General features: G+C 35.5%; 8 protein-coding genes across 17 annotated transcripts; 3 read left to right on the top strand and 5 right to left on the bottom strand.

Annotated features, from left to right (window-relative positions):
• Positions 1-8,640: 8,640 nt before the first annotated feature.
• On the top strand, positions 8,641-12,733 carry LOC114163754 (molybdate-anion transporter). The gene is made up of 8 exons (XM_028048058.1): positions 8,641-8,871; positions 9,684-9,828; positions 9,923-10,091; positions 10,699-10,969; positions 11,271-11,536; positions 11,637-11,852; positions 11,951-12,053; positions 12,277-12,733. Exons 1-8 carry the CDS (start codon positions 8,721-8,723, stop codon positions 12,333-12,335), a joined length of 1,380 nt encoding a protein of 459 aa, XP_027903859.1. The 5' UTR covers positions 8,641-8,720; the 3' UTR covers positions 12,336-12,733.
• Positions 12,734-13,407: 674 nt separating this feature from the next.
• Positions 13,408-15,969, bottom strand: LOC114196195. Its single transcript, XM_028086760.1, has 3 exons — positions 15,726-15,969; positions 14,655-14,814; positions 13,408-13,917 (listed from the first exon to the last, which is right to left on the bottom strand). The coding sequence occupies exons 1-3, from the start codon at positions 15,826-15,828 to the stop codon at positions 13,668-13,670; spliced, it is 513 nt and encodes a 170-aa protein (XP_027942561.1). The 5' UTR covers positions 15,829-15,969; the 3' UTR covers positions 13,408-13,667.
• A 551-nt stretch (positions 15,970-16,520) lies between these two features.
• LOC114162617 (MAG2-interacting protein 2-like) lies at positions 16,521-25,424 on the bottom strand. Of its 2 annotated transcripts, XM_028046567.1 has the most exons (8): positions 25,188-25,424; positions 23,121-24,123; positions 21,456-22,426; positions 19,712-19,800; positions 19,181-19,540; positions 17,613-18,837; positions 17,123-17,388; positions 16,521-16,773 (listed from the first exon to the last, which is right to left on the bottom strand). In XM_028046567.1, the coding sequence occupies exons 1-7, from the start codon at positions 25,282-25,284 to the stop codon at positions 17,129-17,131; spliced, it is 4,005 nt and encodes a 1,334-aa protein (XP_027902368.1). In that variant the 5' UTR covers positions 25,285-25,424; the 3' UTR covers positions 16,521-16,773; positions 17,123-17,128. The 2 variants fall into 2 exon arrangements, with proteins under 2 accessions (XP_027902368.1, XP_027902369.1); XM_028046568.1 differs by lacking the exon at positions 17,123-17,388 and having other exon boundaries at positions 16,528-16,773.
• On the top strand, positions 25,281-30,629 carry LOC114162619 (probable RNA-binding protein EIF1AD). Of its 4 annotated transcripts, XR_003599259.1 has the most exons (6): positions 25,281-25,295; positions 25,394-25,807; positions 26,016-26,544; positions 29,261-29,478; positions 29,864-29,939; positions 30,237-30,629. XR_003599259.1 is itself a non-coding variant. In XM_028046571.1 (5 exons), the coding sequence occupies exons 3-5, from the start codon at positions 29,269-29,271 to the stop codon at positions 30,296-30,298; spliced, it is 348 nt and encodes a 115-aa protein (XP_027902372.1). In that variant the 5' UTR covers positions 25,505-25,807; positions 26,016-26,544; the 3' UTR covers positions 30,299-30,615. The 4 variants fall into 4 exon arrangements, 2 of the variants coding, with proteins under 2 accessions (XP_027902372.1, XP_027902371.1); XR_003599260.1 differs by lacking the exon at positions 25,281-25,295 and having other exon boundaries at positions 25,504-25,807; positions 26,032-26,544; positions 30,237-30,615; XM_028046571.1 differs by lacking the exon at positions 25,281-25,295 and having other exon boundaries at positions 25,505-25,807; positions 29,269-29,478; positions 30,237-30,615.
• An 889-nt stretch (positions 30,630-31,518) lies between these two features.
• LOC114162859 (probable RNA-binding protein EIF1AD) lies at positions 31,519-33,455 on the bottom strand. The gene is made up of 4 exons (XM_028046843.1): positions 33,130-33,455; positions 32,669-32,744; positions 32,015-32,141; positions 31,519-31,839 (listed from the first exon to the last, which is right to left on the bottom strand). Exons 1-4 carry the CDS (start codon positions 33,247-33,249, stop codon positions 31,656-31,658), a joined length of 507 nt encoding a protein of 168 aa, XP_027902644.1. The 5' UTR covers positions 33,250-33,455; the 3' UTR covers positions 31,519-31,655.
• On the bottom strand, positions 33,400-36,331 carry LOC114162858. Its single transcript, XM_028046842.1, has 2 exons — positions 36,156-36,331; positions 33,400-33,839 (listed from the first exon to the last, which is right to left on the bottom strand). Exons 1-2 carry the CDS (start codon positions 36,315-36,317, stop codon positions 33,423-33,425), a joined length of 579 nt encoding a protein of 192 aa, XP_027902643.1. The 5' UTR covers positions 36,318-36,331; the 3' UTR covers positions 33,400-33,422.
• A 3,081-nt stretch (positions 36,332-39,412) lies between these two features.
• LOC114162857 (deoxyhypusine synthase) lies at positions 39,413-43,873 on the top strand. 4 transcript variants are annotated; one of them, XM_028046837.1, is made up of 8 exons: positions 39,413-40,482; positions 41,277-41,519; positions 41,601-41,768; positions 41,925-42,143; positions 42,392-42,478; positions 42,710-42,815; positions 42,905-43,140; positions 43,415-43,873. In XM_028046837.1, the coding sequence occupies exons 2-8, from the start codon at positions 41,457-41,459 to the stop codon at positions 43,490-43,492; spliced, it is 957 nt and encodes a 318-aa protein (XP_027902638.1). In that variant the 5' UTR covers positions 39,413-40,482; positions 41,277-41,456; the 3' UTR covers positions 43,493-43,873. The 4 variants fall into 4 exon arrangements, with proteins under 4 accessions (XP_027902638.1, XP_027902640.1, XP_027902639.1 ...); XM_028046839.1 differs by having other exon boundaries at positions 41,277-41,504; XM_028046838.1 differs by having other exon boundaries at positions 41,292-41,519.
• Positions 43,874-45,707: 1,834 nt separating this feature from the next.
• LOC114163335 (MAG2-interacting protein 2) lies at positions 45,708-58,239 on the bottom strand. Of its 3 annotated transcripts, XM_028047583.1 has the most exons (13): positions 58,032-58,239; positions 57,898-57,946; positions 57,643-57,816; positions 57,341-57,542; positions 56,984-57,159; positions 54,823-55,825; positions 53,159-54,129; positions 51,414-51,502; positions 50,883-51,242; positions 49,976-50,539; positions 49,315-49,900; positions 48,875-49,140; positions 45,708-48,526 (listed from the first exon to the last, which is right to left on the bottom strand). In XM_028047583.1, the coding sequence occupies exons 1-13, from the start codon at positions 58,113-58,115 to the stop codon at positions 45,932-45,934; spliced, it is 7,119 nt and encodes a 2,372-aa protein (XP_027903384.1). In that variant the 5' UTR covers positions 58,116-58,239; the 3' UTR covers positions 45,708-45,931. The 3 variants fall into 3 exon arrangements, with proteins under 3 accessions (XP_027903384.1, XP_027903383.1, XP_027903385.1); XM_028047582.1 differs by having other exon boundaries at positions 49,315-50,539; XM_028047584.1 differs by lacking the exons at positions 57,898-57,946; positions 58,032-58,239 and having other exon boundaries at positions 49,315-50,539; positions 57,341-57,442; positions 57,643-57,766.
• Positions 58,240-59,983: the final 1,744 nt, after the last annotated feature.

Below are 59,983 nucleotides of genomic sequence, written 5' to 3' on the forward strand. Positions count from 1 at the left end.
GGGAGTTAAAGGAGGACATGAGAAAATCACATCCACATCTGTTTGTCTGGTGAGTCTTTATTTTCGAGGTCGAAAATTTTCTTGTTGGGGAGAATGTAAGGCCCCTTTTTTTCTACTTCCTTTTTAAGGGCTACCCTACAACAATGGACCTAAAGGCTGGCCCATAAGATAAAAGCCCTTCGTGTTGCCCTAATTTCAAACTTCCTTTCACACTTTCAGAAACGTAGCTGTCATCTTCCCCCGTGCGCCAAAAATAAGCTCTGCTAGGGTTAGGTTCCTGCCATCTTCAAGCTAGCTCGAAGTTGTTTCCTACTCCATGTAAGTACTGTGGCTATCCCATACTCGTCTCCATTGTTCCTTTTCGTTCTTTTTCCAGTTAGGGTTTCCAAGTGACCCATATCGTGCTTCTGTTTCTTTATCCTTTCAGCTCCTCCATTCGTTCCTTGAGTTGCTGTGCTTGTGCGTTTTGTGTCGTGGGCGTGTCAGGTTATTTTGCTAGCTTATTTCCAGGTAAGGGAAGCTAGAACCCTATTGTTCGGTACAATAATGGTTGTTTTGATGATATTCCGTGATTTTCGTGCTTATATGTGACTGTGAGTGTTTGGTATGAGTTATTTTGTTGTTTGGGTATGAAACTGTGCTGATGGCAGAGAGGAACAGTGGCAGAGTCTGATAAACTTGCCCAGGCGAGCCTGTCAAGCCCAGGCGGGAGTTTCAGGGACTCGCCTAAGAATTTCTTCGCGAAGGGTCGCCTAGGCGACCCACTGTACATTTTGGGCGAGTGAACGTCTCACTTAGGCGAGAAGGGTCTCGCCTAAGCGAGAACGCGCGCAAGGTTCTCATGCTGGAAGTCGAGCTCTCGCCTAGGCGAAGGGAGCTCGCCTGAGCGAGGGTCCTCCTCGCCTGAGCGAGACCTTTCTGCCTGAGCGAGATGCTGAGCGAGAAAGGGGTTGGTCTTGATGTTTCCTTGATTTCAAAAGTGAACAACATGCTTGTATGAGTCTTATCTTTAAACTTATGAACTGAATGGCCTGTATGAATGAGGTGATGTATGAGTTGTGATTTGTGAGTCTTAACATGACGTGAACATGATAATTGTATGAGATGATTCATGAAATTGAAATGATGAGTTTGGTATGAGTTCGACATGAGACATGAAAGGGTTGGTATCAATGTGGCATGGTAATGGTATGAGACAGAGCTCCACATTCTAGGTTCAAGAACAATGAGTTGGCATGATTTGGTTGGAAATACTAAAAAGGTGGATTACGAGAAATGAAAGCATGACACTTAAGTGATAACTTTATACTTTTTTAGAAATGAAAGCATGACACATAAATCGAACTCATTTGTTTAAATATTCTTTTAATCTCTATTTTCATTGTATTTGTTCAATTTTATTTTTATTTAAACATTTAATTAAGTCTTAATTTTTGTTAATTTAATATTTTCACTAATAGTGCTTAAATTTGATTTTTGTGAAAATTTCATGCCACATATTAGTTAATGATATATTTTTTTTTTGTTTTGAAAAAATTATCCACACATGTCAAGTCAATATCGTCCCATATGTCATTGTTAATGCCATGTGTCACCTTGTGATTGTGTCATTTTTTTTGTTTGATTCAAACCTATATTCATTATTTTTATTTAATTTAATCCCTATTTTTATTAAAAATGAACGATTTTATCCTTTTCGAATTGATACAAAATTTAATTTTTATATAAATAAAAAATAAAAAAAATCCAAAAAACCACAAATTAACACGTGACATTAACTTTAACACCGAATTGAATCATTTAAAAAAGAAAGTAAAATCAAATTGAGATAGAAAAAAATAGAAGACCAATTTGACATTTCTTAATAAAAATAAAGACAAAAAAAAGAGTAATTTAATCTAAAATTTTCTTTAATTTTCACTTATGTGGTTAATTTTCTTGCTTTGTTTCATCTGATAAAAATGTGTGCATCTTTTCCGGTAACAATAATATTGTTTGTTTTGGGTGAGAAGAAATTGTATATTTGTACATGGAACACCAAAGAGATCCTACCCTAGGATGGTATATAAAGTGCAGAAACTTACCAATGTATAGTCTCTGATGAGGCTGTGAAACAATTCAATGTATAATTGATAAAAGACATGGTTGGACCCAATTCAAAGTAATCTCTCAGACTTTGACCAAATGTTTCTTCTGCTTCCTACCAATGAGGTGGATAATTAACCCTACATCTCCTCAAAAACCTTTTCTGCCATCTCATTTTTTCTTTATGCATCTTCAATATAACCATTCCTTCATAGTTTTGGGTGGAGCCCCATTCCCCACTTTCTTCTTTCTTCCCATTTAATCACTATTTTTTTTTTCTGGGTACGGCCAAACTAATAATATTTAATGTTCAAAAGTAATTTTATAACTAGTACAACTTATATCAAGCCATTTGTCGCACAACATTAACTCACTTTTAGTGGTTTGGTTGCAATGTATCGCTAAATTCAAAAGCTCTTCCAACTAATAAGATGGATGTTTGAAACAATCCTAAATTCAAACTAATAGTGTAAAATATATTTGAAATTATCAAAGCATTTCAAAGTTTAAGTCAAATATCTTGGCATATAACAAAATTTCCCCCTTTTTTTTATAAATTCACACACACAACACTTATACATGATATAAAATCATCAAAAAAATTCATTAGTAATCATCTAATAGTTTGTCAACTTATAACAAAATCGATCCTACTTCTCAACTAAATTGGATCACAAAATCACTTCTTTCCTCATATTCACAAAGTAAAATTATACCACTAAATTTCTCATATCCTCATCACCCAACTTAAAATTAAAACAAAAACAAAATTATATTTCTATGTCTCAATTTTTCTTGTACCTTAAGTATACAATTTTTAAATAGAACAATATATTGAAAACACTCATAGAATTCTAAATTTTTCCAAGGAATTAAACACCATGCAAGGGTATTTGGCCGCATATATTTTTGTTATTCTGTCCTGATTTCAGAATTCGAAACATATAAGACCGAGATCAACAATGGTTAGCTTTTGGTCTCGGGTGTTACCCGAGGCAGAAAACCCATTTTCTACCTCAGTTTTACTGAAAACCAAAGCAATATCTCTTCATTATTGCCTCGATTCTGATGCAATCGAGGCCTAAGACGTTCAAAATTTAAAAATATAAGAAATGATACAATTAAAGGGGGTTCTAGAATTCTCTTCATTCCTCCGTCGTCCCCACTCCACGACCCAAGCCCATCTTCCACTCCATTTTTCACTTGCAGAGAGATTAATCTTTCCAACATCACGAAACACTTCATAAATGCGTCCTTCCATCACCGATTATGGTTCCTCACAAACCTCACCACCCAATCTCAATCACTTGCACAAAATCATCAAAACAAATTTATATCAAACCATCACATATTCATCTTTACCAATTTGTGCCAATACATTGAACCATATCTAGCGGTCCCAATATTCTCCTCCTTTCTTCTCCTATGTAAAAGAAGAACAAAGAAAAATAACCATTAAAAAAAACAAGAACAAAAACAAAGAGAGGGGTTGAAAGCTCGGTGGCTACGCATTTGAGCGAAAGGAAGAAAACGCCTGACACGTTTGGAGAAGAAGATGGAGCCAAAAACCCCAAACGCATAGGAAATGGCGTCGCCGATGCTGTCTTCGGCAACAATGGCGCGGTGTGGCTGCCATAGCGCGACATGGTGCGGTGGCGGCATGGAGGCTAGTCGTGCAAGGAAGAAGCTGTCCAACTCTAGCGTGGAGAAGAAGATGGAAAGCGCCGACAACACCAGTGACGTTGTTGGTTCCGACGATTGCTCCAGCGACGACTTTGGTTGGCGACAGGGAAGTTCGTCTACGGTAGTTCTTGGTGGGGGAGACGTTCCCGCATGAAGGATGAAGAAGAAGCCCCCCTTTAGGGTTTCTTGTACAGGATAGAAGAAAGGTTTGGGCCTAAGGATTTTAACTAGCTTTATTGCCTTGGGTTCAAACAATTGAGGCATATAAGGCCTTACTGCCTCGGGTTAGTATCAACCAGTGCATAAAACTTTTGTTTTAAATTTAAAAATCTATGTGGCGGGAGGGGGGAAATTTTAGAGAGGCTTTAGGCCTCTGGTCCCTTAGAACTGAGGCATAAGACTAGTTTTTACCTCAGGTCAACTAGTAATCGGGACATAAAATGTTGTATAAATTACAAAACTGTCACCACGTGTTTATATGTCTCGTTTCCACTATGATCGAGGCATAAAGCTCGAGTTAAAAAGCGTAAAATACACTAGTGAAACCTTAGGTCAAGCTAAAAATCCAATTTTTACCTGTAACCCATCAACTCTAATTCATGTATGTCTTAAGATTGAAATTAAAAACAGTAAAAAGATCTTACATGTTGTAAAACTCAAGGTGATAATTTTTTTCCTTAGCAAGATAATAGAAAATTTTATAAGGTAGGATCAATGTTAGGGTTATAGAAATTTGGAAATGAGAGATGAGAGAATGGGATATAAAAGTAGTTTTGCTGTTTTTAGAACGGACAAAATTTATAAACTTTTCAAACACACATTTAACTTACTTTCTTAAATTGTTTTACACACCCAATTAATCACAAAGAAACAATACTTTTATAAATTGGATTACTAATTTAGTTTCTAAAATTATAATAGTAAGTGAAATTAGTTATTAAAATTCAGAAAAATGGCAAAACAATCCATAAAATTACATACAATCAATTAATGTAGTGTCTTTGTTATTAAAGAAAGAAAGATAGAGATAATCTATATATTATTATGAAATATGGTTAAAATATAATGAAGGGCATCGCACAGATTGAGGGTGATTAACACTAAATATTCTAATGTTTAAGTCAAGATATAAAATGAGTGTATTGAAACATATTTGGTGCTTAAATTGGTCTTATATAATTTTGATTTTGACTTAAATAGTGATTATGGGTGATGTGACAAAGTGAATTAAGTTTTTCATGTTTGATGTGTGAACTTGGAAGACAATACACATGAATAATAAACATGTGTCATGTGAGGTAGTTGGTGCATAAATGGTCTAAAATTACAAACTTGATTCTTTATTCATCAAGTGATGGGGAGGTAGAAGATGCCCAAGAACACGTAAAACAATGGTTGTCATGGCATAGTAATAAAAATTAATTGACACATTATAATTCTTTTTAGCCCTATTAATTTCACATTAGTCTTTTAATCTGTATTAAAAAAAATTCAAATGTAATCAGAAGTGGACTTTTTTTTTTTTGAATTAGGAGGCATCTCTCCCAAACTTTTAAAATTCTTTTTATGTACAACGAGAATATATGAAAATTAAATTAAATGAATTTTATTATTTTAAAAACATATTAAAATACTTTTTATTTATTCTCTTTTTTCTTTGGAGTTACTTAATATTTGTATTCATTTACTATTTCTTTTACGTGTGTTTTTGTTTATGAAAAAAAAAATAAAGTTAAAATAAATTTATTAATTTTGTTTTCATTTTTTATATGTTCTATTCCATCATAGAAGAAAAAAAATCTCACTTTTAGGTCTATGAGATATAGATTAGGCTTACTCGACCTGACCCTTTGGTTTAGGCTGATTTGACCCAACCTTTCGGTCTAAGATTCTGGTCGATTAAGCTTGATCTTCAATTAGAGTCTACTACAATTAACCTTTAGTTGCGGTTGATTCTAGTTAGTTTTCAATTGGAATAGATTCAAGCTGACTTTCTACTAAGGCCAACTTTGACAAACCTCTAGTCGAGCCCGACTCAAGCTGACCTCTGAGCAAGTCTGACTTGGCCGACCTTCGACCAGGCAGACTTCGATCAAGACCGACTCGAGCCGATCTTCAGCTGGGAGTGACTCAAACCGATATTTAGTCGAGGTCGACTCAAGCTTATAATCAATCGGGACTATCTCAACTAACCTTCAGTCATGGTTAACTTATGTGGACCTTCGACTTGATCTGGACTTAGATGCACCTTAAATTTTAGATTTTCAATATCCAAGAAAATGATCTAATCCTAATACAATTAAGTGGATTGAGATTTGAATTTTCAAAATCCAAAAAATATTCATTCTAAATTCATTCAAGTAGATTAATTCATAAATATGGATTTAGATTTGAGATAAATCCATTTAAATAGACTGAAAATTTGAACTTGGATTATAATAAATTGAATCTCAAAATTTAGTTCTTTTATTCCCTTGTTGTTGTATGTTTTCCTCTTTTTTTTTTCATTCTTCTAAAGTATGTTTTTCTTCCATTCTTTCCCTCTTTTTCACATTTTTCTTTTTTTTTTTAAATTTAAGCTATATTTCATGTTTTGGGAATATAATCTGCCATTAAGAATCTCTCTTCTTTAATGAGATGACATTTTCTCTGTAATATAATATTTTGATTATATGTTAAATTTTATGTTCTTCTTTTGTGTAAGTATGTGTTATCTTCTCCTGAAAATTATTTAAAGATACTTTTAGTTATTATCTGTCAAAGGTTAAATCATATAATCCACGAGTAAATTATGACATACTCAATCTTAAACTCTCATAATTAGAATCGGTTATTTGTGTTTGGGTTGGTAGGTCATCCATTTAATTTATACCTCAGATAGACTACTAGTCTTTAAATATGTAAGTAATAATTTATAATATAGACTTTTAGTTTGACTCCTTCAAACAGTGATCTTAGGCTATTTATATCTCATTTATTTTGTTTTTTTCTCCAAAGCATCAGATCAAATTACTTCTTACTCTACTATTCTAGTTTCTTTTCATGCAATTGTAATTAATTTTTGTTAGGTCTTTTGAGAAAAGATTACCGGAAAGATTTAATATCAATGAACATGAACCTAACTTTAAGACTTTATCTTTATATGGTGATTAATTTTATCATTTTTACTCAATGTGTTATGGGCCTTCAAGTGTGAGTCTCGGCTCTAAAACTATTATTGGATCTTTTGAGGGAGGATCACCGGAGAGATTTAACACCAATGAACATGAGTTCAACCCAACATAAGGGATTGACACCATTTTCAACCTAAAATCTTAAGACAATGAGTTTATGAGCCTTTATCTTTGTATGATGCTCAACTTTCTCATTTTTATTTTGTGAGATTTAGACATACACTTAAATTTCCAACAATTTTGTGATCCTGTATATAAAAATGGAATAAACACATGAATTTTACATAGGATAAAACAAGAATTATCCAATTTGTTTTGCATTGAGATAACATTTTTAATATATTTGTTTACATTTATACTCTTTCAAACATTAATTTCTATTCCCGTCCTTTTACTACTTTCCTCTATTTCTCTTTTACAATATACCAATAAAAGGATAAGAGTAATTAATATTTTTGTTGAAATAGTTTGTGCAATTAAGTTAGGGAAGGAAAGTGGGTCCAACGCACACTATCCATTTATGCTTTTGCAGGGAATACTAGATCCGAGACCTCGCCGCTGGGAGCGTTTCTACGCTGCGGAAAAACCATAAACCACCGACACCACCTTCTATTCATCACCCGTCTCATCTCTCGCCACGTGTAACCCATTTATCAGTCAACGACGGTGATTAGAATATCACCACCAAACCGCGTTGTTCTCCTCTTCATTATCCCATACAACCTCACCCATTCTGCTTCTGCATCCCACGCTTCACACTTTCCATAATCACATTACTCACTTCATCTTCATCGATTTTTGGTGCCCACTCTTCTTTTTCTAATAACCTTTCGCATACAACTACCTAAAACCTTATTTTATGTATCCTCATTACAAATACATATTCAAAATAATTAAATATTGATCCAATATATTGAATATTTTGGACAAATAATCTTAAAATAACAATTAATTAACTCAATTAAAAAATATGTTTACGCAATGTGTCTGGAAAAAAAATAGTCTTAAAAGGACACTTAACACTTTCAATCGAATTTTGAAAAGGTTTCATTTTTATTTATGGTATCAAACACATGATATTATTGTTTTACGTCAGTCTAATTGTTTATTAAGGCTTCTCATTCAATATACATTATTATAATACTTTTAATTATTATTAATACTATTTATCCATAGTTAACTTATGAAATAGTATTTTAATAAATTAAGAAAATAAAATACACCCGTACATTGACTATAAAAAATATGTATATATTAACATGAATGATGTTTTTACACCAATGACGGATAACGGTTAAACTTAGCTAATAATATTGTTAAAAAAACTACACCATCCTTCGTTGATAATATTAGTAAGCTTAACTTGGGTAGTGATTCATGATTAAATGGTAACATAAATTTGTTTTATAATATCTTGATATATAAGATTTACTTAGATAGTTTTCTGAAGAATTATTACTAGTTTTTTTTTTTTTTTGTAAAATTAAAAATAAGCGGGTCCAATAACAAAAAAAAAAAAGGATTGCACGTGACACTGTTTTCCTTAGTTTTTTTTTTTTTTTTGGTGCATGTGGAAAGCAAATGGATTACCGGGGAGTGGCGGTATCATAAAGGCAAAACCGGTTTAACCAGTTTCGTGAGGGTGGAGTGACTGCAGCGGATAAAAGCAGCATTTAGAGGCATATATATAACCCTCCCTGGCTTGGTTCATCTCTCACTCAACTCGCAGAGAAAGAGAAATTGAGAGAGAAAGACAGAGAAATAGTTGGCAGAGTGAAAATGGAGTTGTTCTTCTACGCGGTGTTTGGTGGTTTGGCCGCGGTTGTGGCAGCTCTGGAACTGAGCAAGAGCAACAAGGACCGAATCAACACCTCTTCCGCATTCAATTCCTTCAAGAACAACTACCTCCTTGTCTATTCCCTCATGATGGGTACAGATCTCTCTCCATCTCTTTAGATCTCGCTCGATCTCTTCCTTCGCTTCTCTCATTCCGCTCGATCTGCCTCTTCCTTCTTTCATTTCTCTATTCCAATACCTCCAATGCTCGCCCTATTCTTTTTTTTTCCCTCGCCATAATTTCCTTTCATGTTTTCCTCATGGAATGTTAATTATCACCGAAATTAAAATTGAATCAGGGAAGCCATTGTTTGTTTGTTTTTACCTTACTTTCTGTTATTTGGGAAATTGAATGTAGCGAGAAATCGAAAGCGTTTCAGGCGGATCCTGACGATTAGTTTCTCTGATTGTAGTGACGTGTCGGTTCTGGAAATTCTGATTTCTTTTTTTTTTCTTTTCTTTCTTTCCTTTTGGTTAATAGTGCATTTCTACGCTGTGCATTGTCTTTTACTCCGCTCGTTGTATAATCTGAACTTCGCTTTCTGATTGTTATGGTGTTCGATGAGATGGTATTTAAAAGGACATTTTAATTTAGTTAAGTTGTCTATCTCTTAGAGTGGTTGATTTATTGAATTTATTTTATTTAATATGTTTCTCTGATTTTAATTACGTTTTTCGTCATTGAGTTATGACTCTGAGGAGAATGTTGTTGGTGATTGAGAAATTGAAAATGCACTGATTGAAATCTGAAAATTATTATCAAAGGTAGCTCTGTTTGTCGGTTGTTTGTGTATGGCTGCAACTTCTATATGTGATCGTGCTATTGTTGAAAATGTCAAGTTGGTATTGGAGTTGCTGTTTTAGTTTTTGGGAAATCTAATGGGTTGCCGTTTTCTATGGTTAAAGCTGGAGATTGGCTACAAGGTCCATATGTGTATTACCTTTATAGTACATATGGATATGGGAAAGGTGAGATCGGACAACTCTTCATTGCTGGTTTTGGGTCTTCTATGCTCTTTGGAACAATTGTTGGATCTCTAGCTGACAAACAGTGAGATGACTTTTCTGTTTATTATTACATCTTGCTGCACACCTATCATAGATTTTTTTTTTTCTGTCTCACATGCTTCTTATCCTGAAATCAGAGGCCGGAAGAGGGCTTGTGTAACTTATTGCATAACCTACATTTTGAGCTGCATCACCAAGCATTCTCCTCAATACAAGGTTCTGATGTTGGGTCGTATTTTGGGAGGCATTGCAACTTCACTTTTGTTTTCAGCATTTGAGTCATGGCTTGTTGCTGAGCACTTCAAGGTGAGGAATAATTGTTTGATTTAAAGCTTATATGCTCTTTACTAAGAATATTTTCTCGGGAGATATTGATATAAGACATTCGGATAGTGCACTTCATTACTGACTTGTAATATGGTTTTAGATTTATGTCTATTTGTAGGGTGTATCTGACTTGAATTATACAATGTAATTTAACTGCCACAGGCTCAAGAGTCGGGTTTATGTCCTCGTAATGATAATTTAGCTTGATTGTTTTAATTCCAAATTGGGCTAGTCTTGTATGTAGCTGGATGACTTCTGAACATGTTTCGCTTTAAGAGTCTAACCTCTACTCAAAATATTGCAACTAAAAATTTCAAATGTAGTTAGATAGTGTATCGTTATGTCTATGTTTAGAGTAAGTGTCTTGGTTCAGTAAATCATGTAAATATATCAATAGAGAAAGTTGCATTTTGGTATTTGGATTCATTAAATGGATATTGAATTAAACTCACGGTGTATACTTGAGACAGTTTTCAGCATACGCTTCTTGTTAATATGGTTTTTTATTTTGTGTTGACATCCATTTGTTACGTTGTGTATTTATGATTCTGAATGTTCTCTGTTTTTTTTAACTTTAATTTGTCAGAGGGGCTTTGACCAACAGTGGCTATCATTAACATTCTCAAAGGCTATATTTCTTGGAAATGGCCTTGTTGCTATTTTGTCTGGTCTGTTTGGAAACGTCCTTGTTGATACATTGGCTCTTGGACCTGTGGCTCCCTTTGATGCTGCTTCATGTTTTCTTGCTATTGGTATGGCCATCATACTATCTTCATGGACGGAAAATTATGGGGATCCTTCCGAGAGCAAGGACTTGCTTACCCAATTCAGGGGTGCTGCTGTTGCCATTGCTTCAGGTAGATTCCTTGCCTTCAATTTATTTTCTCTGTTTTTATACAATGCTTTGATACAGTAAAGTTGAACTTCGAAACTCTTTACCCGTCAAATTAATCTATATGCCAGTTTACATGTAAAAAATGTGTACTTTGTTGTAACCAATAGTAGCTGTAACTTTTTCTCCAAACTATATAATAGTAGTTGTTATTTAAGCTCCCTTAAATGGAACTGATCCAGCAAAAGTGATGCTTTCGCATTTCTTATTCTGTTATCATTTATTTTATTACTTTATTCAACTCATCTTGTATTCTCTGTGCTCAGATGAAAAAATTGCCTTGCTGGGTGCCATACAGTCTCTCTTTGAAGGTTCAATGTACACCTTTGTGTTTCTATGGACTCCTGCATTGAGCCCAAACGATGAAGAGATTCCCCATGGTTTTATTTTTGCAACTTTCATGTTGGCTTCAATGTTGGGAAGCTCACTTGCATCCAGATTGATGGCCCGCTCTTCACTCCGAGTAGAGAGCTATATGCAAATTGTTTTTGCAGTTTCTTCTGCTGCTCTGATGCTCCCGATTTTGACCACTGTATGCAACTCTTCCAATATACTCCCCTCATTTCCCCCTAGTATTCTGATTAACTTCTCACACCATTTTTCTAAATATTGTCTTTGTTATTGTGTAACAGTTCTTGGTAGTTCCTACTGGGGTGAAAGGTGGAAGCATCTCATTCACTGGCTGCATTCAACTTCTTGGCTTCTGTGCTTTTGAGAGTTGCGTTGGCATATTCTGGCCATCCATTATGAAGATGAGATCTCAATACATTCCCGAGGAGGCCAGGAGCACCATCATGAACTTTTTCCGCATTCCTCTGAACATTTTTGTGTGCGTCGTGCTGTACAATGTATGTTTCACAATCTTCTAGTTTAATACAATGCTTTATCTTAATAACATCATAATTTTTTATTTGTTTTTGACCGATTGTGTATTTTCTCTGTGCAGGTTGATGCATTCCCCATCACTGTTATGTTTGGCATGTGCTCAATTTTCCTTTTGGTGGCTTGCATCTTACAAAGGCGACTGATGGTGATTTCAGATAAGCCAAGTAAGACCCTTACACAAATTATCTGCTGCTTAAGTTGATTTAGAAACAGGATTTGGATGGACAGAAACCTTATTTAGACTAATTGGTTGTGTTTTAAATTTATCCTATCTGGGAACTACTGGTATACCTTTGGTTTCATTGCTCCTTCCTGAGGTTGTTCTTGTAGTTCTCCTATAAGAAACACGTTCTTACTTATAGCTGGGATAATTTTTGTTTGAAACAGAAGCAGCAGAGTGGCAACTGAAGGATAGGGACGGCGAGTCTGAACCATTGAACATTTAACTGGTTTTTGCCCGAGTTTTGCCAAGTCACTGAACTTAAGCTACTTCAGTCTTACTGATACATTTTCTGTCTACGACTTTGTACGATGCAATCTGAGTGAAGGTAAACCTGATGCTCACAAAGAGAAGAAATTGAAGCAAGAAGCAGAAAAGGACAAGAGGAGCAATTTTTTAAGTGTTTTTAGTATAAATATCGTAGTGCATTAGATTTCTATTGGCTATTACTTGAGGAGAAATCTCCGTTTTGGTAGTTCTGATGGTATTCTTTTGGGGGCAGTATCTAAGTTTGTCCCGTTGGGAATAGTATATATGCCATACTATTTCTTTCTTTATCTTTTTATTTTGTAATCAAAAATCGCACTCCATTCAATTAATGCATCTCCTTTTATCTTCCTTTTTTTTTCCCTTACCACCATTTTAAAGATGCTACCATCTATTTCACCAATCAAACTGTCCTTTGCCCCAAGGATTTCATGTGACCATCGTGGACCAATTATCAGATATTATTATTTTAGATAGAATTTTGTCTGTATTTTGATAAAATACATTTTCTTGGAGTCCACCATACCATACAATCAAAGGAATTGCACAATTAATATAAGAGGAAACAGTTGATTGATGGGGCCGTGAATTGAGGGAGGGATTGGCGTAGCGTCAAACTTTTTAATTCTTTCCCGTCACAAGCCGCGTCCCCATCATGCCTCTACACTCGCTATATTTCAATGCCTTTCTAAATAAACTGTTCACCAACTTTACTTTTAAATAAATTGATTACATTTACATGTTTTTATTTTTAAGCAAATTTATTATTTAGAGACGAAACTATTTTAATCAATACAAAATGTCACTTTTGATCACTTTTTGAATAAAGATTAATTTTATATAATAGCATAGCATTTATATCTTTTTAAAAATGAAGTCGTACCATACTCATTAGTTTTCATCATTTCTGTCATGAAAACCAAACTCCATTTCCTTTTAATAAAATTTAGTAATTTTAATTATAAAATAGTAGCATTAGCTTGTTCCACATATTGATCACAGCACTAGCGAGATGGAAAATATGATAGAACTAATGAAGGTCTTCATAATAATAGCAGATAATGTGATTACATTATACACACCATATCTCCGCAATGCTTTAAACAAACTTGTACAACAGGAGAAACTACCACTTGTGACTTGTGTGATTCTCATGACTTATCCGAAAAGGCTAAATTATTGAAATAACTGAATACATTGTTTGATAAGTGTATATACATGAAATAATGCTTAGATACAAAGAAGTTTTAAAGTGAACTTCATTGAATGTTGGATTGAATACAAGATATTATCATGTCACACGGGTTCGTTTGGCTTCTGCAGAAGCAACCTCCAAATCTCCTATGAAAAAAAGGATTTTGTCCAAAATTCCACGACATGATCTCTCTTCAGCTAGAGAGCTTTCTCCATTGAAGTCAATTTCTGAATGGAAGCTGTGAGCACTTTCTTTTTCTTGATTTTTTCTTGAACCCAGATGTCGCTGTATCTCTCCTTGGTGAACAAGATAGTAGTCACTGCCTTCTCTAATAATCTTCAAACCCCTATTTTATCAAACATCAAATAAAGTATTTCCCTTCCTATCAGACTCCTACCGTTGTTGCAAAAGCTGAGATCAATTATTGTAGTGTCAACTCAAATCCAAAACAATTTTCAGACAAAAATTGGTTTTTGTTTAATAATAAAGATTCATGTCAGAGAGCCTAAACTAGATCTAGCAATGGTTTTAAAATTTTTAAAATCAAACCGGTAGAAGTATTGGTTTAGTGTTTAATGGTCAAACACTCATTATTAAAAGAATAATTGTAACAATTAAAGAGCACATAAGTTATCCTAGCGGAACAAAAGATTGTAACTTTATTACATTAAAAACTAAACATTCAAGGCACACATAAAAAAAGTGTTGATCAAATATGGGTACCTATAAGAAATTCTAGAAGGAAATCAGAAGAAAAAATAATTTGCCTTCTTTCTTTAATTAAAATTAATTTATAGTGAATATATAGAAGTTATTTCAAGATAAGTCCATTTTAATTTATAGTAAAACAATTCTTATTTTTTTCCCGGTAGTATCTATGTAAAGATTTATCCAAACATACCCTATATCATACTATTCAGGTCTAAGTTCAAAAAATACACATCTTTATTCTTTATTCTTGTATATTGCTCTATTTTTTCATTTCTGATCAATGTGAGACTTAGACTCACACTTGGATTCTTAAGTACATCGTATTATACAAGAATAAAACAAAAAGCTCATCTGAAAAATTAGAAAACTCACACTCCAATTCGATCACAACGATCTTGCACCTCGTATACATCTTTCCATGATTTTGAGCCAATGGGAGCATAAAAAGCAGAATGATCTTCTCCCCATCTCTCTCTAAAAAGTTTAGACCATAGACCATTGTCTGAGCCCACCAGCTTCCACTTCCTACATACTGCACAAGTGCTTCAACTTGTTTAGTTCAACCCTTATTCAAACAAGCTAATATAATTCTGAATCTAAGAACTTTAAGAAGTTTCATACATTACCACCAACTAATTAAAAGTTGTATTATCTGCAAATTTAAACCGCATTAGGAACCTCACACATATTCCCTACTCCAAAATGTTTTTCTCTGCCAAAAACTTTTGATTGGATTCAATTGTATTTGTGCAGTAAGGGGTAAACATCAAATGTTTGATAAAACTTAAAATCAAATTATCTTTTCATCACTTATCAAAACGACAATTTCAAGGGGCAAAATTTGGCCAAGCTCCATCTATCTTTCTTGAAAAGCATGGTCACTGTTAGAACACGACCAAGTGAACACAAATAACATATCTCACTGGTTCAAAGTTCACTGGTAGAGATAGCAGTGGTTGGAACTGTATGGATGCAGTCCACATAACCTAGGCCAAAGAACAGGAACCTTTACAAGGTAACTAATATAAGATTACCGCTTCACCTAAACGAAACTACACAAAACGAAATTCTTTTCCTGATTTTATTTTGACATGATCTGCAATACCCACTACGTTGCCTTCCACCTTTTGTTTTGTGGTTGCAAAAATGCCTCAATTCAGACATCAAAGGAAAGTAAGAACCAGTGATTCACATGATTCAGGGAAAACCGAACAAACAAATCAACCGAATTTAGGGGATCATACTCAGCTCATGATCGCTTCAATTTCAGATCCAATTTAGCGGAAAACATACCAGATTATCCAAGCCAGCAATATGAAGAATTGAATCAGACGAATTGAAGAAAGTCAATTCAGACCAAATATTTCAACACAAGAAAAAAAAAAAGTTTTGCAAAGAGAGAAGAACGTAATTATGAAAAAAAAGTGAGTGGCTGAGGCTGACCTTGTTGAGCAACAGCAAGATGGCAATAATCTAAGAGACCGAATATCTTCATACATATTTCCACAGGTAACCTCTCCATTTTCGACAACTTCACAATAATCATTAACTCACACAGTTATTCATCTAACAATAACATTCACAACTTTCGTTTCCTCGGATTCTGTCTGTGCACTCATAATACTAACAAAACACTCATTTTTGTTGTTTCTGTTAGTTGCTTCTACAAGAATCCACAACAGCTCTGTTTATTGTATAATATAAATATAATATTATTATTATATTATTTTGGCGCGTAGGTATATGTTGGCGCATGCCAGCTACTCGCTCTGTCAACCACTTGTTCAAGAGAACGCATCCTACCGCTATTATAATTATTTTGGGTTAAAAATGATTTTGTTCTTTTTAATCTTAAAGTTAAAACTAAAATTAATCTTATTTAAATTTTTTGAATTAATTTAATTTATCTAAACGCGTAAATTTAATTATTTTAATAAATTTTATTAAATTTATTTAATGTTTTAAATATATTTAAAAAAACATATTTAACCTATTATTTTTTATATAAACTTTTTTTGCTATCCATATTTCTTTAACAGTTTAATAATGTAAAAAAATCATACCGTAAATTAGTTAATAAAAACTAGTAATATTTTCTTTTACATCAGTACATATTATATCCTAAACTAATTTAATTATTTACAAATTGATGTTGTTAGTTATTATATCATAAAGGGTAATTATCTTGAGTGTGTGTAACTGTGTATAAGTTCTTCATGTGTAACTAAAGTAAGGAATATTTTTGTAAACAATGTATCAAGCTATTAAAAATAACACACGATTTGGCTAGAGCAAACGAATCTCTATATAGTATGCCATGCCATAAATGTTTAAGAAAAATTTATATCAAGCATAGAATTTATCAGTGAAAAATGCGAGATAGCCTAAGGGGCAACACTGATTCCCCTTTATAGCCTGCATCTTCAGCTGTAATATCATCATTGCTCCAAGTATCAGAAACAAGGACAGCACTTAGGTAACGCAGTAGCACCTAAAAGAAACAAAGTAAATAGGTTTCATCAGTGGATTATATTACATTTTGTTCAAAGAACTAGTTGACTTAAAAAGATAAGCAGTTAAGGATTCGATGAAAACAATTTTCATAATCGAACACCCCTTCAATTGAAACCACTGATGCACAAAACTACAAGTTCATACCCACTTTACACTGATACAAATACTACTTGACACTGAATTTACCAAGAGATTACCAAAGCCAATTACAGAACATTTACAACATTATATATAGGCTAAGGAACAATAAGACAAATAATTTCATTATAAGAAACATTATTTTCTTCACAGTTTATCTTTCAACGCATTCCTGCAAATCCTCATACCTCGGTTCAGTTCAAGTCATAAGTGTCAACCAGTTTTAAAATGTCCTTCAAAATGTGCTTTCTTTCTAGCTTTACTGACTCAATGAGAGAGATAACAACATTCACAATATAAATGGAATCCCTGGACAAAAAGCGCTCTGTCTCAACCCCAGGAATTATTTTTTCTAGTGCTCTGGAATGTTCAGTGAGACGTTTTTGTTCTTCTAACTTCAATTTCCACTCTCTCCAAAATGAGGATTGTACTTTGCCAAGTTTATCCATATCGTCTGAATAAACATATTCAACACATTGTCTTAGTCAATTACAGATGCAAAAATGTAAGAAAAAAAAAAGTGGGAGAAAGAAATCCACAATCAATACAAGCATGATCATCAAACAATATTTTAAATAGAAACAGCATACATAAAAAAGTTAAAAAAGAAAATGCAATCTAAAGAGTCAACTACTGATAAATATACAATTAACAGCAAATAACAAAAAAGACAATCACCAGAACTGGGTGATGCATGCTTTTCCTTAAACCTCCTCTTCAACAGCTCCCTCCGTTGAGAAGGGTCAGTCTTTAGTCCAGAGTTATGTAGTAAGCTGTATGCCATCCCAACACTCATGATACTACAAATTTCTTGATAGTCTTTTCTTATTTTGAGTTGTTCTTCTATAATTTCTACCCCATTGAAGGCATCCACAAGATTCAAAAGATAGGAGCAACCCATTATATCTTCCTCTTCGGTGACTGGTGGCTCCATAATTGATTCTGCTAGAGAGGCAATCAGATTGTCTCTTGGGGCAAATCCATTTCTTGCCAACCAGCACAAAATGGTTACCACAGCTTGTGTTCTGATATTTAGATATTGCTTTCCAGTACTGAGTTTCCTCTGATGCTCTCCTTTCTTACTTAATTCAATCAACCAAGGGAGCTGTGAAGCAGCGAAAGACAGAACTTTCCCATTTTCAGTCAAGATTGATGCCCAATCAACTCGATCGCCAATAGCCAAGGTTTTCGCAACGATGGAAAGCACGTCTCTAGCTTTCTGAAGATGAACATCTTGATTGTCAGCACCAATACCATCAAACTCCTGAAAACAACCATTAACATCTAGTAAATTTTGAAAACTTTGATTTGGAAGGGAGTTTAAAGATGAGCCTTTTACTGAAAATTTGGAAGGATTTGTCTCTGTTGATGTCATCAATATTTCACACTGGCCCTGCATATCTAGATCCTTCCATGCGTGGAGAAGCTCACCAATAGATTCCTCATCACAGTGGCTTAAAGCAAACCCTAATAGCTGCTTTCGAGAATCCACATCCATATTATCAAGGGCAGGGCCTCTTGCAATTGCAGCACATAAATCCCATATGGTACCATGTCCTTTTCTGGCCAAACCAAGACAAAGATCAAATGCCAGCTGTAAATCACCAGAAACTGCAGCTTCTCGAGCAATAGCTTCCTCAACAGTTGATATGTCATCAGCGGACCTCAAGCCAAGAAGTCTGGCAACCTCAATAAGTTCATCAACATGAAAATATGCTCCACTTTGATTTGTGATTGCCATTTTTATAATTTCCATAGGATCTTTTATTTGCCTGAATTGCATGGGCAGAATATTCACTCCAAGGTTTGGAAGTTTAGCAGTAAGTGCATCAATAATATCTGCCTCTGCCTTTACATTTCCACTACTTGGATATAGATTAAGACATTCTCTGGCCTTCCAGATCTGGAATAAACTGTAGCAACATAATTAATCAATTCATGTAGTTGAGGATGGGCTAGCATAAACATAGCTGCTTATAGAAGACTATCAAGAAGAAAAAATGGTGTTTTGAAGTGATTTAGTAGACAGTTAACAAAAGCATAATGTATATTAAACTGTGATTTCAATCACTATTGCAAAGTAGGTAAAAACTGAAAAATCTACAAAAAGTAAAACAGAATACTTTGCCCAATAGTTCTTACATCTGAGCATGGTTGTGATAACATGATGGATTATCGTGAGAAAGGCTAACAAAGATTTTAAGCATTAGATGTTACAGATAATAAGCTGTTAAAGGTAATCTTACTTCAGAGCAAGAAAGGCTTGAAGCTGAGAAGAAGTACTCCCTAGCTGCTTGAATGACAAGGTTTTCAGCCTTCTCAGAAGCCAAAGCAACTGAACTTGTACCCTTCAAGTAATTTCTTGCAAGAGAAAACTTCCCAGCTTTGAGCAGTCCTCTGCAAAATTCAGTCAAAATATACTCTGGGTCCAGGAAAGGAAATGCCTTTTCCCTCAAGTATTGCATATCACGCCACATGCTGGCCCATTCACTATCGGACCGGCTTGGCTGACGACGAATAAATTTAGAAAGAATAAGACGTATAATCTGTTTTACACCCTTTTCATCCAACTGAGCACCTAGGAAAAAGTTTAATGGCTTTGGGACCTGTATAGATCCATAAAACAACAAAGTAAATACAACATAGCTACAAAACAATAACATGAATTGTAGAATCATTCTACAAAATAGTGGAAACAGAAATTGTGCAATTCAAGCAATAGTGATACACACATTGGTTACACAAATTTGGTTGGGTATAGAGGTCAAAATACCAACCTGGTAAAATGCCAAAAGCCTCCCTGCTTCAATGTGACCTTCAGCAGTTTTAAGTCTTCTCTCAAGGTCCTCTACTTGAAATGCACCATCTGTTCAATAATGTACTCATAAACCGATTAGAACTAATGCAACTGAATTAGCCACATGAAATCTACACCAATTCACAACAACACATGCAGGCACACATTGATTTGCAGCATGTGCCATTGGTTAGTTTTGGGATTAAAATTATGTGCACACCTCACCTCAACAACTCAGGTATATGTCAATCAAATATACAACACAGGAAGCAAAACAACATTGGATAACAGAATTGCAAGCAGAACTCTCATCCACACTGAATGACTAAAACAAGAAAAGCCCTTTTCAGCACTGGAGAGAATACAGTGAAAGAAAATGATTAGGCAAGAAGCACATAGCAAAATTTTGTATTCCAGGATCTAACACAAAGAAACTGACACAAATTTGTTACACACAGGACTAACAAGACAAAGGATGTAAATTTCCAAAAGTTTAGAGGAAGATTAGCATGGAAAGCTACAGCCATTTGAAGATTTTTGGGTTATTTTTTCTTTTGATACTAGTAGTCTGAAAAATATACCATGCGCATTTGAAGTATTGAAGGAAGATAGGCACAGAAAACTAGATTCATTACAAGACATTTTCTTCCAGTTCTAATATTCAAGAGATTGATGTAAAGAGTGGAAGTGGCAGTTTGGAGAGCAGAAAAAAAATTCTTTTCAAGAGATGAGGAGGCAAATATGACCTTAAATATGAAAGTGGTGTGGAAAACAAGCCCATAGTGGCAGTAGTCTAGGATGTAGATGTGGTAGTAGTTGCTTGTGAGTTGAGTTGGTCACAGAGCTCACTGAAGCAGGTTTGGAAAGTTTCATGGTGGGATTCAATGGACTATTGCAGACAAGTGTGGCAGCTATCATTGAGTTGTTGGATGTTGTCTAGTTGTGTTTGGAGCAGGGAAAGCCTATGAATGAAGGTTTGGAACACTTCTTCCATGTCTTTTGCTGTGTTCTTAGGTAAGCATATAGATGCAATGAAAGCACCACATTGACAAGCAGAACTGCCAGCTGTGCCAAGAACTAGGTTGAAACTAGAAAAAAAATGCAATAATGTTGTATTTTCCTCATGCCTATACTCCTCGAGCAGTAAGGCTGGTTCCACGGATTTGGACTACTGAAGCACCCTCTAGAGAAAGGCAAACTAGGAGAATTAAGGCCCAAAGGCCATTACAATAGCCTAATATTTGAGATAGTATAGCGGCCTTCCTGGTGGGTTGTAAATACAGCAGGGTCTATCAGATGTTTGGGTCTGATTACTATCAGGGTCTCATTTTGTTTGTGAAAATTAATGTGACAAAATAATACAGGGATTTACTTTCAGTTTAATAAACATAAAAAGTATGGGAAAATGTTTAAAAATAAGCATGCACAAGATTTAACATAAAACAATGAGCAGGATCATTCCAATGTCAGCCATTTAACTCTGAGTTAAAAAAAAAGAATTAACTACTGGAACGAAACATATGATTTAAGGATCAATTAAAAGTTAAAGGTCTACTTCCTAAAAGGTACAATTTAATGGGTACTTGTACTCTTTTCACTTTTTTCCTTCAGTTGTAATGAAACCCGAGGAAAAATTGATGAGCAATAAATCAACCATGAAGAAATTGTTAACATTACATCTGAATGTTATTAAGGAATTAGAATAGACCTGAAGCAAAACTCACCATGTAGTTGAGAAACTTTAGATAGTATAGCAGCCATAATACTCCACTTATCTGTAACTGTAGACAAGTATATGCATTGCAAAGCACAATCAACAGCTTCAGCCTCAGTTTTGAAATAGTCATTACTTTGGAAGTTTCTGCACCCTTCTTCAATTACCACCAAGCATATATCCAATTTATTCTCTTCAGAAGTGTCCTTCAACCATCTGACTAAAAATGATTCCTCCATATTTCGATTTGTACAATCAGAAACAATGACATCTCCGAGTAAGGATACCTTGTGAAACTTTTCACGCAGAAATGGAATGGCTCTACTGTGTAACCTTTCGGTTACATTTTCCTCTTTCACTCCCTTAAGCAAAAATTTAAATTTTTCATAGTCTGACAATTCTACCCACTTGGCAAGATTCATGCTGAAGCCCATTTCACTATCATCATCATTGGAGTAAACAATTTGATTCAAGTATAACACATCCTGATGGAACGATTGTAATTCAGATAGGCCTTTGCGAAGAGCAAATTCAAGCAGGCTGAGGCAATTATCCAGCTGTCCACTAAAATCATCCATTGCTCTAGCTCTATTCGTATACCAGTTTGAGAGCTCATCAATTGATGGCCAAGGAAATCCATGGAAATGCTTAACAAAAGGTTCAGTTTTGACTTGTATTAGAATGTCATGGTTTTTAACTGATGCATTAATGAAGTGAACCATCTTCTCACATTCAACCCAATCATCTTGCCTCACGGCAAAACCAGACGGGGGAGATCTCCCAGGAAGAAGCTGCCCATACATTTGTACCGGAACAGTTTCTGGGATGGCAGCTAAAATTTCCAACATAAATAGAGACAAAGAATATGGATGACGCTTGAAGAGCAAGTTTAGTGCTCCAATTTTTCCACTCTCAGCAAGTGATATGGCAGCCTCATTAATAGGCATAATGCGGAATTTGCTATATTCCTGCACAGAAAACCTGCAGAAAACTGTGTCAATGAACTTTGAGTCAGTGGAAACCATTAGAATTATTGAACAATCGCAAATGATCAAATATCCTATCAGTCATTCATTCTAAAAATCAATAATATGATCATATTTTGGAATTATGTATATATACATACCTCTTAAAGTTTAGTTAACGTGATATGATTCAAGGAAATGGGTATTTGCAACATTGTCAACAAAAGGAAATAAACAGATCAAAGCACGTTAAAGTTTTTAATTGTTGCAATCACAGCCTGGAAGTTGATCTTAAGGAACTTAACATTAAGATTTAAGAAAACATTAAAAAAATAAACAATTTCAGCTTAAAGACTGGTTTTCTTTTATAGGTGTGTGTGTTTACCAGTGTACTGTAAACAAACTGAGAAAATAGATGGTAATGAATTTAACCAAATTAACATTTATTCAATATTCCTCCCACGAGCATATATGCTGAGGTATTCGACAACTATGCCTAATTCATGTTTACTTTCTGTTAAAGAGGATTCTCATTTCCCTATCCTCCACTTTTTTTTTATCGGTAAATTTTCCTATCCACTGTGCTAACTTAATGATATTTCAATTTTATTAAAAAATATAAAAAGAAAAACATGTAGACAAAACTTTGAGATTTAACAAAAGCATAAAAAATATAGTTCATGTTAACAAAATAGACATCTGTAACTTGCCTGCCCATGTTTATTCCAAGGTATGTTTCCAGCCTGTCTCTAAATTGTAAGATTTTAAGTCTGGCAAGGCGAAGATTCCATACTTTACTAGAATTATCATCATCTACTACTGAGAATTTATGATGGTCAGTGATGCGTAGACCATAATCTAGCAAAGCCTTCACAGCATCTTCTGTCACTCCAATTCTATCAACACATTCAGAAAGTACAAAATTTTTATCCTTGATATTCGATAAAATGTTCTTTATTTCATTTACTCCATGGCTAGAATTCAACCACTGTGACTTCAGAACTTTTTCTTTATCCAATCCATGACTATCAGCAAAATCCAGAGCAGCCTGATATTTTTTCTTGTTAATCAGTATACTATACATTTCAGGGACAGACTTCTCAGTAAATGAAACAAGGTGCCAGAACAATCTAGAAAGATGAAATTGATTAAGCCTATCGGTAATTATCCAATCTGTCTGATGCAACTCTTCCGTTGACCCATCATGCGAAGCATCACCTCCTTCTTTCAATGATTGACTTGCTAAAAGAAAAACACAGCCCTTATATTTCAGTGCTCTTTCCAAAACAGGTAAAAAATATGCATGATCCTCTGCTGGAACTGTAGAACCATTAAGGATGTCAATCAACATAACCACACCACTCCTGTTTACAATGGCAAGGATATGGTCACACCACCAAGTAAAATCCATAAAATCCACACAAGATTTGTTCACTCCATTCGATAAATCACCAGACATTGCTGAACCATCTCTCTCTCCCAAGACAAACCGGGAGAGTGTGAGGCCTTCTTTGTCCAGCTTAAAAATATGCAAGCACCCTGTCAAATCCAGAGTAGCAACGAATGAAGCCTGTGGTGAGATTAGCACCTTTGCATATGTCAGTAGACCTCTGTAATCTTTTGGCTTTAAATATAACCCCTCAAATTGCAAAGAGAACAACTGCTCCAGTTCTGTACTTGAATTCCTCCGCAACAAAGAAAGATGGCTAGATCCTGAAGATAAATACATAAGTAATCAGTGAAGAACTTGGACAGATAATATTTAATAGATATTAATGACTTGTAGAAACTCTACACTCTATTCTCCATATTCCAAGAATACTTGATTAATAAAAGACGAAATTTTGTTAGAGAATATAATGGAAGAAATGCAGGTGCAGATGATAAAATATGTTTTTGAAATTTGAATCAAGCACACAATATAAGTTCATTAATGGAATTACTCATTTCCATTATCCAAATAAAAAATATAGTTTTCCATGTGTATAAGGCTTGAAATCAGTGAAATCTCTTCCCAAAATTAAACAACAGTGACAAAATCCTATTAGGTGGGTCAACTACATGGATCAAACAATGCCAGAATGTTCTACTGTGAATCATGTCCATAGAGACCATAGACCTCTAACTCTAAATCCTTCTTAATAGTTTTGATGTAGTTTTTCTTGGTCTTCCTCTGGCTCTAGTGATAGGGCTAACCTCCAAATAACTTGGGCTTCTATTAGTCTCTTCACAGTTCCTAAACCAACGAAGGCAAGATTTTAGTGTCTAATACGATCACTTCTAATCCTATCTTTCCTAGTAGGTTCACTTTTAAAACCCAACATTCTCATCTTTAGACCCTTAATTAGATACTTTTAATAGGGCATTAAACATGTAAAAACTTTAATTGTTCGTTAATATGGTCAAAACCTTCTAGTAGATGACAACCCACCAAGACTTTTTTGTGGATTTACTATAATCATTTAAACTAACAGCCAATTTCTCAGATTATAAAGAAAAGTCCTTTTTATACAGCAGAAGAGGTAAAGGTTCATAATGAAAACAAGATTTCTTTCGCTATTGAAAATATTTATTAAGATACTCCATTTATTGCTTTGTTTGCCCTTGTAAAATTGGCTGAAACTGATCAGGTGAAAGGTTAACCCATGACACCAACAAAAGCAAATATCCAAAACCCATCCACATTTCCTGCATAATCTTTCAGCATGTAGAAAGCGAAGTTTCTTCCAGTATATCAGATCAGCAGTCAGAAGTAAAAGTGAGTGGGTGAGGCTGACCTTGTTGAGCAACAGCAAGATGGCAGTAATCTAAGAGACCGAATATCTTCATACATATTTCCACAGGCAACCTCTCAATTTTCGACAACTTCATCATAAACTCACACAGTTATTCGTCTAACCATAACATTCACAACTTTCGTTTCCTCGGATTCTGTCTTTGCACTCATAATACTAACAAAACACTCATTTTTTTTTTTTGTTAGTTGCTTCTACAAGAATCCACAATTAGGGATGTAAAAATGGGCCGAGTTCAACGGGCCGACCCGCATCCCGTGTGACTTAATCTAAAAAAACACCTGCAGCAGCAGCTGTTGTGTGTTTAATTTTGGTACTCTTTCTGCCAGACAGACTTCCATTCCACTGCCTGCCATCCATTTTCTCTCTCTAGCGAAATTTGGGAAACCAGAGACCAGACCCGTCGTGTTTCTCCTCCACCCACGTCGCTGGCCAGGAACACGAAGGCAGTGCAGCCCATTCACCACGTCGCGTTTCTCCTCCACCGTGACATCCACCACGTCGCTGACCAGAAACACGAAGGCAGTGCACGGAGAACGCAGAGCCACCATCCAACTGCGATTTGCGGACGATTCCGACGGCCACGACTACCACGAAGACAGGTTTGTTCGTAATTTTTGCGTTCTGATTTTTTTTTCGATTTATAACCTAAAGTTCTGATTTTCGTAAGCCTAAAATTCATTTCCCATAATTGGAGGTTATGTTTTATGTCTGGTTGTTGTTGCTGCGATTTGCCCTTCTTTGAATTGGACCCATTATGTGAATCGTAATTGCTGGTGATGCTTAAAATTTGCCCCAATATCTTCGTAGTTGCTGCTGTTAACAGGGATGGCAAAATAGTCAGGCCTGACAGGCCGGCCCGCCAATCCGACTGAAAAAGCATGAATCAGGCCAAGAATTTTAGTCCACTGATCCATGACAACCCGGTCTGTCAAGTCCGCTGGCCCGTCGGGCCAGGCCACGGGCTAAAACGGACCAGCCCGCGGGCCGTATAAGTTAATGAATTAAAAAAAAACACGTGCAGTGTAGCAGAGGAGGTGGGTGGAGTTTTGAAGTCTCTTCTCTACTCTGCCACTGCCAGACTTATTCCTTCATTCCTCTCACACTCTCTTCTCCTCCTCCTCCACCACCCGCGTTTTGGGAAACCAGAAGAGAGCACCCTCGTTTCTCCTCCACCCACGTCGCTGGCCAAGAAACACGAAGGCAGAGTGCAGGCCATTCACGGCGTCTCCTTTCTCCTCCACCGTGACATCCACCACGTCGCTGGCAGGGGCAGCAGCGCCACCATCGGACTGCGATTGACGAACGATTTCGACCGCCACGACCACCACGAACACAGGTTTGTTTGTAATTTGCGTTCTGGTTCCCTTTTCTTTCAATTTGTAACCTAAATTTATGATTTTCGTAACCCTAAAATTGGTTTCCTGTAATTGGAAGTTATGGTGTATGTGTGGTTGTTGTTGCTGCGATTTGTCCTTGTTTGGATTGGACCCATTCTGTGAATCATAATTGTTGTGCTGTTGTTGGTTAAATTTTCCCTCAATTTCAATTTCGTAGTTGCTTCCGTTTTGGTGTGGTGGTGATGTTCATTTCTTTTTTTCTTGTTTTTCTAGTGTTACTATTTTTTATCTGACTGTGTGATAGGCTGATAGTTGTGGTTGTTTTCTTTGTTTGTCTGTTTATCTGTAATCATGTTGGAGATATGTGGAGAACATGTATTTCATCGTTGCACTGTGATCAAATAAATACTGCCACTGTTTCATATTGTTCTATCATCCTTGAGACAAAAATATGTTCTTCATTAATGATTGAATTATATGATAGAAAGTACCAAGTTGCAAAGTTGTATGTGCCGTATTTGCAAAGCTGGGATTGAGTTGTTTGGCATTAACTTAAACTGAAATTTGCTTATACACTGCAGTATATTTGATGTAGAACTATAATGCCACCTCCTTTTTAACTGTTCTGAACTCTAATTTGTTTGAGGCATCTCTACCGGGGTTTGATGATGGGGAGATTTCAGAAGATGCTCCTATTGATTTGGAGGGTTTAGATGCTTCTGCAGCACATGTTGCCAAACAAATTATACAACCTCTCATCCATAATTAATGCTTCTGTTTTTTTTTTATGTAACTGTTTGCACTTTGGTAATGCTCCATGCCTAAAGTACTCTAATTCAGACTTGTTATTGATGTTGCAACAGTGTCTTGATGACTTGCAGAGAGCAAAATGTCATTTATATATATTGTAGGGTTGTTTGTTTTGTGATCAGTTATATTATATACTGCAGGGTTGTTTTTGTTGCAATAATTTTGTTGAAATCTGATTTTGGACTGAAAATGTAACATATGGAAAAAAGCCCACGGGCCAGCCCGCCAGCCCGCCAGCTTGCGGGCCGGGTTCAAAGGTGTAACCCGTTTCACCCTTGCGGGCCAAAATCGGGCCGGGTCAAAACGGGCCGGGCTGGCCCGTTTTGACATCCCTAGCTGTTAATCGCATATTTAGATCGGAGGTAACCATATCGAATCATTGCTGAGATGACCGATTGGTCTGGATTGTTTGTTCATGTTTGTGTAGTAAAATGCTGTTATATTCATTTTCGAATTGAGATGTTTTTTGCTATGTTATTGAGATGTATGATGTTGGACTGCCGTATAATGGTATTGTGTTGCTGTTTGATGTTTTGTGCTAAAAGTGTTGCTATTTTAGTACACAGTTTTATGCTGAAAGTGTAGCTACTGTAGTAGAAATTTGTGTTGTTATATGGGTTGCTTTGCTGTTTGGGTTCTTGTTTGTGTTTTTTGTTATTGAGTTTTGTTATTCTATTTGTTTTGTTTGTGTTAGGATTTAGTGAACCAGATATAATATAATGGATGAGCATGAGTCTAATACTAATCCTCCTCCAAGTAAAGATCATGAAACTGAGAGTGAGAGAATGTTCATAATGAATCTGTGAAGGTTGATATGGTTGAAGAGATATGGATGAGAGTCTAAAACTTAGAGAATCCTCTTGTAGTAAGAAAACGGAGAAGTCAAGAACTTCTGATGTATGGAAATATGATTGGGGTTGGTGAGGATGGAAAAGAGAGGGCAAAGTGTAATGGGTGCAACAAAAAATATGTTATTGGTAGTAAAAACTATGGCACATCTCATTTGAAGCATCACGTGGAGAAATGTAAACTTAAATTTGAAGATGTTAGACAAATGATAGTGGATGGGCAAGAAAAGTTAAAAGGTAGAAGAATAGATCCAATGGTTTACCGTGAGTTGTGTGCCAATTTAATTATCCAACATGTTTCAACTTTATTGAGTATGAAGCTCTTAGAACTTGAGTATGAAGCTCTTTGAGTATGAAGCTCTTAGAAGTTGAGTATGAAGCTCTTAGAACTTGGATAAGTTATCTGAATCCTGATGCATGCTTAGTTTCTAGAAATACGATAAGGAGTGATGTTATGAAAATACATATGAAAGAAAAAAACACGCTAAAGGAAGAGTACAGGAAAATCAGTAATAGGATTTGTTTGACATCTGATTTGTGGACTTCTATAATTGGTGAGGGATATATTGCTTTGACAGCATATTATGTTAACATAAATTGGTGTGCATGGGGAATTGAGAAAAGAATATTTTCTTTGACTTTGGATAATGCATCTACTAATGACGTTTTGATCAAAACTTTAAAAAGTGAGCTTATTTTGCAAAATTCTTTAGTATGTGATGGTGAGTTTTTGCATATTCGTTGTTGTGCACACAATAACTTGATTGTGCTCTTGGTGATTCATTATATCATATTAGGGAGAGCATAATGTATGTAAAGGATTCTGAAAGTAGGATGATGAAGTTTAAACAATGTATTGAAAAATTAGGAGACATTGATGCAAAAACTGCTTTGTGTATAGATGTTCCTACAATGTGCAATGAGAAATGGGAAAGAGTGAAAAAAATCTGTATTTTCTTATTGTCCTTTTATGAGATTACAAATATGATTTCTGCCACAAACTACCTTACATCAAACTTGTACTTTTTACAAATGTGGAACATCCAAACCTGGAAAGCTTAAAAGATGAAGGCCGCTACCGCCAGGTACGTTGATACTGCTGGAATCGCCGCTAATAGAGGAGCCGCCGAGAGAGGCGCCGCCGTTTTGACTACCATGGCCATGAGAGGAGGAAGGAAGAATTTGAAGAGGGCTACAGAGGAAAAACATGTTACGCTTCAAGACGGGCAAAGCATCATGCAGGTGGTGTCTTTACGAGGCTCTAATATCATTGAGGTACTGCTTTACCAGTCTTAAATCTTCCAATTTTTCTTTTTTATTTATGCTGAGGAAAATGAGAAAATAACTCTGGTAAAACTGACAAATTTTGATGGAGAAATAAATCAAGGAATATTATTTGAATATTTGCATCTGTGAGAATGAGAGGTAAAGTACATATTACAAAGGAAAATAAGTTGCAGTTCTTTCTACCCTGATAGTAAACAAAACAATTGGTACTTCTGTGAAAACAAATAGTTTCTAATAGTGTTGCAGGGATTGCGTGGATACTTCTATGATTTCTCTTAAAATCAGTTTGTTCAATGTCAGCACCCCTTTATAATGTGTGTACTACTTATGTGTGTATAGGTTCTCATTTATATTTCGATTTTGACGTGTGAAGGTCAAGGATGCATTTGGCAACAAATCACTAGCTCTGTTCCCTGCTAAATTTCGGAAAAGCGTGTGGATTAAACTAGGTCTGTCCTATTTAAAAAGCAATTCAGCAGTATGCCATGTTAATTTGTGTTATTAGTTTTTAAAAACAAAATCAATTGATTTACTGATAATAATAATAATAATCAAATGGTTGTGCTATAATTGCTGATTTTCTATCTGGACATTAGTGATAGTTTATTAACCGACCTCATGGAATGGATAGTTATAATTTGTCTCCTTTTCAAGTGTACTTAATAAGCTGTTTTTTTCTTAAACTTTTATTGCTTCATTGTTCGGGAATTCAGAGAATTTTTAGCTAACAATGAATTTGTCTATAGGACATTGGCATCAGAAATGCGGGCAAGGCCACCACAAAAAAGTTCATCACTTCATCTACTGATGGGATATTTTTCACCAAGCCAAGTAATAAGAGGTTCTGACTTATGTTGAATAAGGTGCTCACGGTTGAGAAAATCATTAAAGAGAATTAAAATGTTTGTTGAAGCTGGAAGGATCAGGAATGGAGGAGTTCTGTCAGAATTTGAGATGTAATAAGGCATTCACATGAAGACTTGAAGTGATTTTCTTTTTCTTCCTGACTTTTTTTTTTTTTGTATCAGAAGCAATTTATCTCCATTATTCAATTTTTGTATACAATGTCTGTAACATGTACTCTGTTTATAATAATCGTAATGTAATGATTTTGGTGTATAAAAAGTTTAGTATCTGTATTTTAAGCTCTTCTAGCAGGATGTTTAGAGTACCGCTACATTTGAAATCACCTTTTATACCAACGATTAAATGAATAATGTATAAATATAGTCTTACAACTTTGCTATTTTGAGATCTTGGGTTAAAGATTATTGGTTTTGTGTAAACTCTTATTATATATATTTTTACATCTTTTATATAAAAAATCAGATTTTAAAAGGAAAAGGTATAGTTTTTTTTTTTTAATTTAATCAACAGCTATAAATGTAATTTATCTTTTAAAGTATGTCCATCTCACTTTTGAAATGGTTAAATTGCTTAAATAATTTTCAAATTGGCACAAAATTGTCATCCTATCCCTTCTCCTTCTGCAGTATTTTATTTTCTTCTGTTAGTTTCCAAACTTGTACATATAGGCAGTTTATTTTCTCTTCTTGAAGTATAATTGGGATATAAGGTTGACTTCTAATCCATTTCCTAGGAAAAAAAAAATGAAAACCAACCTAAACTATTATTCATATTCTTTTTTATACTACATATTAAAAGTTCAATTTACCTAAAGAATATATTTTATTTAAACTTTTATATACATTTTAAATGTTAGAAATTATAAATGTATGCTTTACTTTAGAATCTAAATTCATAAAATCACAAGTTAGATATATTTTTAAACTATTTATTTTATTTTTTAATTACTAAAATGATTTATTAATACCAATTTAATTCCTGTTCAACAATAAGTCTTGGTCCCAGCTCAATACTTAAATCTTAAATTAATGTCTTCATTAGTCGGATTTCAAAATCATTGATGCTTGCCATTATTTTCATATGGAGAAAACTATATTTCACACATTGTTTCTGGTCAGTTTTATTATAGTTTGACTAGCTGGTGCAGATTCAATTCTTTTCTTTTGGTTGAGAAATCTGAAAAGCAAATCTTCAATAGAATCAGCACATAAAAATAGGACAAGAACATTCTTTCACATACATTGTCGTTTTAGCTTGAGTGTAATAATTCATATGCCATGGGAGTCTAACTATATGATTCAATCATCTGTATCTGAACAAGACTCTGAATCTTCATCGGCTTGCAACTCGAAAGGTCTGAGTCTGTTTGTATTGGCTTCCAATGGAGGTAGTCCATCATCACTGTCCTCCAGCTCATTCTCTTGTTGGGAGGCAGAAGTTTCTTTTGATTCATCAACCATTGCAAATTTAAAACTTTCAGGCCTGTATGTTGGCAAATGATTGAAAGAGTGAGTATAATACTTTGGGCATGAGAACCGATAGATTCTACCATACAAAATCCAAAAGTTGATATAAAAAGTAAATATATGGCTATTCAACAAGGGAACAACCAAAGCAATTGAATATACAAAAATCAAAGCAGGAAACAATAACACACCATTCAGGAGTTTTCTGTAGTTCTCGAACTTGTTCGTAGAAAAGAACTTGAGAAACAAGGCATGCAACCTTGCTACCCGATTCAAGAGCCTTTTCCTTTCCGGTTACATCAACAACAACAAAACTCCCTGCAACATGAGAAAGAAGGGTTAAATGTTAAACTCTTTGGCAGATGGGTTGGAGTAACATAAAATCTTAAAGAACACATGGCGCATTAGCCAACACCAAAAACATGCAATTTACTCAAACAATGTTACTAGCAGTACACACTGCAAATATGTTCGAGTTTGAGATGTATTGTTTAACAAAACAGATTGGTGAAGTTGACATGGCTTCTAAATAAATAGTTCTACGCTTCATATAGACAAATTCATTGTTAGCTAAAAATTCTCTGAATTCCCGAACAATGAAGCAATAAAAGTTTAAGAAAAAAACAGCTTATTAAGTACACTTGAAAAGGAGACAAATTATAACTATCCATTCCATGAGGTCGGTTAATAAACTATCACTAATGTCCAGATAGAAAATCAGCAATTATAGCACAACCATTTGATTATTATTATTATTATCAGTAAATCAATTGATTTTGTTTTTAAAAACTAATAACACAAATTAACATGGCATACTGCTGAATTGCTTTTTAAATAGGACAGACCTAGTTTAATCCACACGCTTTTCCGAAATTTAGCAGGGAACAGAGCTAGTGATTTGTTGCCAAATGCATCCTTGACCTTCACACGTCAAAATCGAAATATAAATGAGAACCTATACACACATAAGTAGTACACACATTATAAAGGGGTGCTGACATTGAACAAACTGATTTTAAGAGAAATCATAGAAGTATCCACGCAATCCCTGCAACACTATTAGAAACTATTTGTTTTCACAGAAGTACCAATTGTTTTGTTTACTATCAGGGTAGAAAGAACTGCAACTTATTTTCCTTTGTAATATGTACTTTACCTCTCATTCTCACAGATGCAAATATTCAAATAATATTCCTTGATTTATTTCTCCATCAAAATTTGTCAGTTTTACCAGAGTTATTTTCTCATTTTCCTCAGCATAAATAAAAAAGAAAAATTGGAAGATTTAAGACTGGTAAAGCAGTACCTCAATGATATTAGAGCCTCGTAAAGACACCACCTGCATGATGCTTTGCCCGTCTTGAAGCGTAACATGTTTTTCCTCTGTAGCCCTCTTCAAATTCTCCCTTCCTCCTCTCATGGCCATGGTAGTCAAAACGGCGGCGCCTCTCTCGGCGGCTCCTCTATTAGCGGCGATTCCAGCAGTATCAACGTACCTGGCGGTAGCGACCTTCACGCTGGCCTCTCTACGAGTGTCTCCGTGAGGGATGGGGTTTACAGCTCTAGGGTTTTTTTTTTTTTATGGGTTGGAATTATTTTTTAACCTAAAATGTTTAACTCATTTAGTTTAAAACTCCGTTCAACCGCTTCGTGCTGCTGCGGTGCCCGTCGTTGGTGTTCGAGGGGAGCGACGCGAGTGAGAGGCACTACGTGAGGGGGAGGATTGAGGTGCGGAAGGGGAGAGAGAGGGAGGGTTTGGTGGAGGAGCTGAGGTATCAGAGAGTGTGTGTGAGTGGTGCTGATGGAGGTGTGGTTTCGTTGGATTGGCCTGATAACTTGGACTTGGAAGAGGAGCGTGGATTGGACTCCACTCTCTTGCTTGTTCCCGGTACGCCGCAGGGTAGTATGGACGCCGACGTTAGGTTGTTTGTGGTGGAAGCTCTGAAGAGGGGCTACTTCCCTGTTGTCATGAATCCCAGAGGATGCGCCGCTTCTCCTCTCACCACTCCCCGGTAACATTAACAACACTCTTTTCTTAAATAAGTATTGTTAGGTTAGGCTGCTCAGAAATTATTCATTCTAGGGCCTCTCTACGAGTGTCTCCGTGAGGGTTGGGGTTTACAGCTCTAGGGTTTTTTTTTTTTTTATGGGTTGGAATTATTTTTTAACCTAAAATGTTTAACTCGTCAAGTGGTATTCAGAGCCACTCGTGCTTGGACCGCGTTGAGATAAGTGTTCTTCATTTTTTTCTTTGCTGTTATTTCTTCAATTTTTTTTGTTTGATTCCGTCTTGTTCTGGCTTGATTGAGTTGTGCGTCTCTATTGTTCATCTGTGCTATTGATGTTTTAGTGCTGAAATTGACTCAATGTGCTTGTTCTAATTTTCTGAATCAATACTTTAAAGACTGTATTTAGCTCGCTGAATCTGCTGCCATCAATGTATGTCCGTAGGTTTGATTTCATTTTCTTACTTAGCTTTAAAATTTTTTTTTTGATCTTCATGTTCTGTCTAAGTCATGTTTAGCCGTTTCACATGTTCCTTGATTCCATAGATGTGTGCCTAATTTTTTTTTCTGTTGATCTGTTGTGTCATCTGTTTTGTCACTGTTGTGTATCACATGCTTAGTTTCCTGTGTTTTGTGGAGTTCACATATTGCTAGTAGATCAATAGCAATTTTCTACAGTGTATTTTTCCACTGATTCATGTTAATTCGTGCTGCTGCTGTTTTTTTGTTGTTGTTCCTGTGTTGTTTTTGCCATTCATGTGCTTGCCAATGACTGTGCTGGCCAATCTGTCATGTTTTCCACTGCTTTGATGATACATCTGCTCTGTTCAGATAGTTTCAGTGGAATTCTAGTTGGTTTTGGTCCACACATAGGCTGACTCTCTGCTACTTAGTTTGCTTCAGTTCATTGCTTTTTTTTTTTTTTCCAATCGCGTTTAGTGCAGTCTTGTATTCCTTCATAGATGATTAACACTTTGGTTATGTGCTCAATTGTTGCTGCTGCACTGGTATATCTATTTGAGCTTCAGTGTTGTATCAGTCTGCCATTCAGATTTCAGATTTGCTTTAATCAACTCATACACATTGTGAAAATATTGCTTGGTTGTTGGAGTTGTTTGAATCTGAATTCCAAACTGCAGTTGTGTCTATTTGCTTTGAATACCAGTCCTTGTGTTCATTTTTTTTTCCCAGTACTGGTTTAGTATCCCTTTTTTTTCCTTTCCTCTATTTGTCTACTTGGCCATGTGTGTTTAGCCCTTGCGTGAAACAATACTGCTCTGGTTTAATAGTTGCATCTGACTTCTTCATGATCTATTGAGTTGAATCAATTGTTCTAGTGATGTTTCTTATTTGTTCACTGAACTGAGGCATGATGAGTTAGTTTTCTATTTCTTCTTGTGGCTTGATAACATTGTGACGTGAACATTGGTTTCACTGTTAAACATTGGATTTGCCTCTATCAGTTTCAGTGCCCTGCATCCTTTCACTGATTCTTGCTGCATTACTTTTCTTCATGTCTTAGATTCAGCTTTGCCATCTAATTTGTTGAGTTGCAGCTGCTGTTTTCTCAGATTGTGATCATTGAAATTGCTACTTGTTGCTGTGTCATAAATCCAGTTTTGCCATATCAATTTTTGTCTTGCAGTTTCTGTTTTGGCAAGCTTCTGTTATCAGATTTTCACTACACTGGCCAAGCATACTCTGGTTGCCTTTTGTTGTGTCTTATTTCTTTGTTTCCTTTTTGTTTCTTTCCAATTGTTTTTGAGTTGAATCATTTGCATCTGTCATATGCCATTGACCATTTGAATGGAATTGGATAATTGCTTTGAAGTGAACTGTGCTTTAAAACATTAGTTGCATATGTGATCTGTGAGTTAAAAAGAAAAATCTGTGAGTTGAAAAGAAAATTTGTGGATAAGACTATGATTGAAATTCTGCATTGACTCATTTGAGTGAAGAGAAAGAGTGCATCAAAATACAACACAGTTCACAATTTCGTATTCACCATTACTTTCCAATACAATGTGCATGTGCTCTTGATTCAACTTGTTTTGAGTCTCTGTTTGAGTTTGGTTTTTGTTCATCTTGTTCTAGACACCTTCTTTAGGTTCCTTTTGTGTGCCTTCTTCATTGGTTAGCTTGTTTTTCTTGCTTGTCTTTATTGGCTATCCTTTGAGTTTGTCTATTCAATCTTTCAATTGATGTTGTCCACTTCTTCCATTTGAGCTTTTATTGCTTTCTGCTTTGTTATTCTTATGTGGAAGACTGTGCATGCTCTTGGTTCACTTTGCTTCCAACTCACTGTTTTGGTAATCCGTGTAGGTAAAGCCTCTTCTTGAAGGTGGAATGGTGAGTGAACCTGTTGGGAGGTACACTGCCGAGGGAACACATGAGTGAGCTGGGACTTGAGACCCCACATTGATGTTGGAAAGAGTGCACCACGAGGGGATACAAAGGAGTGAGCTGGGAAATTTGTATAACATAGCATCACATAGCTTCCTTTTGTGTTTTATTGTTTTGATGTCACGGACTTTGTGTAAATTTTTTTTCAATTTTATGTTTTTATTTGCTTCATTTGGCTTAGGTGGGAAAATGCTTTAGAGCAATCCCATCCTTAGCATTTAATTGTAATAGTTTAAGCGTGTTTAGTGTGAGGTTCAAGGGGTTCCAAAGGCCACTTGTATCTTCACTTGGGTTTTTCGTCTAGTTTATGTTTTCAGTTTTTACGATTTCAGTCTTTATGTTTTCAGCTTTTATGCTCTGTGTTTCAATGTCCAGGTTCTGTTTTGCGTGCTTTGTATGCTTGTATATCTGTTTTAAGTCCCGTGATATCTAGGTGCAATGTGTTTAACACCTAGTTGACCTTTTTTTGGTCTTTCAGTTTTCACTTTCTTCACACACTTTCTCAATTTGTTTTTCATACAATCTGTTTCATTTGTAATTTTTATTGAGAAATTTTGTGAAAGCATTTTAGAGATCTCTGGCTAGGAAAGGCTTGGTTCCTAAGCTTGTCCATGTGACTCACCTCCCTTTCCTGGGAGTATCTCTAGAACTCTTTTCCACTACTTTCTCTTTAGAAATTCATCAACTTTGTGAAAAATTGTTTTTGTCAAAATTGTTTCAAAATGAATTTTTCTTCTTCTAGCCGTGTGCATTTAGGTAGGCATAATGGTAGTCATGAGTTGCATCAAACCATTCATAGTGATATTCCATTCTTTGGGGTAGATATAGGACCAATATCATTTAAAGATTGGATGTGGGATACTGAAAAATTGGTGCAACCCTTGTTTAGTGAATATAGTCATATAGACATTCTTAGGCATGTTACATCTAGATTTGTAGGACGTGCATTTGATTGGTGGCAAGAGCGGCAATATCTAGTGAAAAAGGGGAGAATATCATGCATCAATACATTTTATGAATTAAAAACATGCATGTGGAAACATTTCATACTCCCTTCATTTAGGATCACTAAAGAACAACAAGCTAGGATAGAAGACTTCATTGACATTGGGGATGCATTCATCCAAAACATTGCTAAGTTTTCTAGACTAGAAAAAGATTTTAAGCACAATTTAGACTTGCTTTTGAGTGAACAAAGAAAGAGAGAAAAATACAAAAGAGAGCAAGCTAAAAAGCTTCGAGAGTTTGAAAAGAAGAGAGAAAAAGAAGAGCTTGTGATGCTTTGTGCTCAACAAGAACAAGAGGAAAAAGAGATAAATGAGAAGAAAAAAAGAGAGGAAGAAGAAAAGGCTAAAGAGGAGAGTCTAAGAAAAGCAAAAGAAGAGAATGAGAGAAAAGAATTAGAGGAAAGAGAGAAAATAAAACAAGAGAGTAATCTTGCAAAACAATCACAAGTGGTAGAGTTAAAGTGTTTTTCAAAACAGCGAACAGAACTTTGTGTTAAGGATTTGGTGATCAATTCTTCACCAATTCCTTACATGAAGATCCCATTTTCAAAGGGCGTTTTCCCATCTTTAACCTCTACTCACTTTTCCATTAAAGCTTTTGTTTTCTTTTCTTTTCAAAAATTTTGTTCTCCATCTCATTTCTTTATTTCATACTCCTCAACTTGTTTTGCCAAAACACACTTTGATATTAAAATTCTTTTCAAAAATCATCTTAGTCAAAGTGTGAAACATTTCTTTTGTGAAGTGGGTTTAATACCATCTTTTTCAATCTTCAAAGACCCATTTTCACAAATATTCCATCCAATTTTACTGCATGGTCTTTATGATTTTAATTCCATTTTATTTGATGACTATTGCAGATTTGTTTTTGATCCTGGTGGTACTATTATTTTGGTTGCTGTGAGCCTTTAATAACCCTCTAGATCTGAGGACAGATCCTTTTCAAGGAGGAGGGGATGATGTGATCCCAATAAGGCTTATAGCATTGGGCCAACGCCTAGGCTTATTCATTTTAATTTCTTTTATTTTCTTTTATTTTTAATTAAATAAAGGATGTTCTAATTGGGCTTGTTTTGTAAATTACAGCCTATAATTCCAATGTACCAATTGGTATTGGGCCTGCGGACCCATTCTTCTCTACACCTAAAAGAGCCCATTACCTTTCAACACTGAATTCAGCCTTTCCTTTTGTCCGAGATTGGACCACCACGGGCTCCCTGATTGGTTAGTTCACGTGTACAAGCCTTGGGCTTGGAAGTGGACGCCAACATTTTCCTACATGCTGCTGATTGGCAAATGGGGGCCCAAAACAGCACGCCTCCAGGTTGCCACACACGAGGGTTTTGGGCATCGCGTGTTTCATTCACCACCAGCAGTGCCATCACACATTTCTATTGGGCCAAGGTTCCTCCAAACATACAACAGCCCAATAGAAAATCAATTCCACTCCAAGCCTTGGGTCTCGTCTCGTGGATATTTTGCAGAATGAACCCAACATCTACTTCACTTCTCGTGCGTATATGTTTCTGCTGAAGCACGATCTCGGTCCATGCTTCTACACCATTCACAAATGTTGCTATCCGGCCAGCAGCGTCAATTGGGCCTAGTAGGACAATTCCTTCCACGCATCCAACCATTTTTTCTCTTCTGCAGAAAGAAACCAACTCATGGAGCATCGCTAGGGTTTCTATCTCATTTTTCAATTCTCGGCCAGCGTTTGTTTAACCCCAATTCTTCTACAGCCTTGATCACGCCACCGTTAAGGTTAGGGTCACGCAAAGTCTTCATTCACGTGTTAGGGCTAGGGTTCACTTGATTCCCCTTAGGGTTAGTGCGAGTTCTAGTTTTTCCGTTTCCCTTCCCGTTAGGTCTATTAGACGGCGTCTGTTTGTTGGTTTTCTGGTTGCCTCTTCTTCACCTATATAAAGGCATGCCAATCTCATGTAATTTTCAGCTTTGATGAATGAGAATTCCGGTAGAGATCACTCCCACCGTTCATCAGCTCACCCAAACCTTAGATTAGGTTTTGGCCTCTTAGGGTTTACCAAATCAGCGAGAAATCAGAGCGAACCGAGCTTAAACATCATAAATCTTCATTCCGCTGCGTTTTCCCTCGCTCGCTACGAGATTCAATTGGTGGAACGTCGATTGGGAGAGCGATACCGCTAAATGATTGGGAGAGTTTTTATGGGTTTTAAACTAAATAAGTTAAACATTTTAGGTTAAAAAATAATTCCAACCCATAAAAAAAAACCCTAGAGCTGTAAACCCCATCCCTCACGGAGACACTCGTAGAGAGGCCAGCGTGAAGGCCGCTATTAGGATCAGTGTTGTGATATATTTGAGGAGGCACCTTCGATTTCATTGTAGTGTTGAAAGCTTAAAAGATGAAGATGAAGTTATCAGATATATGGCTGAAAGGATGTTGATAAAGTTTAATAAATACTAGGATGAATATAGCACTGTCCTTGCATTTCCCAAGGATGAAGTTGAAAACATTGGGTTATTGCTATGAGAAGATAAATCCTCTAAATTGGGAAGCAAAGTTAGAGAAGATTAAAGAAAAATTGTACAAGTTATTTTTTGAATATTGCTCAAAGAATGACATTTTCAATCTCCTAAAACGTAAGCATAGTAATATGGTATGTCAATAACATCATCCTCGATTGATTCTACCAAGTCAAACGCACTTCATGAAAGTTAGGAATTAAAACAATGTAACATTCGGACTACTATTAATATAATACGGGAAGGAACCACCGTATTAGCAACCACCGATTACTCTCTTACCTGCACAACAGAATCACAAGCTCACGTTATGCCGTACAAACAAACCTACCAATAGGGTTTGGGAAGGGTTTCGGCAGCTTCCAACACTAAAATGAAATCGGAGGTGCCTCCTCAAATATATCACAACACTGATCCTAATGTGCTTCGTTTAGACCTGTAAAGCGACGTATTTAAAAGGCCCAAAAATAAGCAAATGGGTCTGTCAACACACTAATCTAGCCCAACTAAAGCACACGAAAATAAAAAGAGAAAGCGGAGGGAACTCCAGAAGCAGAGTGCGTGTGAGCATAAACCCCTTCAGAACAATCATTCACCATTCGTTGCCGTCAAGTACTTGATCGAATAGGACCCAACAGTGAGAATCATTACGCATCCTCTGTCTCAATCGTTCATCCAGACGAGGTTCACTCAACGGCAGCGTCTACATTCGAAGCTCCATAGCTGCAGCCGAAGGTATCTATGCCTCTATCCCTTCTCTCTTGTTCACGTCTTACTGAAAAAACCTTAGCTATAAATACCCATTGGCCACGGGTTTCCCCTCTTTGTCTCTGTTTTATTTATTTCTAGCCATTGTTTGAATATTAATTGGATTGTTTTAGGGTCAACAGCTGTTAAAGCCAAATTGATGAAGCTATTAAGTACCTATGAGTTGGCATTCGAGTTGCTATTATTGGCAATCTGTGGAATCTATGTGTGCACTTTATGTTTTTGGGTTTAAGTCGATTTTGTTTGTGTTTTGGTTCGTGACTGGGTTGGTATTTTCTGATTGTTTTTCGGGTGGGAATCATTGGTTAATAATGTATCTAAATTTGTATTTGGATTGAGGAGCTAGAGTCAGTACTGTTTGGGTTACATGAGTGAGGAAATGGCCATGAAAAAAGAAAATGAATCGCATTGGTGTAGATTTAATTCCATAATTGATTTGTTTGGAATGAGCATTTCGTTAATTGGTAATTGAGCCCAAGCCTTTTGCTGTTTTCATTAATTGGGTTTTTTTCAGTTTATAATTGTGGTTTGAATCTGAGTTAATGCATTCTTTGGGCTATGTTTATGAGGAAGTGAATAATGAGTGAAATTTGGATTGTTGATGATTTCAATTTCGTTTAGAATACTTGATTGTAGAGATGTTCTTTAATACCTCATATGTTTGAGACAACTGCTTATTGTTTGTGGTGACTTCTCCATAGCTTTATGATTTTGGTTTGAGAATTCTAAATTCATTTTTAAAACTTAAAACACCGTCTCAGTGGCGTTGCGTGCAGAGGAGAGAGAGAATAATGGAAGAAACAAAGAGAAAGGGAGAAGAAGTGCTAGTATAAGTTCATTCCACGGTGTTCAAAGAATCAGAAAGTCTTGATGGAAAATGTGCTAAGATTGAAGGCTATGATTTCAACCGTGGCGTTAACTATCCGCTGCTACTCAGGTCCATGGCCACCACTGGGTTTCAGGCTTCGAATCTCGGTGATGCCATCCAAGTCGTTAATCAAATGGTTTGTTTTGTCTGACCCAATTTCTATGTTTAGGTAAACTTATGCTTTTTTGCTTATAAAGTTGTGATTTTTGGGTTGAAGCTAGATTGGAGGCTAGTTGATGAAGCCGTGACTGAGGATTGCAGTGACCATGAGAGGGACTTGGAGTACCGAAAATGCGTGACTTGTAAAGTGTTTCTGGGTTTCACTTCTAATCTTATTTCCTCTGGTGTTAGAGACATTGTTCGGTTTCTTCTTCAGCATCGCATGGTGAGTCACTTTCACTTGTTCGAAGGCCAATTCAAGCCTTTCCGATGGTTTTCTTAAGTGCTTCTCACACCATCATGGTTAACTAGTAAATTCAAGTCAAGTTATTGATTTTGTTCTTTTTTTTTTTGTTTTTTGCATGTGTTTTTCTATGTGTAGGTTGATGTAGTTGTTACAACTACAGGTGGCATTGAAGAAGATCTTATAAAGTGCCTTGCACCAACATTTATAGGAGATTTCTCTCTGCCTGGGGCGTATCTACGCTCGAAAGGGTTGAATCGGATTGGTAATTTGTTGGTCCCTAATGACAACTACTGCAAATTTGAGGACTGGATTATTCCTATTTTCGATCAGATGTTAAAGGAACAAAACACTGAGGTATTTTATTTACCTTATGCGTTCAATCCAATGTAAAATATGTAGTTTGGTTTTCGTGGAACGCCTGCAGTCATATTTATTAATTCATACTATTGTTTGTAATTGTGATTCATGTTTAGTTTGTGCTAAACCAAAATCAAACTAACTAAACTATGATTTTATGCATGACCTGCCAAACCTTCTACAAAGCAAATTCTTTTGAAGTTTTCACTTGTAACTTTTTCCTTGGTGCATTTTCTGTTTCGCAGAATGTGTTATGGACACCATCTAAATTAATAGCTCGATTGGGGAAAGAAATAAACAACGAAAGCTCTTACCTTTACTGGGCGTACAAGGTAATTATGAGACCGAATTTTAAAGGGTCGTGCTGCTCCCTGTACTACTCTGTTTCTGATTTGAATCTTTTTCGTAATTAGACTCTTGTCCGTATCTGTTGTGCTCTATATAATAGTATATACAAGATGCAATGCAGTTATTTGTTTAGATGTTCAGATCTACTGAACAATTTGGGAATTGTAATACGTATTACGATATAATATTAATAACATTTTTATGATATTTTGTAGAACAACATTCCTGTTTTCTGTCCGGGATTAACTGATGGCTCGTTGGGGGATATGTTGTACTTCCATTCCTTCCGCAATCCTGGTCTGATTCTGGACGTAGTGCAAGGTTTTTTCCACACTCTTTCTGCTTTTTGTTGCATGCATGATTTTGAAAAATTTGGGAACCATCACTAAAATAGTTTGCAATATAACCAGATATAAGGGCAATGAATGGTGAAGCTGTTCATGCAAGTCCCAGGAAGACGGGAATGATCATTTTAGGAGGTGGCCTTCCAAAACATCACATTTGCAATGCCAATATGATGCGTAATGGGGCAGACTATGCTGTTTTTATCAATACTGCACAAGAATATGATGGTAGTGATTCTGGAGCTCGTCCTGATGAGGCTGTTTCATGGGGAAAAATACGTGGATCTGCTAAAACTGTCAAGGTACATCCTATGCATACTTTCTCAAGTGCTTTCCTTCTCAGATTTTTTTTTTTGTCTTGCATGTAGCAATGCCAATTTTCTCGGCATGTTTTTAATAATTCCTTTTCATCAGTTTTTACTTTGTTGTAGTCATGCATATTGTAACCTTTATTATAAAGCCAGCAATTAATAAATATTTAACTACTCAAACACTATTACTATTCATGAAACAAAATAGATACCAAACAACCATTAATACCATATCTCTTAAATGTCTTTTTGTACATTAAAACAGGTCCATTGTGATGCAACGATTGCATTCCCTCTGCTGGTTGCTGAAACTTTTGCTTCAAGAGTTAAACCTCACCATTGATGGAGCCTAAAGACGAATTCACTCTCAAGTTTGATTTAGTTGTTTCTTGATTGACGATATTGAAGTTTCAGTTCGCTGTGGATGCTTAACATGACAATCATTTGATTCTTCTGCTGTACATAGCAGAGGACACAATGCAGGCCTTTTCAACCATTCTAAAGTTATCCACTGATCTTGACAGTGTGGAAGTCTGGATTTGTAGATGTAGTTATAATTTTTCACTGGAGATGATTGTACTACTGTAGTGTTTAGGTCAAGTAAATCTTGAAAAACTAACTGATCTCTTACGTTATTTATAATTTTTTCTAACTGGAGGCTGTATTACAGGTTGGTGAAAAGTTATGACAGTACAACTAATTTCTGCTAATGTTGCATTTTTCATTGCAACTAGTGTCAGAAAGTATAGAGATAAAATGAAGTCAATAAAAAATTAATAATTTAGTTGATCTGGGTCTGGATTGTTAAAATCATAAGATCATCCAACAAATTGGTCGTCGTATTTTTTATTAAAATGAAAAGTGCTAAAGTCTATGATTGAAGCTTTATTCTTTTGTTATGATTGAAGCTTTATTCTTTTGTTTCTTCTGTGCAATGAATTCAGTGTTCAACTGCGTGTTATGGGCTTTAGGCCTTTTTTTCTTCCGTCCAATCCAAATACTCGCCTCCTTTGACTCAACCTCTGATGCATGGACACGTTGGATGAGGCTACGTATCAGTGTCACATACGTATCTGACACCGATACGTAAAAATACGTTCAAAACTTGTCCATCTAAACTATTGCACATATTGATATGGCTGATTTAATTTAAATTTTTCTTTTTTCAGTACCACACTCACGGATTCTTATATCAGACCATCAAATAATCTCATTTTGCTCTTTTTTTTTCCAGTGTGTTAATATATGAGAATATATATGAAAATGTATATTTTAAATGATTTTTAAACTGAAAATTTTTAAATAATAATAACAATAAATAATAATAATTTCAAATAAGATATAAATTGAATTTTAAAATATTGATAATAACATAAAAATATTATATATATTATAAAAAATTATAAAATCATAAAAATTATAAAATTAAGTATAGAAACTAATAAAAACAATTCCAAACATTTTAAAAATTTAAGAATAACATGTATAATTTTATTATAAAATTGAGTACCGGATACTATCATATCTTATATTTTTTAAGATAACACGAATTACCGTGCAGATACGTGTTATCTGATTTGTGTTTGTGTATCATAAGACTCATAGGACTCAACGTTCTAGAATCCCCCACAAAAGATATTTTAAAACATACTAAATAAAAAATTAGTAGAAAATTGTCACAAGTAGATTTTTTGACAAAAACATTCCATTTATAGAGTTCTAACCAAATGTATCCCGTGAATATTTTTAATATTAGGTAAACTATAAAAATTTATAAATTAAAAGTACTTAGTTTGATGGTAATGTATTATTTCACTGATAAAAAAATGTTATAATATAAAAATTTTAAAATATTTTTAAAAATTTTAAACTAATTTAATTTATTAAAACGTGTAAATTTAGTCATTTTAATTAAATTTTATTAAGTTTATTTAACGTTTCAAACATATTTTATTATAGTATTTTAGTTACTTGTTTAACACATTTTCGTTTCAATGTTAGTCGATAAATATGTTTGAAACCTCAAATAAATTTTAAAAATTTTAGTTTAAAAAACTAAATCTATGTATTTCTAAAAACGATGAGCTAAATTAATTCAAAATTTTTAAAAAAGACTAATTCCAATTTTCACAAATAATTGAAAAACCGAAAACATATTTAACCTATTATTCTTTATACAAACATTTTTTGCTACCCATATATCTTTAACAGTTTAATAATGTAAAAAAAATCATACCGTAAATTAATTAATAAAAATTAGTAATATTTTCTTTTATATGAGTACATATTATATCCTAAACTAATTTAATTATTTACAAATTGATGTTGTTAGTTATTATATCATAAAGGGTAATTATCTTGAGTGTGTGTAACTGTGTATAATTTATATCAAGCATAGAATTTATGAGTGAAAAATGCGAGATAGCCTAAGGGGCAACACTGGTTCCCTCGAACAGTGAAACATTTTTCTCCAACGCATATTATTTATTGGATGCCGAAAGTAAATAAACTGATTTTTCTTCTTCTCTTCGTTTAGTAGACAAACAGATGCACAAGTCTGAGTTGGGAAGACAGTTAATTATTAACCAATACACAAGTACACAATTCTCCGCCACCTCCGAATATACATATACATGTATGAAATTTGAAATCTATAACTACCATTCCTTTGACCAAGTAACTCATCTCAAACAAATCGAAATATATGTAAATAGTAGGTCAATAAAAACCCCTGGATCTTAATTGATACAAATGCTACCCCCTAATCAAATTGAAAATGTTATCAACTAACACTAGCAGAAACCAATGGCAATATGGATTGAATAAAACTACTAAGTTTGCCTCTCAAACGGCCAACGGTATTCTTCAATGTTTTACATGTCTTCTCAACCGGGAACTCGCTGATCTGTAGCATTTGCAGCTGCATCTCCAGATACCTCTTAAGACTGGCCCCGGCAATGTTAATGAGACTGAGTGATTCATTACCGTGCATAAATTTTGTGACAAGAAATCCAGCTAGAATATGTTGATCAGCCTTCACAAGTTCTGAAATGAAATTAGGGAAAAGGATCCTTGTGAAAAGAAGCAACTGATTCTCATGATCTTCATTGTTGTGAGTTCCTCTACCTGACACCAGAACTTGTTGAGATTGATTGGATAAGTTTCCAACCAAATAGCAGATATAAGAGAACAGAGTACCATAGGTAGAATCAGTGATGATAGAAGAAAGACATCCAGAGGATAAAATTAAAGTTAATAACTCGTAGTCCTTGCTCCTCGATTGAGGGATGCCTTGTTTTGTGCTATCCTCAACTGCACCCAGGGACTGCAACTGTAATGTTTTGTAGGGCAGCAACAGTGACATCTTCAAAGCCAGAAAGCAATCAATTGGAAATGCCATCTGGATTAAGCTGCAGGCATCATCTTCATCAAGTAACAAAGCATTAGGCTTTAAATATGATTGGTCAATAAGTCTAAGCACATCAGTAAACCTTGAAAGGCTTATGAATTTTCTGAAAATCTCCGCCCAACACACATGCAAAGGGTGAACAAAAACAGAGTCTTCTATCTTCTCTTTCTCAGGATTGTCTACTCCCTCAAGGCTTTCCCATCCCTCGTCCCAATCATCATTGTTCCAGTCATTTCCTCCTTTGGTTGCTTCAGCAATGGTTTCTCCATTTTTCCCTGCAGTGAAAAGTCCATCCCACTCTTCCAAAATAGCCACAAGAGCATCAAAATGGAGATCTTCACGAGCTTCTCCACACAACCCCATAAAGCAAGACACGGCCTTGTCTGCATTCAATAGATCATCAGGGGTAATTTCTATGCTAGGAGAGATTGAGGCCGCAAGCTGAGATGATTTAAGAGCAATCAAAGTATTTGTAACCCTACTAGAAGAGTCTTTGTGATCTGGCAATGACTTGTCAACATCAGTCTCGCTCTTTCTACTAGCAAAAATCAATTCATTCCATTCTTCCCATGGTTGAACATTGGCTAGTATTTCTGTAGAGAAACCCCTAATATTTTTACCCGAGATAAATTGCATTAGCTCTAGCACAAAAACTCTGACCGAACTTGGCAACTGCAAATTGTCAGAGAATTGGACCATTCTTTCCCAAATTACATGTCTAACACATTGCATAACCTTTAAGTCACCTTCTAGCTTGCTTAAAGAAGACAATATATGATACAGGTTCTGGCTCTCATGGGATCCACTGATCAATTCAGACAAAACAGTTTCAAGAATATGCAAATAAAAATGAGGAAGATCCTGAGAACCTTGGCCACAATCAGAAGCTAAACCAGAATCTGATGATGCAACAGTAAAAACCTCTGCAACAGCACCAAACCCACAGCCAGAAAAAATCATAGCTCTGCAGAAACTATAAATTTCTGCAGAAGAATCACCTTTTAAGCCACAAATGACATAGCCACATATGCTGCCCCAGCCCTGACTAGGGGAGATGATATCTTCCATTACCAATTTCATAAAAACCTTCAGGCAATTCATTAAACATTGCGGATCAAAGCAACCAGTTTCTCCTGAACTTTTCTCCAATGCAATTTCCTTCATATCATCTGTCAACCTCATCCAAAAGTTCAGAAGAACAATAAGGCACTCTTGCCATGTTGAATTGTCAGGTAGGAGTCCATATGAACTGAAGAAAGGCAAGATTATGGTGAAATACTGCTTCATGATCCCCAAAGCATCAGGCCGGCTCAAAAGCCTAATATACACTTGGCACAAATCATAACTCTGTTCAAGCTTGTTTATAAAGCCTTGCAGATATTCAGGAGTTCTATTGCTAGAATCAGTAGTAACTTTAGTCTCCAAATCTTTCAGCAAACTTACAACGTAATACCTATAGACATCCTGCCATGACATGAAACCATCAGGCAATGAGTCTCCGTACATATTGACAAGAGCCTGTACCATTTTTGACAAAGCTGACAAGCTACTTTCCTCAATGCATGCATAAACTTCATCACTAAAGCACTCAAAGTACAAACCATGTAGCCCAGCAATATTTTTGAAGTTCAGGTTAGTGACAAAGGATATATTTTTGCATTCTTGCTCGAGGACCTTATAATATCGTGCCAAGCTTATATTGGCATTTACATGATCAACCTGCACCACTGGCGATAAATCTTTGGTATTTTCCTGTTGCAAGTAGCACTCTGATAACAAGCCATATACATAAGCAAGGCGTAGTTTGTTGCACCCGTCAATTGCAGGGTATACAATTGTTGAGATGGTTTCAATGGTTTTCTCACTATTACCAATTATTTCCCCTTTATAACCTGCAACTTCAGCTGTAATATCATCATTGCTCCAAGTATCAGAAACAAGGACAGCACTTAGGTAACGCAGTAGCACCTAAAAGAAACAAAGTAAATAGGTTTCATCAGTGGATTATATTACATTTTATTCAAAGAACTAATTGACTTAAAAAGATAAGCAGTTAAGGATTCGATGAAAAAAATTTCATAATCGAACACCCCTTCAATTGAAACCACTGATGGACAAAACTACAAGTTCATACCTACTTTACACTGATACAAATACTACTTGACACTGAATTTACCAAGAGATTACCAAAGCCAATTACAGAACTTTTACAACAATATATATAGGCTAAGGAACAATAAGACAAATAATTTCATTATAAGCAACATTATTTTCTTCACAGTTTATGTTTCAATGCATTCCTGCAAATCCTCATACCTCGGTACAGTTCAAGTCATAAGTGTCAACCAGTTTTAAAATGTCCTTCAAAATGTGCTTTCTTTCTAACTTTACTGACTCAATGAGAGAGATAACAACATTCTCAATATAGATGGAATCCCTGGACAAAAAGCGCTCTGTCTCAACCCCAGGAATTATTTTTTCTAGTGCTCTGGAATGTTCAGTGAGACGCTTTTGTTCTTCTAACTTCAATTTCCACTCTCTCCAAAATGAGGATTGTACTTTGCCAAGTTTATCCATATCGTCTGAATAAACATATTCAACACATTGTCTTAGTCAGTTACAGATGCAAAAATGTAAGAAAAAAAAAAGTGGGAGAAAGAAACAGCAAACATAAATAAGTATAAAAAAAATGCAATCTAAAGATTCAACTACTGATAAATATACAATTAACAGCAAATAACAAAAAGGACAATCACCAGAACTGGGTGATGCATGCTTTTCCCTAAACCTTCTCTTCAATAGCTCCCTCCGTTGAGAAGGGTCAGTCTTTAGTCCAGAGTTATGTAGTAAGCTGTATGCCATCCCAACACTCATGATACTACAAATTTCTTGATAGTCTTTTCTTATTTTGAGTTGTTCTTCTATAATTTCTACCCCATTGAAGGCATCCACAAGATTCAAAAGATAGGAGCAACCCATTATATCTTCCTCTTCGGTGACTGGTGGCTCCATAATTGATTCTGCTAGAGAGGCAATCAGATTGTCTCTTGGGGCAAATCCATTTCTTGCCAACCAGCACAAAATGGTTACCACAGCTTGTGTTCTGATATTTAGATATTGTTTTCCAGTACTGAGTTTCCTCTGATGCTCTCCTTTCTTACTTAATTCAATCAACCAAGGGAGCTGTGAAGCAGCGAAAGACAGAACTTTCCCATTTTCAGTCAAGATTGATGCCCAATCAACTCGATCGCCAATAGCCAAGGTTTTCGCAACGATGGAAAGCACGTCTCTAGCTTTCTGAAGATGAACATCTTGATTGTCAGCACCAATACCATCAAACTCCTGAAAACAACCATTAACATCTAGTAAATTTTGAAAACTTTGATTTGGAAGGGAGTTTAAAGATGAGCCTTTTACTGAAAATTTGGAAGGATTTGTCTCTGTTGATGTCATCAATATTTCACACTGGCCCTGCATATCTAGATCCTTCCATGCGTGGAGAAGCTCACCAATAGATTCCTCATCACAGTGGCTTAAAGCAAACCCTAATAGCTGCTTTCGAGAATCCACATCCATATTATCAAGGGCAGGGCCTCTTGCAATTGCAGCACATAAATCCCATATGGTACCATGTCCTTTTCTGGCCAAACCAAGACAAAGATCAAATGCCAGCTGTAAATCACCAGAAACTGCAGCTTCTCGAGCAATAGCTTCCTCAACAGTTGATATGTCATCAGCGGACCTCAAGCCAAGAAGTCTGGCAACCTCAATAAGTTCATCAACATGAAAATATGCTCCACTTTGATTTGTGATTGCCATTTTTATAATTTCCATAGGATCTTTTATTTGCCTGAATTGCATGGGCAGAATATTCACTCCAAGGTTTGGAAGTTTAGCAGTAAGTGCATCAATAATATCTGCCTCTGCCTTTACATTTCCACTACTTGGATATAGATTAAGACATTCTCTGGCCTTCCAGATCTGGAATAAATTGTAGCAACATAATTAATCAATTCATGTAGTTGAGGATGGGCTAGCATAAACATAGCTGCTTATAGAAGACTATCAAGAAGAAAAAATGGTGTTTTGAAGTGATTTAGTAGACAGTTAACAAAAGCATAATGTATATTAAACTGTGATTTCAATCACTATTGCAAAGTAGGTAAAAACTGAAAAATCTACAAAAAGTAAAACAGAATACTTTGCCCAATAGTTCTTACATCTGAGCATGGTTGTGATAACATGATGGATTATCGTGAGAAAGGCTAACAAAGATTTTAAGCATTAGATGTTACAGATAATAAGCTGTTAAAGGTAATCTTACTTCAGAGCAAGAAAGGCTTGAAGCTGAGAAGAAGTACTCCCTAGCTGCTTGAATGACAAGGTTTTCAGCCTTCTCAGAAGCCAAAGCAACTGAACTTGTACCCTTCAAGTAATTTCTTGCAAGAGAAAACTTCCCAGCTTTGAGCAGTCCTCTGCAAAATTCAGTCAAAATATACTCTGGGTCCAGGAAAGGAAATGCCTTTTCCCTCAAGTATTGCATATCACGCCACATGCTGGCCCATTCACTATCGGACCGGCTTGGCTGACGACGAATAAATTTAGAAAGAATAAGACGTATAATCTGTTTTACACCCTTTTCATCCAACTGAGCACCTAGGAAAAAGTTTAATGGCTTTGGGACCTGTATAGATCCATAAAACAACAAAGTAAATACAACATAGCTACAAAACAATAACATGAATTGTAGAATCATTCTACAAAATAGTGGAAACAGAAATTGTGCAATTCAAGCAATAGTGATACACACATTGGTTACACAAATTTGGTTGGGTATAGAGGTCAAAATACCAACCTGGTAAAATGCCAAAAGCCTCCCTGCTTCAATGTGACCTTCAGCAGTTTTAAGTCTTCTCTCAAGGTCCTCTACTTGAAATGCACCATCTGTTCAATAATGTACTCATAAACCGATTAGAACTAATGCAACTGAATTAGCCACATGAAATCTACACCAATTCACAACAACACATGCAGGCACACATTGATTTGCAGCATGTGCCATTGGTTAGTTTTGGGATTAAAATTATGTGCACACCTCACCTCAACAACTCAGGTATATGTCAATCAAATATACAACACAGGAAGCAAAACAACATTGGATAACAGAATTGCAAGCAGAACTCTCATCCACACTGAATGACTAAAACAAGAAAAGCCCTTTTCAGCACTGGAGAGAATACAGTGAAAGAAAATGATTAGGCAAGAAGCACATAGCAAAATTTTGTATTCCAGGATCTAACACAAAGAAACTGACACAAATTTGTTACACACAGGACTAACAAGACAAAGGATGTAAATTTCCAAAAGTTTAGAGGAAGATTAGCATGGAAAGCTACAGCCATTTGAAGATTTTTGGGTTATTTTTTCTTTTGATACTAGTAGTCTGAAAAATATACCATGCGCATTTGAAGTATTGAAGGAAGATAGGCACAGAAAACTAGATTCATTACAAGACATTTTCTTCCAGCTCTAATATTCAAGAGATTGATGTAAAGAGTGGAAGTGGCAGTTTGGAGAGCAGAAAAAAAAATTCTTTTCAAGAGATGAGGAGGCAAATATGACCTTAAATATGAAAGTGGTGTGGAAAACAAGCCCATAGTGGCAGTAGTCTAGGATGTAGATGTGGTAGTAGTTGCTTGTGAGTTGAGTTGGTCACAGAGCTCACTGAAGCAGGTTTGGAAAGTTTCATGGTGGGATTCAATGGACTATTGCAGACAAGTGTGGCAGCTATCATTGAGTTGTTGGATGTTGTCTAGTTGTGTTTGGAGCAGGGAAAGCCTATGAATGAAGGTTTGGAACACTTCTTCCATGTCTTTTGCTGTGTTCTTAGGTAAGCATATAGATGCAATGAAAGCACCACATTGACAAGCAGAACTGCCAGCTGTGCCAAGAACTAGGTTGAAACTAGAAAAAAAATGCAATAATGTTGTATTTTCCTCATGCCTATACTCCTCGAGCAGTAAGGCTGGTTCCACGGATTTGGACTACTGAAGCACCCTCTAGAGAAAGGCAAACTAGGAGAATTAAGGCCCAAAGGCCATTACAATAGCCTAATATTTGAGATAGTATAGCGGCCTTCCTGGTGGGTTGTAAATACAGCAGGGTCTATCAGATGTTTGGGTCTGATTACTATCAGGGTCTCATTTTGTTTGTGAAAATTAATGTGACAAAATAATACAGGGATTTACTTTCAGTTTAATAAACATAAAAAGTATGGGAAAATGTTTAAAAATAAGCATGCACAAGATTTAACATAAAACAATGAGCAGGATCATTCCAATGTCAGCCATTTAACTCTGAGTTAAAAAAAAAGAATTAACTACTGGAACGAAACATATGATTTAAGGATCAATTAAAAGTTAAAGGTCTACTTCCTAAAAGGTACAATTTAATGGGTACTTGTACTCTTTTCACTTTTTTCCTTCAGTTGTAATGAAACCCGAGGAAAAATTGATGAGCAATAAATCAACCATGAAGAAATTGTTAAAATTACATCTGAATGTTATTAAGGAATTAGAATAGACCTGAAGCAAAACTCACCATGTAGTTGAGAAACTTTAGATAGTATAGCAGCCATAATACTCCACTTATCTGTAACTGTAGACAAGTATATGCATTGCAAAGCACAATCAACAGCTTCAGCCTCAGTTTTGAAATAGTCATTACTTTGGAAGTTTCTGCACCCTTCTTCAATTACCACCAAGCATATATCCAATTTATTCTCTTCAGAAGTGTCCTTCAACCATCTGACTAAAAATGATTCCTCCATATTTCGATTTGTACAATCAGAAACAATGACATCTCCGAGTAAGGATACCTTGTGAAACTTTTCACGCAGAAATGGAATGGCTCTACTGTGTAACCTTTCGGTTACATTTTCCTCTTTCACTCCCTTAAGCAAAAATTTAAATTTTTCATAGTCTGACAATTCTACCCACTTGGCAAGATTCATGCTGAAGCCCATTTCACTATCATCATCATTGGAGTAAACAATTTGATTCAAGTATAACACATCCTGATGGAACGATTGTAATTCAGATAGGCCTTTGCGAAGAGCAAATTCAAGCAGGCTGAGGCAATTATCCAGCTGTCCACTAAAATCATCCATTGCTCTAGCTCTATTCGTATACCAGTTTGAGAGCTCATCAATTGATGGCCAAGGAAATCCATGGAAATGCTTAACAAAAGGTTCAGTTTTGACTTGTATTAGAATGTCATGGTTTTTAACTGATGCATTAATGAAGTGAACCATCTTCTCACATTCAACCCAATCATCTTGCCTCACGGCAAAACCAGACGGGGGAGATCTCCCAGGAAGAAGCTGCCCATACATTTGTACCGGAACAGTTTCTGGGATGGCAGCTAAAATTTCCAACATAAATAGAGACAAAGAATATGGATGACGCTTGAAGAGCAAGTTTAGTGCTCCAATTTTTCCACTCTCAGCAAGTGATATGGCAGCCTCATTAATAGGCATAATGCGGAATTTGCTATATTCCTGCACAGAAAACCTGCAGAAAACTGTGTCAATGAACTTTGAGTCAGTGGAAACCATTAGAATTATTGAACAATCGCAAATGATCAAATATCCTATCAGTCATTCATTCTAAAAATCAATAATATGATCATATTTTGGAATTATGTATATATACATAGCTCTTAAAGTTTAGTTAACGTGATATGATTCAAGGAAATGGGTATTTGCAACATTGTCAACAAAAGGAAATAAACAGATCAAAGCACGTTAAAGTTTTTAATTGTTGCAATCACAGCCTGGAAGTTGATCTTAAGGAACTTAACATTAAGATTTAAGAAAACATTAAAAAAATAAACAATTTCAGCTTAAAGACTGGTTTTCTTTTATAGGTGTGTGTGTTTACCAGTGTACTGTAAACAAACTGAGAAAATAGATGGTAATGAATTTAACCAAATTAACATTTATTCAATATTCCTCCCACGAGCATATATGCTGAGGTATTCGACAACTATGCCTAATTCATGTTTACTTTCTGTTAAAGAGGATTCTCATTTCCCTATCCTCCACTTTTTTTTATCGGTAAATTTTCCTATCCACTGTGCTAACTTAATGATATTTCAATTTTATTAAAAAATATAAAAAGAAAAACATGTAGACAAAACTTTGAGATTTAACAAAAGCATAAAAAATATAGTTCATGTTAACAAAATAGACATCTGTAACTTGCCTGCCCATGTTTATTCCAAGGTATGTTTCCAGCCTGTCTCTAAATTGTAAGATTTTAAGTCTGGCAAGGCGAAGATTCCATACTTTACTAGAATTATCATCATCTACTACTGAGAATTTATGATGGTCAGTGATGCGTAGACCATAATCTAGCAAAGCCTTCACAGCATCTTCTGTCACTCCAATTCTATCAACACATTCAGAAAGTACAAAATTTTTATCCTTGATATTCGATAAAATGTTCTTTATTTCATTTACTCCATGGCTAGAATTCAACCACTGTGACTTCAGAACTTTTTCTTTATCCAATCCATGACTATCAGCAAAATCCAGAGCAGCCTGATATTTTTTCTTGTTAATCAGTATACTATACATTTCAGGGACAGACTTCTCAGTAAATGAAACAAGGTGCCAGAACAATCTAGAAAGATGAAATTGATTAAGCCTATCGGTAATTATCCAATCTGTCTGATGCAACTCTTCCGTTGACCCATCATGCGAAGCATCACCTCCTTCTTTCAATGATTGACTTGCTAAAAGAAAAACACAGCCCTTATATTTCAGTGCTCTTTCCAAAACAGGTAAAAAATATGCATGATCCTCTGCTGGAACTGTAGAACCATTAAGGATGTCAATCAACATAACCACACCACTCCTGTTTACAATGGCAAGGATATGGTCACACCACCAAGTAAAATCCATAAAATCCACACAAGATTTGTTCACTCCATTCGATAAATCACCAGACATTGCTGAACCATCTCTCTCTCCCAAGACAAACCGGGAGAGTGTGAGGCCTTCTTTGTCCAGCTTAAAAATATGCAAGCACCCTGTCAAATCCAGAGTAGCAACGAATGAAGCCTGTGGTGAGATTAGCACCTTTGCATATGTCAGTAGACCTCTGTAATCTTTTGGCTTTAAATATAACCCCTCAAATTGCAAAGAGAACAACTGCTCCAGTTCTGTACTTGAATTCCTCCGCAACAAAGAAAGATGGCTAGATCCTGAAGATAAATACATAAGTAATCAGTGAAGAACTTGGACAGATAATATTTAATAGATATTAATGACTTGTAGAAACTCTACACTCTATTCTCCATATTCCAAGAATACTTGATTAATAAAAGACGAAATTTTGTTAGAGAATATAATGGAAGAAATGCAGGTGCAGATGATAAAATATGTTTTTGAAATTTGAATCAAGCACACAATATAAGTTCATTAATGGAATTACTCATTTCCATTATCCAAATAAAAAATATAGTTTTCCATGTGTATAAGGCTTGAAATCAGTGAAATCTCTTCCCAAAATTAAACAACAGTGACAAAATCCTATTAGGTGGGTCAACTACATGGATCAAACAATGCCAGAATGTTCTACTGTGAATCATGTCCATAGAGACCATAGACCTCTAACTCTAAATCCTTCTTAATAGTTTTGATGTAGTTTTTCTTGGTCTTCCTCTGGCTCTAGTGATAGGGCTAACCTCCAAATAACTTGGGCTTCTATTAGTCTCTTCACAGTTCCTAAACCAACGAAGGCAAGATTTTAGTGTCTAATACGATCACTTCTAATCCTATCTTTCCTAGTAGGTTCACTTTTAAAACCCAACATTCTCATCTTTAGACCCTTAATTAGATACTTTTAATAGGGCATTAAACATGTAAAAACTTTAATTGTTCGTTAATATGGTCAAAACCTTCTAGTAGATGACAACCCACCAAGACTTTTTTGTGGATTTACTATAATCATTTAAACTAACAGCCAATTTCTCAGATTATAAAGAAAAGTCCTTTTTATACAGCAGAAGAGGTAAAGGTTCATAATGAAAACAAGATTTCTTTCGCTATTGAAAATATTTATTAAGATACTCCATTTATTGCTTTGTTTGCCCTTGTAAAATTGGCTGAAACTGATCAGGTGAAAGGTTAACCCATGACACCAACAAAAGCAAATATCCAAAACCCATCCACATTTCCTGCATAATCTTTCAGCATGTAGAAAGCGAAGTTTCTTCCAGTATATCAGATCAGCAGTCAGAAGTAAAAGAGAGCCTACATTGATTTGTCTATAATATAATAATTCACTGCCTAAATTCAGAACCCACACTTACATAACATAGAGAATAATTGAGAAAATAATCAACCAAAAACATACATACCAGAGTTCTTATGAACAGCCACAAAAAGGTTAAGCTCACTATGGTGGTCAAAGCAGAAAATATTGTTGCAGATATGAATCGTGTGATTAGAAATGTAATTGGGAAAGGTAGAGCCAATCTGGCCACGGCTGATCTCAATTTGCTGAACCAAACCATCTGACGTAACAACAGAGAACCTGCACCTCAAAAGTGCAACATTTCAAACTGACATTCCATCTCCTACGCCAAGTAGTTCTCAATAAAAATTGTTTTGAAACAATTACAGAACGGCCATACTTTCGAGATCGGCAACAAAATAATCACGTTTCCCATTCCTTGAATGGTATATAAAAACACAGAAAAAGAAAAGAAACTTACAAGTAAGACTCGCTTGTATCCAAATCCACATCAGAAAATAGGGAAATAATTGGAGAAGAGACTTTCAGATTTTTCTTCGAGATTTCTGCGACAACTACGCCGCTGAATTTGATAAAATAGAGTGTATCAGAGTCGTCAGCAACTCCAAGAACTTCTTCATCTTCAGACCAAGTTCCTAAACTAAACGTACCAAGACTAGGACCTAACGAACCAATTGCTTATCAGAATCTAATTGCGTTTCAACTATCCAGTACAAAACAAATTTCAGACAGAAATTAAATAAACAAATAAATAAATCTCACTGGTGAAAATGGCGCATGGATTTTGATAGTCGTCCTCTTTACTAAGAATCGTTATCCGATTTCCCGCGGCAACTGCGACGTGTTTGGCTGTGGCGGAAACGAACAGCGACACCAATCTTCTGAGTCTCTTCGGTTGCTTGTATTCGGTCCATTTATCCTTGAGTTGGCTCACACCTTCAGGAAGAAACATTAGTTGGATCCAAACAACAAGCGTTGATCAGGATTGAACGAAGTCAAACAGAAGGCGAGAGTTACCTCGAGAAGAAAGCAAGGAGAAGAAGGTAGCCTTGGTGCTTTCGTTTGCCTGAAATGGAAGAATGGTGAACGGAAGCGACGGAATTAGAGTGCGAATATGAAGAGAAGAAAGAAAAGAGGAAGAAGAGTGTGACCTGTTGTTGGAGATGGAGACGGTCTTGGTGTTGATGAGGGTAATTGGAAGCGTGATGTCGCGTCTCGTAGAGCACCACCTCCATGTGGAAACCGTTGTTCCTGTGTCTTCTCCAAAACCCCGCACCTCAAAAACTGCACCGCATTCGAGTAACAAAGCCGGAGATAGCTGACTTCCGTCTTCCGTTTCCGTTCATTCCCATTTCTCGATCATCGTCATTTTTTGTACGGGTATGCGTATTGGGCCACCGCTCTGCAGATCCCATCTAAGCCCATTTCTTCCTGTAATTTGAACCTGCACCCCCCCTAAAATACAATTTTTTTAAAAATATAAAATAAAAAAAATGCATGAATTATATAATTTCAGAATACAATTTTTCGTTATCCTCATCTGAGCATGTCGATTGAATAAATAAGTAATTAATGGTGATAAGGTAAAAAACCATTAACCAAAGCCAAACACGATTACCATTCACCTTTGGACTAAAAGAATCCCATGTGTTGTGTTGTGTGCACTTAGGAATCTATTTTAATCATGTTGAGCTAAATTAGTGTTTTGTTAACACACAATATATTTTTATTGAGTGTTAATGATTAATGAATCAACATATTAAGATCCTTTTATAATATTTATCTACTAACAATTACTTTTCATATAAAAATGCGTATGTGTGTTATTTTTTTAATATTAAAAGTAAATATAAATATTTTTTAAAATTTTATTATAATTTTTATTTATTTATTTTGTAGGTAATTTTTATATTAAATATACTTATTTATTTTAAAAAATAATAATTATAAATAAATAAAAATAGTTAAATCTAACAAAACGGTTAATTAAAATATAAAAATAATAAAATAAATGTTTAATTCAAAAAATAGTTATTTATTAAAGACTAAAATTGGAAATTAGGGAAAAATCATAGCAAAATCAACAAATCCCAAATGACTACACAATCTAGAATTGCCTTAACATAAATTAAGGCAAAACACTCCCCAATAGGGCAAGATCACAAATGGCAAAATGCTTCAAATGAGGGAAAGATCGCGAAATATAAGGTTTAATAAGCGAACTTGTTCATGGTGGTCACTGTTATCCCTCGCTTGTGTCGCGTTTGACTTTTAGCGGTGGCTCGCATCTGACTACTAACGATGACTCGCATTTGCGACGGTGCTCTTAGCTCGAGTCTGACTTGTGGTGAAGGCTAGCATTTGACTCGTCAACAAGATGGAGTCGTGGTAATGGGAAGGAATTGGAAGTTTTGGTAGTGAGTATTAGTGAAACGAGAGTCCGAGAGAGGAGGAGATAAGACGAGAGTCATGATCTGAGTGAAAGATGAAAATGAAATAAGATGGCTCCCTTCTATGCAATACAACAACAACACTACATTATTTTTAAACTCGAAAAGGGTTGTGGACTGACCTAATGGGTTAACGATTTGGCAAGTCAAGCTAGATCGGGTTTGTGAGTTCAAATTTCTATCTCAACCCGACTTTTTGGGGCGAGCTAGCAAACTGGCTTGTTGGACCTAACTCATTCTAAAGGCTCATTGTTATCATTTTCTAATGTTTAGAAAGTATAGGAGTAACTAACTTCCTAATCACGAGATTGGACGTGATGTATCTTAACTCTTTTTTATTTATGTTACTCAATATTTTTTTTTTGGTTAAATATGTTTTTGGTCCCTCAAGTCTTAGTGAATTTTGGAAATAGTTCCTCTTCGAAACTTTATATCAATTTAGTCCTTCATCTTTAGAAATGTGTGGATTTAATCCCTCTTACCAAATTTTTTTAAGTTTATTTGACATTTTAAATGCATTTTATGATAATATTTGAGTTAGCATTAAAGCGAAAATGTGTCAAACGGTGTAAACAATGCAAATACTATCATGACATGCGCTTGAAACGTCAGATAAACTTAACAAAATTTGGTTAAAAGGACTAAATTCATGT

Source organism: Vigna unguiculata, chromosome 9 (assembly GCF_004118075.2).
Source record: "Vigna unguiculata cultivar IT97K-499-35 chromosome 9, ASM411807v1, whole genome shotgun sequence".
Classification (NCBI taxonomy): domain Eukaryota; kingdom Viridiplantae; phylum Streptophyta; class Magnoliopsida; order Fabales; family Fabaceae; genus Vigna; species Vigna unguiculata.

Excerpts from the sequence above, each read along its gene's own strand:
- LOC114163754 (XM_028048058.1), top strand. The coding sequence starts at position 8,721 with ATGGAGTTGTTCTTCTACGCGGTGTTTGGTGGTTTGGCCGCGGTTGTG. Across the intron at positions 8,872-9,683 it reads TGTCTATTCCCTCATGATGG|CTGGAGATTGGCTACAAGGT; the intron begins GTACAGATCTCT and ends CTATGGTTAAAG. Across the intron at positions 9,829-9,922 it reads GGATCTCTAGCTGACAAACA|AGGCCGGAAGAGGGCTTGTG; the intron begins GTGAGATGACTT and ends TCCTGAAATCAG.
- LOC114196195 (XM_028086760.1), bottom strand. The coding sequence starts at position 15,828 with ATGATTATTGTGAAGTTGTCGAAAATGGAGAGGTTACCTGTGGAAATA. Across the intron at positions 14,815-15,725 it reads TCTTGCTGTTGCTCAACAAG|TATGTAGGAAGTGGAAGCTG; the intron begins GTCAGCCTCAGC and ends GCACTTGTGCAG. Across the intron at positions 13,918-14,654 it reads CGTTGTGATCGAATTGGAGT|GGGTTTGAAGATTATTAGAG; the intron begins GTGAGTTTTCTA and ends TTGATAAAATAG.
- LOC114162617 (XM_028046567.1), bottom strand. The coding sequence starts at position 25,284 with ATGATGAAGTTGTCGAAAATTGAGAGGTTGCCTGTGGAAATATGTATG. Across the intron at positions 24,124-25,187 it reads TCTTGCTGTTGCTCAACAAG|GATCTAGCCATCTTTCTTTG; the intron begins GTCAGCCTCACC and ends ATTTATCTTCAG. Across the intron at positions 18,838-19,180 it reads CAAGCCTTTCTTGCTCTGAA|ATCTGGAAGGCCAGAGAATG; the intron begins GTAAGATTACCT and ends AGTTTATTCCAG.
- LOC114162619 (XM_028046571.1), top strand. The coding sequence starts at position 29,269 with ATGAAGGCCGCTACCGCCAGGTACGTTGATACTGCTGGAATCGCCGCT. Across the intron at positions 29,479-29,863 it reads GAGGCTCTAATATCATTGAG|GTCAAGGATGCATTTGGCAA; the intron begins GTACTGCTTTAC and ends TGACGTGTGAAG. Across the intron at positions 29,940-30,236 it reads AAGCGTGTGGATTAAACTAG|GACATTGGCATCAGAAATGC; the intron begins GTCTGTCCTATT and ends ATTTGTCTATAG.
- LOC114162859 (XM_028046843.1), bottom strand. The coding sequence starts at position 33,249 with ATGGCCATGAGAGGAGGAAGGGAGAATTTGAAGAGGGCTACAGAGGAA. Across the intron at positions 32,142-32,668 it reads AAGCGTGTGGATTAAACTAG|GGAGTTTTGTTGTTGTTGAT; the intron begins GTCTGTCCTATT and ends CTCATGTTGCAG. Across the intron at positions 31,840-32,014 it reads CTACAGAAAACTCCTGAATG|GCCTGAAAGTTTTAAATTTG; the intron begins GTGTGTTATTGT and ends GCCAACATACAG.
- LOC114162858 (XM_028046842.1), bottom strand. The coding sequence starts at position 36,317 with ATGCTATGTTATACAAATTTCCCAGCTCACTCCTTTGTATCCCCTCGT. Across the intron at positions 33,840-36,155 it reads TCCACCTTCAAGAAGAGGCT|TTACCGGGGAGTGGTGAGAG; the intron begins TTACCTACACGG and ends GTGTTGTTAATG.
- LOC114162857 (XM_028046837.1), top strand. The coding sequence starts at position 41,457 with ATGGCCACCACTGGGTTTCAGGCTTCGAATCTCGGTGATGCCATCCAA. Across the intron at positions 41,520-41,600 it reads TCCAAGTCGTTAATCAAATG|CTAGATTGGAGGCTAGTTGA; the intron begins GTTTGTTTTGTC and ends TTTGGGTTGAAG. Across the intron at positions 42,144-42,391 it reads TAAAGGAACAAAACACTGAG|AATGTGTTATGGACACCATC; the intron begins GTATTTTATTTA and ends TCTGTTTCGCAG.
- LOC114163335 (XM_028047582.1), bottom strand. The coding sequence starts at position 58,115 with ATGGAGGTGGTGCTCTACGAGACGCGACATCACGCTTCCAATTACCCT. Across the intron at positions 57,947-58,031 it reads GTCTCCATCTCCAACAACAG|GCAAACGAAAGCACCAAGGC; the intron begins GTCACACTCTTC and ends CTTCCATTTCAG. Across the intron at positions 50,540-50,882 it reads CAAGCCTTTCTTGCTCTGAA|ATCTGGAAGGCCAGAGAATG; the intron begins GTAAGATTACCT and ends AATTTATTCCAG.